This window comes from Prionailurus bengalensis, chromosome A1, assembly GCF_016509475.1.
Source record: "Prionailurus bengalensis isolate Pbe53 chromosome A1, Fcat_Pben_1.1_paternal_pri, whole genome shotgun sequence".
NCBI lineage: Eukaryota > Metazoa > Chordata > Mammalia > Carnivora > Felidae > Prionailurus > Prionailurus bengalensis.
Genome location: NC_057343.1, coordinates 8206918 through 8279006, shown reverse-complemented (window position 1 = coordinate 8279006; position 72089 = coordinate 8206918). Strand labels below are relative to the sequence as shown.

At 43.2% G+C, this 72089-nt stretch overlaps 1 protein-coding gene across 2 annotated transcripts; it reads left to right on the top strand.

Annotated features, from left to right (window-relative positions):
• Positions 1–44565: 44565 nt before the first annotated feature.
• SLC46A3 (solute carrier family 46 member 3) lies at positions 44566–64452 on the top strand. Of its 2 annotated transcripts, none has more exons than XM_043575994.1 (6): positions 44566–44824; positions 45527–45739; positions 52343–53213; positions 54796–54879; positions 60019–60175; positions 63211–64452. In XM_043575994.1, exons 2-6 carry the CDS (start codon positions 45551–45553, stop codon positions 63293–63295), a joined length of 1386 nt encoding a protein of 461 aa, XP_043431929.1. In that variant the 5' UTR covers positions 44566–44824; positions 45527–45550; the 3' UTR covers positions 63296–64452. The 2 variants fall into 2 exon arrangements, with proteins under 2 accessions (XP_043431929.1, XP_043431941.1); XM_043576006.1 differs by lacking the exon at positions 44566–44824 and adding an exon at positions 44832–45123.
• The last annotated feature ends 7637 nt before the right edge of the window (positions 64453–72089 follow it).

Sequence of the window (72089 nt, the reverse complement as noted above, 5' to 3'; positions counted from 1 at the left end):
TGGATCCTTAGCTTATATCATCCACAAAAATTAACTCAAGATTGATTAAGGAGCTAAATATAAAATCTGAAACCAAAAAACTCCCAGAAGAAAACATAGGGTAAAGAAAACAAATTTAAAAAGCCTCATGACATTGGACTTGGATATGAAACCAAAAGCATGAGCAATAAAAGCAAAAAACAAAAACAAAAACAAAAACAAAGGTAAATGGAACTACATCAAACCTTAAAGCTTCTGTGTGTCAAAAGCAGCAATCAACAATCAACAGAGTGAAAAGACAACTTGTTGAATGGGAGAAAATATTTGCAAACCATGTATCTGACAAGGGGTTAACAACCAGAACACATAAAAGAACTCCCACAATTCAACAACATAAAAACAAGAGACCAAATTTTAAAATGTGCAAAGGACTTGAGTAGACATTTCTCCGAAGATAATATACACATGGCCGACAAGCATATGAAAAAGTACTCAACATCACCTCATCATCAGGAAAATGCAAATCAAAACCACAATGAGATACCACCTCACATCCATTAGGATGGTCACTATCAAAAAAATAAATGGAAAATAAGTGTTGGCCAAGAATGTGAAGACACTGGAACACTTGTTCATGCTGGCAGGAATGCAAAATGGTGCAACCACGATGTAAAATAGTGTAGTGGCTCCTCAAGAAATTAAAAACAGAATTACCATGTGATCCAGCATTCCATTTCTGGGTATACCTCCAAAAAAATTGAAAATAAGATTTTGAAAAAATATATTCACTGCAGCACTATTCACACTACAAATACTGTCCGTTGTTTGCCTTGAGATGAAAGGCTTACTATCCCTTTTCAAGCATATGAAATATTCTGGGGCGCCTGGGTGGCTCAGTCGGTTGAGCATCTGACTCTTAATTTCGGATCACGTCATGATCCCAGGGCTGTGGAATCAAGCCCATGCTCAGCATGGAGCCTACTTAAGATTCTCTTTCTCTCTCCCCCTGTCCCTCCCCTTCTCTCTGTCTCTGTCTCTGTCTCTGTCTCTGTCAAAGAAAAAAAAGCATATGAACTATTCTGGTATTCAATTAGACTGTTAAGCGTTCTTCATTTTTTTTTTTTTTTAAATTTTTTTTTTCAACGTTTATTTATTTTTGGGACAGAGAGAGACAGAGCATGAACGGGGGAGGGGCAGAGAGAGAGGGAGACACAGAATCGGAAACAGGCTCCAGGTTCTGAGCCATCGGCCCAGAGCCCGACGCGGGGCTCGAACTCACGGACCGCGAGATCGTGACCTGGCTGAAGTCGGACGCTTAACCGACTGCGCCACCCAGGCGCCCCTGTTAAGCGTTCTTCAAATAACACTGGTGTCCCCCAGGGAAAAAAAGTAGCTGGTTGAGCTCATACCTCAAACAATTGAAGCACTTCACCATCACACTTCAGCGCACAGTAGAAAGGCTTTAAATGTACTTCTGTTTCATCACAGGGAATATTAAAAAGACAGGTAGTCAAGGGCTGATGTTTAATAAATTTAACTTTTGCTGCTCCGCTGAGGACATCCTCAAGTGAAACGGGCATTTTTTGTGTCGGAAGTATATGGTTGTGAAGAATACAATGGCTACTAGTAAGGTTGGATGCTACTGCCTCATTTCAGAGAGTGAGCTGCTTAACCATTGGTCAGTGTTCTACGATATCATAGCCATAGTCCTTTAGAATTTATAAAGTCAGTTTTTCCATGATTCCCATGTCATGCTGACCATAAGTAACACTCATCATCACCCATCATTAACAGATCAGAAACTAAGGGATACAGAGCTTGAGAAACCTCCCCCAAAGCCTTCAAGGTTATCATCTGGCAGTGTCCGTTCTTCTGACATAAAATCCCACGCTTGTTTTCACTGGGAAACATCACCTCTCACCGCCCCTGACTTGACCCCTCAGACCCATATACGGTGCAGAGTTGTGAAGTAAGCTAGGCTGCCTCGCGGTCTCCTCAGTTCTTTTCCCACCTTTCTTGACAGCGGGGGTGCTCACCCATCCAGACATTTGCCCCACCCCTCAGCCCACCTTCATCCTCCTCTCCTGCAGCCTCTTTTCCTCTGCCTCCGTCAAAACCGTAACAGTTCCATGCATGTGAGTTTTATAAAGCACGGTCTCATTAACCATCTCCTTTGAATTTTTTTTTTAAAATGTTAAGTTTTTTAATTCCGGTAGACTTCATTTGTTTCCCATCTCCTTTGGATTTTGATCTTCATACTACCGGCTGAAATAGTTTCTCCTTCCCACTTCCCACAAGGAAAACGATACCCTGAGGCCCGAGGTCACATGCATTTGCCCAAGTTCACGTGGCTCAGCTGCCTTGCGTCGCCTTTCCTTAAGATCTTTCCTATCTCTAATAGACTAATTTATAAGGAGGTTTAAATGATGGATAACTCCTTTACATGTTCCTTCCAAGAACAGGTATTCGTTTTAGAAAAGAGAGTTTTGTTTTGTTTTGTTTTTAAAAAGAAAGAAAACAACACCTGTGTCTAAGAAATAACTCCCTGATCTTGACGCTCTTACACGCCCTTATCCTCTGCACCTCTCCGGGAGAGTAACTGCACAGAGCACTTAAGCTGCGCCGTGGAGAAACAGAGCTAATGATAAGTCTGCACGCGAAGGTGAAGCGTTTTTGCAGATTTAAATAAATAAACCTAAATATTTACACTTAAAAGTGACAGCATCATGCACTGCATAGCTTTCACCTCATGGTGACATCTGAACGAGGTGTGTGTCCTCCCAGGAGGCCCCCAGCCCCAAGAACAACAGAAGGTGTATGTGTGGTCGGATACATGCAAACGCATTAACAAGAGCTGGTTGCACAGAATTTAACGATCACGTTCCCTTAATAACCACAGACCAATCTGTAGGGTAACTAAATGCCCGATTCCTAGTAAACCATGAAGAGTTCAAAGAAAAAAAGCCTATGAGCCTAAACCTGGAAGGCCAGAGCCTTTGAAGTTCTTTTACAAGGCCATGGCCAGGGGAAGGAGTACTTTAAACTGAGGAAGCAGGAAGTACCTAGATAAAAAAGTTTGTGACATTTCCTAGGGGGGTGGTCTTTCTAGAAGCACTCTTCCAGGAAACCAGTCCTTTCCCACCTAGATGTTGAGGTTTCCGGAGAAAAAATAAATAACTTCTCCCTGTCGCAGCAAGGAGGGTCAGCCAGTCAGTAAAAAGCTAAAATAGAATTTGACCCACTAGATGTTATCAGCGCAAAGGAAGGGGAGGGGCGACTTTGAAGAAAGGGCATGGGGAGAGGAGGGAGTGCAGGCCAGCCATTTGGAGACCAAGCAGCAGATGGCAGGAATGAGGCAGGTGGCCAAGGGTATTTACTCATGCCCATGCGTGTTTCACCACTGGGCTCCGCTCTCCCGCGGAAAAAGCACAGCTGGGCCCTGCACACACTGCAGGGGACGCCTCCTGGGGGCACGGGAGAGGACTTCCAGTTAAGCCACTGAGCACTGTGGCCCCAGCCCTTGAAGTCAAGCCATTCTCACACGATTCCATCTAGTTCAGAGCTGCACCGGAAGGACCGTAGCCAGAGTAGAGTGGTTTTGCGTGGACCACAGTGCCCCCTGGTGGAACTGTGCTGGAACAGCAACCCTCTGGGCAGGGCCCTGTGGGCAGCAGGCTGGGCAAGGGGGAAGGGGGGTGGGGGGTGGGGTACAGCTCCAACGCGGTTGCAAAGAGATGTGGCTTCCTTTCCAGGCACAATGTTTCCATCTTCCCAAACACCAAATTACTCAGTTAAAATACGCTAGCTGCAACTATATATACACTATGCTTCCTTTTTAAGATTACCTCCTCCTTCCCCTCGTGTTCAGCTAAAGCGGACTTCCCATGGCATTTAAGGGGTTCCACCCTTCCCCTGGATGTAGATCACTCGGATGTCTCTCTTTCTCCATGTTTTACCCGTATGCTCCTTAGATAGATATCCGTTCCCCTTGAGTCCCCAGCATGCCCCGCCTATTCCGATCCCAATAAACCCAGCTTGTCTGGTACCTTCTCTTCCCCGGCCCCCTTCTGACGAATCCTGCCAGGCCTGCGACAGAGGCAATGTCTCGCCGGGAAACCATCAAGCTTTCTTCGTGATTTTTATATTTGTCCGAAGCTTTGAATACGTTGCTGGTATTGCAAAGGGGCCCTGTCCAGTCGCTAGCGAGGTGGCCCGTGGCCAGAGGGTCCATGCTGATCTTTCGCCAGCACGGGGCTCTCTTCTAAACTCTAGGCAAATGGGTGCAGCCAGGCAATGGCTCAGCTCTTCCCCGAAAGTGAGAAGAACGAGTAAACGCCTCCCCACGTAGGAGTGTTGGTTTCTGAATATACCTGAGATTCGGCATTCTTCCTAGCGCTAGTAGGAAGACTTAGCGCTAGTATTTTGAGAGAAGTAAAATTAGTACTCACTTTAAACCAAGAAATTTGATTTTATGTTTGTGATAGTTAAGAGATTTAAAAAAAGATGCTATTTTCCTCCTAATAATTTTATTTCCATACCTGTAGATATTTTTAGAGACCTTTTCCATAGAAGAAGTGAGACAAAGGTGGAGTTTCTCAGAGGTGTGAAGGAATGGTTAATAATGCCTGCCAAATTCGGAAACATTTGGAGGTTTCACAAAAGAAACCTTGCAATGTTCTTTTGATAACTGTAAAATAAAGTAGGAAACAGACCTTTATAAATACATAGGATAGAAAAACAAGCCACTGTAGTCTAAATACAAGATACAAGATAATTTTTTTAAACTTCCAGTGTAAAACATACCTCGGAACAACAACAACAAAAAATGTACTGAATTAACCCAAACAATTCTCGTCTTAGATGTCAGAGCCCTGCGACTTCTGGCAGAGGGTCAGGGCGTGCAGGAAAATGTTAGCATCTGCGAGATGGGTTATAAGGTGTGTGAAAGGACCAATGGCCGCCTCAAATGTATTTTGCCCCGAAAAATGTTTGTCTTTTGGAGAATTTCTGGAAACTACATTAGATCATTCTAAAAAATAATTCCTGGGCGTTGCCCTGTTGACAGCCAGCATAAACACTGCACCCCCTGGATCAAAGAAACTACCCCATCAAAGAAAAACTAGGCAATACCAGGAATTCAATCTTCTCAGGCTATTAAATAAATGCCACCAAAAGAAGAGGGAAGCGTAGAATGTTTGGGAAGGAGGTGGCAAATTTGTTTTTAATGCTGAGAATTAGAAAGAATTTTTAAAAATAACAATCATAGTAGTGAACTAACTAGTATTTATTGTGCATTTTGGATGTCCCAGAACCATTGGCAAGGACCTTTACCTGTACTGTTTCATTTTAATCTCACAAAAGTGCTCTATGGTAGGTACTACTTTTTTTTTATGTGTAATTTTTATTTCTTCTGAGAGAGAGAGAGAGAGAGAGAGCAAGCGGGAGAGGGGCAGAGAGAGAGAGGGAGAAAAAACCCCCAGCAGGCTCTGTGTGCTCACAGAGTCCTGATGCAGGGCTCGAACTCATGAACCATGAGAGCATGGCCTGAGCTGAAGTCAAGAGTCAGACACTTAACCAACTGAGCCACCCAGGTGCCCCTACGGTCGGTCCTACGATAGCCCCACTTGACAGTTGAGAAAACTGAAGCACAGAGAGGTCACTACCTTGTCTAAGACCACAGAGGTGGTCTCCACCACGGCCTGCACTCAGCTGGGCCACGTTACCTCCTTTCCGGGCCGTCGAGGGTGCTGGCACTTGTAAGCACTTGCTAAGAAGCACTCTTAAGGCGTTAACTCATTTAATGCTCACAACACTAGCCAATGAAAGCTGCAAGGTTGTAATCCCATATTACAGATGGGGCACTAGGGCACAGAGAGGCCCAGTAAGCTGCCCAAGGCCACCCAGCTAGTTGAGGGCCACAGTGGAATTGAGACCCAGGCAATCTGAGCTCAGAAGCCCAAATCGTAATCACTTCCTAACTCGTGTAGAAAAAGAAATTGTGTTCAAAGAATTGCGTTTCGGAATTGCACCCCGTAGAAATAAGTCAGCGACTGAAAGCACAGGAAGAATGCTTTCTTCGTTCACATTCATGTCATACTCAGGAAGGACTGAAGAAAAACGTGGCAGGGAATGCCCACAAGATGACAAGGTTTTGCATTATCAGCTACTGGTAATGCCAGCACAAGTGACTTGGTGAAAGATTCGGGGCGGGGGGGAGGCGGTCATGAAGTCAAAGAAGCACCAGGCCATCGGTAAGAGAGAAGCAAAGCAGGACCTGAGCTTCTGTGCCGACCAGGGCCCCCAAATTAATTACTGAGTGGAATAGAAACAGTAAAATAATCAGGTGGTAATACCTAATTCCTCCCACCACAAAAGAAAAAAAAAAAGAAATTTACTCCAGGGCACTTGACTTCATCTTCCTTCGAGAGAAGAGTGTATCTGACCCTATGATTTACTACATGTGTCTGTCCCCCAACAGCTGCATCCATTACAGAGGTGACCTTGAGAGAGGTGTTGGAAGAATGAACAGGAGTGCATTGTAGACAGTGAAAGCTGTATTTTTTTGATAAACGAATATTCATGAAGTCCTTACAAGTCATCTCGGCTCTTGGCTGAACTGGGAGCCAGCTGTTGGTGCCAGCGATCGGAGCCAGTGATTCTGGGTGGCGGTTGTGAGAACGGTTTCCTTCAACTTGAAGGAACTGGCCCCTCCTTCCCACCTCCTATCTTACAACAGAAAATGAAGACCATCCCCAGAAGTTGCTTTGCTACAGTTGTGCACTTGTGGGTGATGTTATTACGCTATCAGCCGAACGCCAGTGGATCAATCAGGATAGAATGGGTTAGGCTACTGGAGCAATCACGTTCCCCCCTCCCAAATACACACACACGGACAGACACACACACACACACACACACACCCCTCAATGGCTTAGCACAGCAAAGGTCTATTTGTAGCTCATACTACATGTGCAGTATGGATTACAGGATGTGGTGACGGGGGTGTTCTTCTTAGTGTAACCATCCAGGGGCCCAGCCTGCTGGGTTGCTGGAGGATCCCTCCAGGGAAATGCTTCCATGAGACTAGGAGAATGGGAACAGAATTGTGCACAAACTCTTAATGTTGCCTCCTGGGAGTGGCATACAACCTCCACCCACATTTCATTGGCCAGCACAGGTCACGCGATGTGCCTACCTTTAAAAGAGATAAGCAACTTACCACGGGCCCAGAAAGGGAGAGGACTGGACTGTTTATTTAGGTCCAGCCCACATGACCACCAGGCCCAGGTCAGAATCAGCACCTCGTGACGACCAAAAAGGGTCCCCTTGAACTTTGAGACCTCAGACTAAAGGCCTGTGATAGGTTCAATGGGTTGGTGCCTACACAGAACAGACTGGTAGTCGCCAATGAAGAGAGAGAGAGAGAGACAAGGACAACAGAAACATACTGTGCAGCTCTAGGTTGAAGAACTTGCAACTGAATCCTGGGGGTGCCGGAAGTTTGTGGGCCCTGAGGTCTCAGAGGGAGTGGCCGAGGGGGACTTCAGGCTGAGGAGAAATTTGAATCTATTTTGCAAACAACCCTGTGACACTTAATAAAACATGATTCTTAATAATAATAGCAATGATAATGATAATAATAATAATAATAATAATAATAATAAAACGTGGTCCTTAATGAAAATAATCAGGTGAAAGGCAAAAACTCAGCCCTGGCAGAAGTCAGCATTTGGCTAACGAGGACTTAATGACTTTGGCGTCCATCTTTGACTCACTGAATTTCCCGCAGCCCTGGTGTTCTCTGTGCCAGAACGCTGGGGCAAAACGAACTTTCACTCCTGATAAAGTTTAACTAGCACTTTTTGTGAAATTAAACACCCGGCAGGCCCAGGAAGATGGGGAGAAAAATGAGAGCTCGTCATGAGAGGGACATACTCGTGACACCGTCCATCCCCGAAAGGAGGAAGTCGTCCGTCGGGCCTGGATTTCTGTCAACTGGGAACAGGGTTGTCTCCGACGAGACTCTTGAGTTATGCACTATCCATGCCAATCTCTTTTGCTTTCTATCACTCCACGAGAAAGGATAAAACACACTTTTAGACCTCAAAACGAGGATTCAGTCTGACTGATGACAATGCCAAACAGGCTGACGGCTGAAAGGGTAAGGTGATTAGCTCGGGCTGTGGCTCAGGGCTCCCTGCTCTGCGGCCAGGAGCGAAGGTTTGCTTCTCTCCTCGCTCTAATCTCTCTCACCACTCCCGGGCTCCTCAGACCTGCACTATCAGCATCACCTCTGACCTTCTTCGAAATAGAGCCTCAGGCTCCGCCCGGACACCCTAAACCACAATCTGCATTTTAACAGTCCCCAGATGAGACGTCGGCGCTTTGAAGTGTGAGAAGCTTTGTTCTCCAGAGTTTTAAACCATTCCTGAAAGAAGCCTTTGCTACTTACTGTTCTCCGTGGAACAGAAGAAAGAGGAGGGGCCGACTTTCCCCAGCCTGCCTTCTTTCCCATCTTGTGGTCAAATGGTCAAATTAACCCCGAACACTCAGTTAAGGATTCTCCTGCCTCAGAGCCTTTAAAAACCCGTGAAAGGCAAATACCATGGGAGTTCACTTATATGCGGAGTCTTAAAAACAAAACAAGTGTATAAATAAGCAAACAAAAAGCAGAATCAGACCCATGAATACAGAGAACAAACGGATGGTTGCCAGAGGGAGACCTGGATGGGCAAAACCGGTGAAGGGGGGGGGGGGGGGGGTACAGGCTTCCACTTATGGAGTGAATAAGTCTCGAGGATAAAGGCACAGCATAGGGAATATAGTTACTGATATTGTAATAACGTTACATGGTGACGGATGCTAGCTACGTTTGCAAGCACGGCATAATGTACACGGTTGTTCAATCGCTATGTTGTACAGCTGAAACCAATGTAATATTGTGCATCAACTGTACTCAAATTAAAAGTATAGTTGTATTTGCGTGAGTAGAACAGCATGAACAGAACTGCCCTTAACTGTAGACAACTTCACCTCAGTATGCCCCCGTAGAAACGAATAGTATAATTTTTCCCTTTAAATATTTGCCTCCATAAACAGCGTGCTTACTTCTCCCAGTAGGCACACACATCTGGCCATCTTATTTGGAACTTTATTCTCTCCCTCCACCAACATTTGCCAAGTACAAACAAGCATAAGTGACAGTTTACATAACACGTATTTCTATCTACAGGGATTCAATGGAATGTTGTCTTTTTTTTTTTTTTTTATTGCATTGTTTGTTTTGCCTGAGACTAGCTGGGCAGTCTGGACTATGTCCTGCTTCACTGTTATACCCATCTGGTCTGGTCTCATATCCATGTCTGAATGCTGAGAGACACCACCGGGAAAGAAAGTTCAAGTGGCCCATTCTCCATTTTTAAAAAGTTATGAACTGCCACGCTTCACTTTAAAATATTAATGCTCGGTGCCAGCGCAGTTTAAACTGAAAATAAGGTTTTAGCGTGCTAAGGGAAATGTTGGCATGCGGTGCGTGTCCGTTACATCTCCACCTGCTTTGGGACTTTAAATGAAGCAAGACAATAGATGCTGTGCTCAAACTCAAGAAGCCTGCATTTAAAAAGGTGTTTTGCCTGTCTTTGCCATTTGCTTCCAAAAGCAAGACTCCATTTTCTGCCCTCAAGAGACGAAGTTGGTCTGGTCAATGCACATGTGTGTTTCAACATTATCGGTGGCGACCCAGAAACTGTGTTGCCTGGTGGATTTCCATGACATACTGTTCTCGAAAGCCTTTAAATAATCCCTAGTAAAACTGAGAGACTACTTGCAGGTGACAATAGGGCTGGAAGTGATATGACGTTTGTACGTGATGAGCCACTCATTTTTGTGAAATAAAGAATCTTGTGAAAAGAGGAATTATGACTCGTATTTACAACAACTTTTCGTAAACATCCCCAAATTCCAGGCACAAGACAAAAGGCATGACTCATATCACAGTAGGCATTACAGCCAGGGAAGTGGCCCTTGTGAAGATTGCTTCCCTAATGCCTGAGAATGGCTCTGAGGAGATCTGTAGGAAGCTGATAATAGGTACTTCGTCGAGCATCACCAGTCAAAATCTGCTTTTTGATCAAGAGCATTTCCTTAGCTAAAAATGTCCTGTTTCCAGACCTTAATGTGATTTTTTTTTTAGTGGATTACCATTGAAAAGCCTGAAAACTGGAAAAAAACCCCAATATGAATGATTATCATTCTTCCACTTGTCCTGTCACTGGAATCCCGGCGATGAGACGATCCCGATGGAGTTCTCCTGTATGCTGTGGTTTTCAGGGGGCTGGAGGGTGCTCTCCCTCTAAATCTCTCCTCAAGGGCTTGTCAGCTGGCTAAGACCTCACCTGCCGGAGGCGTTCCTGTGAATAAAGGCGACAGGTGCACACAGCACTTGGCCTCAGAAGTCACGTTCAGAGGGACTACTCGGTGGGGGGGACGAGGAATGTGCATTTTTACAAGTGTTCCAGATGGTTCTGGGGAGGTGATCCTCCTATAAGTTTAGAGAAACGCTGGATAAAACCTAGATAATTCTTCATCTTAAAAAAAAAATGTGTATCAAACCCCAGAATATAAGTGGTGATGAGAATGGGACCCTTGTTCACTGTGGGTGAAAATGTAAAATAGAACAATGGCTATGGAAAGTGGGAGGGTGGTTCCTCAAAAAGTTGAACGCAAAATTACCGTATGATCCAGCAATCCCACTTCTGGGTATAGACCCAAAGAATCGAAAGCAGGGTCTCAAAGAGATATTTGTATGCTCACGTTCATAGTGTTATTTGCAATAGCCAAGAGGTGGAATCAACCCAACTGTCCACTGACGGGATGAACGGATAAACAAAAGATCACACACACACACACACACACACACACACACAGACACACCGGAATTTTATTCAGCTTTAAAAAGTTTGGAAATTCTGATTCGTGTGACAACGTAGGGCATCGTGCTAAATGAAATAAGCCAGACACAAAAGGATAAATATTATAAGATGCTACTTTTATATAGGTACCTAGAGGAGTCACAATCAGAGACAGGAAGTAGAATGGTGGTTGCCAGGAGCTAGAGGGGAGGGGGAAATCAGGAATCACTGTTTCCAGTTCTGCAGAATGGATGGTGGTGATGATCGCACCACAATGTGGGTGTAGTCATTACCACAACTGCACACTTACAAATGCTAAAGATGATAAGCTTAATGGTGTGTGTATTTTACCACAATTAAGTATTATAATTAAAAGTATTCCAAGCCCCTGAGAGAGAAAGAACATTATGCAAATAATAAATTACTGGCTCCGTGAGTTTGTATTTCGGGTGGGTCAAAACGCACTTAAGGACTCCAGGATTTAGAGAGCATCAAGAAATTAGGACACGGCACAGCCAGGATCTGAATCCAGAGTCCCCTGGCCCTGAAACCCCCACGCCCATCCCCTCCGCCCCCTCTGGCTCATTTCTGTTTAGATGTAGGGGAGGATGAGAGTCATCTTTGGGGCCCATGCCTGAGGCCTATGTTCGGATCACTGAAACACAGGGCAGAGGTTGCAAAAGTGGGAGATTGGGAGGCGAATATTACGGAGAAGAGGATTTGTTGGAAATGTTGGCCTGGCACTGGAGAGCGTGGGTTTGGGAACTGTTGTTGGGCTAATTAAAAGTAGAAACAGAGGGGCGCCTGGGTGGCGCAGTCGGTTGAGCGTCCGACTTCAGCCAGGTCACGATCTCGTGGTCCGCGAGTTTGAGCCCCGCGTCGGGCTCTGGGCTGATGGCTCAGAGCCTGGAGCCTGTTTCCGATTCTGTGTCTCCCTCTCTCTCTGCCCCTCCCCCATTCATGCTCTGTCTCTCTCTGTCCCAAAAATAAATAAACATTGAAAAAAAAAAATTAAAAAAAAAAAAAAGTAGAAACAGAAAGTACGAGCTCAGCAGAGATGAGGGGGGAGAAAAGCAGCAATGGGGAGAGAGAAGCCAAGAGTCAGAGCCAGAACCTGCAGAAATGACAGCACTGTGTTTAGGAAGCAGACCAGGAAGCAGGATCCAGTGATGGGGAGAGAAAAGAGGTAGGGGGAGCCTCACGGCCAGATTCTTCCACGGCAAACCACAACTCCAGGGGCTAGTTGTGCAAACTGGTATTTGTGTACAGATATCACAGGCTCCACGTGTATGGGATCTTCACGACGGCTATGCGAGGTCACGTAGAGAAGTGCTGTTATTTTAATGTTATTTATTTATTTATTTATTTATTTATTTATGAAATGGTTATTTTTGAGAGATAGTGAGAGAGACTGAGTGTGAGCAGGGGAGGGGCAGAGAGAGAGGGAGACCCAGAATCCGAAGCAGGCTCCAGGCTCCGAGCTGTCGGCACAGAGCCTGACGCGGGGCTCGAACTCACGGACCTCGAGATCATGACCTGAGCCGAAGTCGGACGCTCAACCGACCAAGCCGCCCAGGCGCACCTGTTCTTTTCATTGTATAGACAAGCAAAGTGAACCACAACAATATTGGCCAGTTTCTCAAGGTCATAGGCCAACACCCAAGGCCAAATCTTCTAAGTTCAGAAGCCCTTTTCTTTGCATTATGAAGAGGCCGGGGCACAACAGCCAGGTGCTGGTAATAATGGGATGTGTCACTGGCAGGAACAAAAATGTTGATAAGGAAAACAAACTGGGGGTTCCTGGGTGGCTCAGTCGGTTAAGCATCCGACTTTGGCTCAGGTCATGATCTCCCGGTCCGTGAGTTCGAGCCCCGCGTCGGGCTCTGTGCTGACGGCTCAGAGCCTGGAGCCTGCCTCGGATTCTGTGTCTCCCTCTGTCTCTGACCCTCCCCCATTCATGCTCGGTCTCTCTCTGTCTCTCAAAAATAAATAAACGTTAAAAAAAAATTTTTTTTTAAAGAAAACAAACTGTAAGTCAATCTGCTTTTCACATCAACACACACCAACAATTCGCATTATGCACCTCTGCAAAAAATCTTTTTGTACGATAGGCTACAAACAGCTGCCACCGGTGTTGGTGACTTTTACTAACTCAGGTGAGCTGCACATGAGCACACTTGAATTACTTATCCTTCCACAATCACTGTATTCTCTATGGAAGTTAATTTGGAGGATCCCCAGTTATTCCGACTTACACGGACTCATCAACACGCAGCCATTCTGACGATAAACTGGTAACAGCACGGCCTCGCTCAAGTTCGCTTTGGGCCAGTTTTTGTCTCCAGCCCTGTAACACGGCATGCGGCTGTGTTTCAACAGCAGACTCAAAATAAACGACGACAGGACAATGACTGTGAAGACGAAAAGCCAGAACTCGCGTCCCTTCAATTTCATTATTTTATATGACCACGCGGAAGTTTTCTTTGTGCTTAAAACGTGGAAGAGTGAAAAAGTGCAGAAGCAATATTTTTGTCTGATACATGCACGTTTTAGTTCAGAACCCAAAGAGTTTACTACAGTTGGGTATCTTTGAAATTAAAATATATTATTTTTAATAGAGAGAAGAACAATTGCTACTTATTACTGACCAGTAGAGGAAGTAATTTTGTCCGGTAGAGAACACCAATGTTGGTGTCAAATGCTCCAAACCACCGCACTGCCCAAGCTAGACCGCAGCACCACCCTCCCACCCTCCCCATGCCTCCATGCCCAGGCCCCGAGGTGGGGGATGGTGGGGATGCCTGGCTGCACTGAAAGGTGGGGGCCGCGGTCAGGCTCGGCTCTTTTCCCCTCTGCTCCTCTATTCAGTCTGCAGAGACCCCCAGCAAGGAGGCCCTCTAGCTGCCGGGGCTCCCAGGCATCTGCCCCTGATACGTCACCAGCCGCCTTTTACCAGAAGGACAGAGTGCAGAAGGCTTTGGGGAGTGAAAAATAGCTGCTTCTCTCAAACAGCCCAGAGATCCATACTCTGGGATGGTTAAAAATAACCCCAAGGTCCAGGGGGAGACGTGGATCTCAGAGAAGCATTTGTCCCAGGGAGCACACACAGACAGCAGTGCATTTCCTCAGATGTAGCTTAAAATAGTAATGGAACAAGCCAGCAGTTTTAAATCATCACTGAAAATTTTCCATATGCGGGCCGCCTGGGTGGCTCAGTCAGTTAAGCATCCGACTTCAGCTCAGGTCATGATCTCGCAGTCCATGAGTTCGAGCCCTGCATCGGGCTCGTGCCCACAGCTCAGAGCCTGAAGCCTGCTTCGGATTCTGTGTCTCCTCCTCTCTCTGCCCCTCCCCCACTCACGCTCTGTTTCTCTCTCTCTTTCTTAAAAAATGAATAAATATTAAAAAAAAATTTTCATATGCTGTCACAAACACCTTTTTTGGTCTTAGACAAAATTGACACTTATGTTCCCATACTATACTTTGCTTAAGTTTTATAATTACCTATAACACACACACACACACACACACAGAATGCACACACGCAAATACCCTTATATATACCCACTGATGTACATATATACATCCACATACACAATATTAATACTACATTGTTCAGATGTATATAAACACATATTTAATAACTATATATTTATATGTGCATATTAATCTGGTCTCATGTATATCTACATACGTGTCTATTTATATCTATAAAATCAAGCAGATGATGGTTGGGAATAGTCTTTGGAAGAAAATCCGATATGTAAACGCAATGTATTTTTATTACACATCATTGGGTGAATATGCAGAAATGCAGAAAAGGATCCAGTTTCTCCTAGAAGTTAAAAAAAGGTTTTTTAAAAAGTTCATTTTTAAATGGTTTATTTAAATGGTTCATTTTTAAATGGTTCATTTTTAAAAGGTTCATTTTCAAAAAAAATTAGAAGAAAATAATTCCTAGTAACAGAGGACATACAGACGAATATAAGTCATGAAAAAGAATGTATTTTGACATTATCATCAACTGAGTATTAAACAGTCAAAGGTCTGGGGTAAGTATAGACCAAGTAAAGATGCAAACACTGCCTAGTGACCACCGAGGGAATGTTCTAGGAGTGCACATGATCAGAAGTTTCTAGATAAGTTCCACATCCCCAAGGACGGTTCTGAACCTGGTAATCCCTGACCAGTCAGCCAGTCTTGGGTTTGCAGGACAAATCTAGTTCGGACTTTGAATCCCAAAACAGGATTGGAGTTGCTTTAGGGGATCCTAGAGAGAGGGCAATTTAGTCTCTGTAGAATCTCTTTAGGTTTTTAAACTGATTTCATACCATAAATCCTAATTCAGCCCAAATCTGTGCTGGCTCCCATAAGATGCCCCCGAGTGGGCTTCTAGAACCTCCCCCATGCCCCAAAGCCTTGAACCTTGATCAAAGCCAGAGAAAACGGTAGTCGGTTCAGGCAGCCTCGTCTTGCCTAGTGAAAGTTCCAGAGTGTTGGCTTCAGAGCTATCTCACAATTCATGTCAAGCCTCCCTGTGGTCTTTCATTGGACTTAGTACCAACCGCGGCAGGATGCTCAATTCCTTCATGACATCTTATTGCAGCTAATAGTCCCAGAGGGGGTAGGGAAAAGGCACACTGCTCTGCCAGCTCTCCACTGTGAGGCGACAGAAGCCAGGAGATGGATCTGACAGTGGAATTCTGCTGCTTTCTCCCTAACTCTGGAAAGGTTTTCTTCCAAATCTTTGAGAGTTTCCTGTGCCTGTTAGGTAGGTTACGTTTTTGGCTCAATGTGACTTTTTTCTTAGGCACATATACAGGACTCCTAGAGGAAATGGTACAGACATAAATATACTAACTTCTTGTTGAGGCTATAGGTTCTGTGAACAATAACAGCTGCCAGTATGAACAGCACAACTGAGACAAGTTACCCTTTTTGTATTAATATTACAAACATAATCATTATGTTTACTCCGTATCTGCTTCCAAGGCGTTCAAAAGACTTTTCAGATGATTTGTAAGAGGTTCTCAACCCGCTGGCTGTACCAAGATTGTTTTGGGGGAACTTGGTCCAAGGCAGCTGGAGATTTAGTCTCCTTTCTACATCTTCCTCCAAAGTCACCGTCTTGCAAAACCAGGACCAATAAGCGGAAATCTTTAACTGGTGCCTGTCAGAGGCCACGTTGCCTTTAATGACCAGACAAAGAGAGATAAAGAGATTCCCACTGCTGGGGTTGCCCTTGGTAGCTGGGCCTACATTTTGCTTTGGTTTCCAGAAGCAAGGCCTCCATCATCTGGTCCTCCCTAATGTGACTGATGGTCTCCTTTCTGGATATATCTCCCACGATAATGACAAGTTTTAGTCTGAATATAACTCATCTCTCCATCTGCCTTGTCATGGCTTTAGAGCCAGATTTTCTTCCCCTTTACTTCTTTCCTATTCCCCATGGTAGAGTGCTCTGCTGAGAACAGATGCTCAATAAAGAGTAAATTCTCAAATTCGCCCCACTGTAATTTTTCATTTCTGTGATTTTGATGACCTGAAATCCTTTCTTGGTTTGTACAAGAAGGGTAGGCAGAGAGAAAGTGAAACTGTTTCAGGTCTCTGGGAGCTGGGGCAAAGAGCTAAGTTGGGCCTAAGAACAGCAAAATCAGGCACATGATGTGTAACTTTCACTTTTATTTGAGCCCCTGCACCCTTTGACTATTTAAGGAAGAGCTGTCAGGTGACAATGAATTAGTACAGGCAAGTCCTATAAAAGGAACCTTAGAGACCACCTAGTCATGCCATTTACCTCCACTGAATATCCTCCAGTGGTAGTCACGGTTAATTGTAGAAATCTATGCATTTTGAGGAAGCTTTACTTAAAGACTACATGTTAGGCCACAAAATAGGTCTCAATCAATTCAAGATTAAAATCATACCAAGCATCTTTTCTGACCACAATGGCTAAAACTAGAAATTAATTATAAGAAGAAAACTGAAAAAAACACAAACATGCAGGGACAAACAACATGCTACTAAACAATCAACGAGTAAATGAAGAAATCAAAGAGGAAATCAAAATATAATTCGAGACAAATGAAAATGGAAACACAACTTTCCAAAATCTATGGGACACGACAAAGGCAGTTCTAAGAAGAAAGTTCAAAGTGGCACAGGCCTACCTCAAAAAAAACAAGAAAAATCCAAATAAACAATTTAACCTTGCACCTAAAGGAACTACAAAAAGAACAAATAAAACCTAAAGTTAGTAGAAGGAAGGAAATAATAAAGATAAGAGCGGAAGTAAATGAAATAGAAACCAAAAACAAAACAAAAAAAACAACAATAGAAAAGATCAATGAATCTAAAAGCTGACTTTTTAAAAAGATAACCAAAATTGATAAACCTCTTGCCAGACTCCTAAAGAGAGAGAGAGAAAGAGAGAGAGAGAAAGAGAGAGAACCCAAATAAATAAGATCAGAAATGAAAGGAAGAAGTTACCCACAGAAATACAAAGAATCTTAAGAGACTATGAATATTATGAATAATGTATGCTAAAAAATTAGAAAACATAGAAGAAAGGGATAACTTCCTAAAAAATACCTTCTAACACTGAATCACAAAGAAACAGAACATCTGAATAGATTGATTATATGTAACAAAATTGAACCTATTTTAATTTTTAAACTCTCCAAAAAGAAAAGTCCAGGACCAGAGAGCATCACAGGCAAGTTCTACCAAGTTTTTAAGAAGAGCTAACACCTATCTTTCTCAAGTTATTGCAAAAAATTGAAGAGGGAGGAACACTTTGAAACTCATTTTACAAGGCCAGCATTACCCTGATACTGAACCCAGACAGACACTGCACAGAAGAAAATTCTAGGCCAATATCCTTAATGAACACAGATGCAAAAATCCTCAACAAAATATTAGTGAAACAAATTCAACAATATATTAAAAGTATCATACACTATGATCTAGTGGGATCTGTTCCTGGGAAGCAAGAATCTTGGTTCAACATCTGCAAATCAATCAACATGATATACCACATTAACAAAATAAAGACTAAAAATAATATGATCACTTCAATACATGCAGAAAAAGCATTTGACAAAATTTAACATCCATTTATGATAAAAACTCTCATCAAGGTAAATATAGAAGCAACATACCTCAACATAAGAAAGGCCAGGTGTGACAAACCCACAGCTAACATCATACTCAACAGTGAAAAGTTGAAGTCTTTCCCTCTAAAATCAGTAACAACACAAGGACGTCCACTCTCAGCACTTTCATTTAACATAGTATTGAAAGTCCTAGCCACAGCAATTAGGCAAGAAAAGGAAATACAAGTCATTGGAAAAGAAAAATTGGAAATTGGAAAAGAAAAAGTAAAATTGTCATGGCATAATATTATATATAGAAAACCATAAGGACTTCACTTCAAAATTGTTAGAACTAATAAATAAATTCAATAATATCACAAGATACAAAATTAATACACAGAAAGAGTAATTTTTCTATATGCTTATAATGAGCTATCAGAAAGAAAAATCAAGGCTATAATCCCATTTACAATTGCATCAAAAAGAATAAAACACCTAGGAATAAAGTTAATCAAGATGAAAGACCTGTACTCTAAAAACCATGAGACATTGATTAAAGAAATAGAAGATGACACAAACGAATGGAAAGACATTCCATGCTCATAGACTGGACGAATTAATATTATTAGAATGTCCATACTACCCAAAGAAATATACAGATTCAATGCAATCCCAATCAAAATTCCACTGGCATTTTTCATAGAACTAGAACAAAGAGTCCTAAAGTTTATGTAGAAACACAAAAAATCCCAAAAAACCAAAGTAATCTTGGGAAAGAAAAACAAAGCTGGAGGTATCATGCTCCCTGATTTAAAACTATACTTCAGAGTTATAGTCATCAAAACAGTATGGTACTGGCATGAAAATATACATATAGATCAATGGAACAGAATAGAGAGCCCTGACATAAACCCACATATATATGTCAGTTAATCTATAACAAGCTGCAAGAATATACAATGGGGAAAAGACGGCCCCTTCAATAAATGATGTTGGGAAAATAGGACAGCTACATGCAAAAGAACGAACCTGGACCAATATCTTACACAATATACAAAAATAAATTCAATGTGGATTAAAGACTCGATGTAAAACCTGAAACCATAAAACTCCTAGAAGAAAACATAGGCAGTAAGCTCTTTGACATCAGTCTTAGCCATATTTTGAGGGGTCAGTCTCCTCAGGCAAGGGCAACAAAAGCTAAAATAAACAAATAACATTACATCAAACTACAAAGTTTTGCACAGCAGAGGAAACCATCAACAAAGTGAAAAGGCACACTACTAAATGGAAGAAGATATTTGCAAATTATACATCCAACAAGGGGCTCATGTTTAGAATATATTTTAAAACTTACACAACTCTTATCAAAATGAGCACTAAATAATCTACAGATTATTGCTGAATCACTAGATTCTACACCTGAAGCTAATATAACACTGTATGTTAACTATACTGGAATTAAAATTTAAAACTTAATAAAAAAAAAAAACTAAGATGAGAAATCCATGGCCAATTATTGTGACATTTCTCCTCAGCCAAGTAACCGAGTAATAACAGAATGATGAACACCTACGGGGAAAGATGTCTCATAATTAACAAGCCACTCTGCCATATTAAAATAACAAAAGTAAGGCAAACATATTTGGGATTTTCAAAATTGCCATAAAATAAACAGAAATAATTCTGACCAAAAAAAAAAAAAGGATACAACTTAATATCAAAAAAGCAAACAACCTGATTATTAGATGGGCAGCAGATACGAATAGACATGTTTTGCAAAGAAGATACAGATGGCCAACAGGCACATGGAAAGATGCTCAACGTTACTAATAGTCAAGGAAATGCACATGGAAACCACAATGAGGTGTCACACCTGTCAGATTAGCTAGAATCAAAAAGACAAAAAAATAACAAATATTGGTGAGCATGAGGAGAAAAGGGAACTCTTATGCACAGTTGGTGGGAAAATAAACTGGTGCAGCCGCTGTGGAAAACAGTATGGAGGTTCCTCAAAAAATTAAAAATAGACTACCAGCAATTCCACTCCTGGGTATTTATCCAAAGAAAACATAAACATCAGTTTGAAGAGATCTATACACACCTGAGTTCACTTAAGATTTATGGCCAAGATTTGGAAGCAACCTAAGTGTCTGTCAACAGATGAATGGGTAGGGGCACCTGGGTGGCTCAGTCAGTTATGCATCTGACTCTTGATTTCTGCTCAGGTCATGATCTCACAGTTTATGGGATAGAGACCCACGTCAGGCCCTGTGTTGACAGCATGGAGACTGCTTAGGATTCTTTCTCCTTCTCTCTCTGCCTCACCCCCACTTTCTTTCTTTCTTCCTTTCTTTTTTTCTTTCTTTCTTCCTTTCTTTCTATCTCTCTCTCTCCTTCTTTCTCTCTTTGTCTCCTTCTTTCTCAAAATAAATAAACTTTAAAAAATAGATGAATGAGGGGTGCCTGGGGGCTCAGTTGGTTGAGTGTCCAACTTTGGCTCAGGTCATGATCTCACGGCTGGTGAGTTCAAGTCCCACATCGGGCTCTGGGCTGACAGCTCAGAGCCTGGAGCCTGCTTCAGATTCTGTGTCTCTCCCTCTCTCTCTGACCCTCCCCCATTCATGCTCTGTCTCTTCTCTGTCTCAAAAATAAACATTAAAAAAAATTTTTTTTTAAATCTTGACAAAACTGGAAGAGGACTTCAACTCTCTCCATTTTGACCTCCATCTGTACCTTCTTAATTTTTTTTAAGTTTATTTATTTATTTATTTTGAGAGAGACAGAGACAGCGTGAGCGGGGTAGGGGCAGAGAGAGACTCCCAAGCAGGATCCATGCTGCCAGCCCAGAGCCCAACGTGCGGCTCGAATACACAAAATCGTGAGATGGTGACCTGAGCCAAAACCAAGAGTTGGATGTTTCACTGACTGAGCCACCCAGGCAACCCTGTACTTTGTAATTGATTAAGTTCTTTCCAGCTTCTCTCTTAACTCAGGCAATAGACCCTGGGAGCAAAGCATCCACGATGGGAACTGAAAATACCCCCTCGAGCAATATGACTGCCCCCAGGTGACTGACCCCAGGACAAGGACTAACCTGCCCTTCACTGCCCACCTACGTGTACCCACTGTCCCACATTCTCCTTACATAAACCTGGAAGGATTTTCAGCACTTTGGAGACGTCTTCGAGACGTCAATGCACTGTCTTCCTGGTGTTGGCCTCACTGAAATAAATTCCTTTCGTGTTTCACCACCACTCATCTCTCTGCTTTTGGATTTTGTCAGCGGTGAGTGGCTGAACCTGGTCTGTTTGGGCCCCCCCAGAGCCAGGTGCTCTTCACCCCTGCACCCTGTTTGTAAGACAACAACAACTCGAACAGAAGCTCTAGGAGAGCCGGGCCCTTGTCTGTCCATCCTCCACACTGCTGCGTCCCTAAGTCCTGGCACAGTGTTTGTGCCCACCATATAGTAGGAGCTCAATAAATACTGGGGAGAAAAAAAGAAAATAAAAAGGTAGATAGAGAAAGAGACGCCAGGGATGGGCAATTAGAACAAAGGCCATGTGAGGACACAGCAAGAAGACATCCATCCGTAAGCCATAAAAACGGGTCTCAGAAGAAACCAACGACCCCACTGGCACCCTGATCTTGGACTTCCAGCCTCCAGATAAGAAAAGAAATGTCCGTTGCTTAAGCCCCCCAGTTTGTGGTATTCTTTTAGGGCCTCCTAGACCCACTAGGCCAGTGTTGGGACTTGAGTTGTCCCCTAGGAAGGAACATCCTGTTGGGTGAGGCAGCTCCCTTCACTGGAGGCACTGATTTCCCAGGCAGGGTCTGAGCAGGCAGCCCAGCGGCCAGGGCTGGGTCCTGCAGGGTCTGAGCTGTACCCCACGGCATCCTCCACAGCAAAGCCCCGTGACAGTGCAATGACCCACGAGGACCGGGATGGCTATAAGGGAAATAGAGCAAGGAGGAGGACAGTATTAAATCAACTTGGTGACTTGCCATCAAATACAGGCTTTAAAATCTTAAGTAAACCTGGATTGATAGAGCAGCGTGTCAGAATCTGAATCTTAAAGATCATCGTGTCGAACCCCTTATCTAAACGATAGGGGCCAAGAGGCTCAGAGAAGTCGAGATTCTCTCAAGATCTAGAGGCAACGTGAAAACCAAGGTGGACCCAAGATCCCGGCTTCCTGATGTTTTCTAAGATATCCTGTCTAGCTAAAATTGGTTTTATGGTCACTACACCTACGTGGCTCTAAATATAATTTAAAGCTTCCAGCTTGAAAACAAAGCCAAACGTAAACCATGCTGTGTGTAAACTTGGCAGGGTCACGGCTATGACTGTGTCCCAGTGAGGAAGCCTCCCAAGACCTCAGGACTCACGGCACAGTATGATCCGACCGACCCAAAACAGCAGAAAACATGGGGGTGAACCATTTTTTTTGCTTCCAGGTGGGAAGAGGATAGAACACATCTCTCTCCCTTTATTTCCTCCCCTCCCTCCTCCTCTCACTCCCCCCTCCTCCCCTCCTCCTTCCCTTTGTTCTCCCTCTCAATTCCGTCACGTTATCTGCACATCTTGAGTCATAGAATCTCATTGTTTAATCTAAGGGACCCGAGTTTTAGTCCAGAGATGATAAAGCTCAAGAGTTGAATGGCTATCAGCCCTCCATAATAAATGTTACTCTTCTTTTGTGCTGTCGTATTTGTGCCACATCTCCTTTCCAAGTCAATTTTTTTTCTCCTATATAGCTTTTCCCAGAACAACTAAGAAATCCCTATTGAGGCAGTGCATCCCAAATCCCACTATTAAAGGCTTTGGGCTTCTTTTAGACGTCCTGACAGAATTTTCTCCAGAATGCCGTTAAGGTGTCCAGAGTGGACTCAGTAGCCTGAAAGCAACAGAAACTCCTGACCCAAGTGACTGAAACAGTAATGAATGAATCTTCTCACACAAAACTAATGACAGAGGGGGAGTAACTCTCTCAATGAAATGGGTATGTTGCTAGATGAGATACGAAGAACAATGCTGGGAAAAAATGAAAGAACTGATAAGGTGGGGGCAAATGCTTGGGCCAACGTTGAGGCAAAGCCTGAATCCAGAGAAGGAATGCTCAGCCACTTTGCTCCAGGGCATAAGAACTTGGGTTCTGAGGCCTCCCCGAGGGAGAGGGAGAAATCAACGCCCAGGCAGGGGTCTTACTGGGGTGCTTCCTACGGCTGATACCCCCAAAAGTCCCCTGTCAAGGAAAGTGTGAACCAGAAACAAACCTTCCCATCCCCTACGATCCTAGGGGATCTCGGAGAAGGTTGCTGGGCACTGACTACAGAAAAGGAAAGAAAAAGAAGAAAGAGAAAGAAACTGTCCTGGAGGGGTCTTGACTGCAGCCCATCCTTGTTGCCTGGGGCAGATTTGCAGGCCTAGTTCCCTTCTGGAATCTCAAGCCAGGAATTGGGTTTAAGGTGTCACTGACCAGTAGAGCCCCCAGGTATCTGGCAGAAGCAAATATAAATCCTCTATGGAGGAAGCACCTCTATCCCAACCTCCCAGAAGCCCTGGATACCATTTTTCTAAGGCCCACGGCCCCGGCAGAGATAAATGGCAAATCGGGAAACAAGGTTCCAGGAGAAAAGGCCAGCAGAAGCAAGGAAGAACAGACACAGACCTGCACAAACTTTTAGAAATCTATCAGATACAAATTGTAAACCAACTATACTGCTGAGTTTCAAGACATAAGCCAAGTCCACAGGAAAGGCTGTTCCACTGTTGCAGCTGAACTCCACAGTTCAGCAACTCAACAATTATGTCAGGCATCTTAATACTTCCTGTCTTTCTACCTTGGCCTCCAGCCTGAGCAACCTGTTTGTCCTCCACCAGCTCTCCTCATGATCACAAGATGGCTGCAGCTGCTCCCGGTTTCACAACCACACAACCTCCAGAGGCAAAAAGGAGAGGGTATGTTTCCACATACCTCTTTTTAAGACTGAATCTTCACAGCTGGCTTCAAACACTTCATGGGCCAGGATTTCATCACACACGCATGACTAAGGGAATTACAGGGAAGGAGAATAACTGAATTAGATCAATAATGAGTCAGTTGCTGGGACAAGGGATGGTGGGCCTACCCTAGAGCTGCTGTGGAGGAGGATAAATACACACACAAAATGCAAGCTTTAACAGCAAGGTTAAAAAATGTGGTGGGGAGGGGTGTGGACAGAGGTAGGAACATATCTTCAGCAGCCTCCCCTTCCCAGGTTTTCACATGTGCAGTCTCCTGATAACATTTTCTAACTCTAGGACTTTTGGCCTCTAACCATCTGACAATTGCTCAGCTGTAGATTATTACCTCTGCTCTCCCCTGCCAAAGAAGCTACTTTAGCACATGTAGGATGAGTGCATGGCTTTTGTCACCCTTGGGCTGATCGTTACCATTTAATATGAGGGGCGCTTGGCTGGCTCAGTAAGTGAAGCACATGACTCTTGATCTCAGGGTCGTGAGTTCGAGACTCACACCGGATGCACAGATTACTTTAAAAAAAGTTGCGAAACATTTAAGATGATACTCTACTAGTTCTGTTTTCCAGATTCTATGTTATGTTTTGTGAGGAAATGACACTTTGCATAATCTACTGCCAAGGCACGGAATTTGGTGACACGTTTCAATTCTGTATGAATCCACAGTAAGAAGGTATTGTCGGGTATTGAGTTTTGACGATTGAAAGGTTAAAATATACATCTGAAAGCTGAGAAAGAGTTAAAAATCAACGTGCAGAAGTTAAAGAAAGGGAATGGGCACTTCGTGGCCTTTCTGGGGTTGCCAGCGTAGTACAGAGATCGACATTTCAAAGGCGTAGCTCGTTAACCTTCTTGGGCCCCGGCTTGGCCAAAGGGAACAGTTACGGAGTTTCATGCAGAATGTCACTTCTCAGAGGTCCAGGAGGATCACACGTCCCCAGGGCCCACATCCACACTGATCCACTGAGCCTCCCCTGGCAACAGTCCTGTAAATATTAGAGTGACCACACATCCGGGTTCTTGCTGTGCACCTGTCGTCTGGCATCCCTGTCACTCTAAGCAATGCCCGTGTTTGGAAGAGAAAATATATGGTCATCTTCCCCAGAATCATGACATTTTCTACATCCTATAACTCTGTTTGCACATTATTCCTGATCCCCATCTCCACACAACTTCCTGCGGGCGGTGGGCACCTCCGTGGGGAAGCCAGGGTATGGAGATTAGACAGCCCCCGGGATCCTTGCCCCAAACTCAGCGCTACACTTACTTTTCTGGGCCCTGCTTTTAAAGTGTTACCATTTCTACTTTCGTTATCATTTCTTCCTCCGACAGACCCCTTTTATTACTACGGATAAATCTGCCTTGGAATTCAAAATGCCTGCCTGCACACCTCCCCCACACTCCTCTCCCTTTAATTCTATCTGCTATACGTTATTAACCCTATATATCAGACGTGCCAACCAGAAAAGTTCAGCTCCCCAGTGAAATAATAACTATTTTCCAGGGATTCTGACTTTGCGGGAAAGTTAAATTTGAACACTTCTAGTAACCCTTTCAACTCCAAAATGTTCTGGCCCTAAATGCCTAAAAGAACACAGGGCACTACCCCACAAGGTACCATATACAGCTACGGACTGAAGTGTGTGAAGCCCTAACCCCCAATGTCACGAGTTGCAGATAGGGTCTTTAAGGGAGTAATTACAGTTAAAGTCATAGGGATGAGACCCTAATCCAATATGACTGGTGTCCTTGTAAAAAGAGGAAGAGACACGAGCAATGTTGCCACTCAGGGGAAAGACCATGTGAGGACAGGGTGAGAACAGGGTGTCTACAAGCCACGCACAGGGGTCTCAGCAGAAACCAAACCTGCTGATTCTTTGACCTTGACCTTGCAGCCTTCAGAACTGCGAGAAAACAGATGTCTGTCGTGCAAGCCTCCCAGTCTGTGGGATTTTGTTACAGCAGCCTGAGCCGACTGATATACACACAAAAGAAGGGTGAGATCTATTTCTTTCTTACTTACAGCTTACTATCCAGTCACGGTTCTCAGACATAGAAAAAAAAAAAAGTACAGCAAATACTTCAAGTGTTTTGTAATTTCCCTGGTGGATGACTTTCATCTTCTTTAAAGTACTCTTTAGCCCCTATCTTGGTCTGATCTATGCAAAACTGCTGTATGTCAATTTTGTGTCTTTGCATGCCGTCACTGTCAGTCAACTAAGTGCCTTGGGATTACATGGATAGCTCCCATTATGCTAACCTCGGATTCCCCCTGACTTTGGTGGTTTTCAACCCACGTTAGTTAAAATATAGTGTAGTATTGGTTTCAGGAGTAGAATTTAGCGATTCATCACTTACATATAACACCCAGCGCTCGGCACTCAAAAAGAATGAAATCTTGCCATTTGCAACTACGTGGATGGAACGAGAAGGTATTATGCTAAGCGAAACTGGTCAGTCAGAGAAAGACAAATATATGGCTTCACCCATATGAGGACTTTAAGACACAGAACGGAGGAACACAAGGGAAGGGAAGCAAAAATCATGTAAAAACAGGAAGGGGCACAAAACATAAGAGACTCTTAAACATGGAGAACAAACAGAGGGTCACTGGAGGGGTTGTGGGAGGGCGGATGGGCTCAATGGGTAAGGGGCACTAAGGCATCTATTCCTGAAATCATTGTTGCACTATATGCTAACTAATTTGGATGTAAATTAAAAAGATAAAATTAAAATTTAAAAAAATAACACCCAGTGCTCATCACAACAAACGCCCTCCTTAATGCCCATCATACATTTAGCCCATCCCCACTACCACCTCCCCTCCAGAAACTCTCAATTTGTTCTCTGTATTTAAGAGTCTCTTATGGTTTGTCTTCCTCTGTTTTTTTTAATCTTATTTTTCCTTCCCTTCGCTATTTTCATCTGTTTTGTCTCTTAAATTCCACATCATAAGTGAAATCCTATGATATTTGTCTTTCTCTAACTTATTTTGCTTAGCATCATATATAGATCACATCTTCTTTCTCCGTTCATCAGTTGATGGGCATTTGGGCTCTTTCCATATTTTGGCTATTGTTGATATTGCTGCTATAAACATTGGGGTACATGTGCCCCTTCAAATCAGCGTTTTTTTAATCCTTTGGATAAACACCTAGTGGTGCAATTGCTGGGTCATAGGGTAGTTCTATTTTTTTTTTATTTTTTGAGGACCCTGCATACTGTTTCCCAGAGTGGCTATACCAGTTTGCCTTCCCACCAAGAGTGCAAAAGTGTTCCCCTTTCTCTGCATTCTTGCCAACATCTGTTGTTGCCTGAGTTGTTAATTTTAGCCATTCTGACTGGTGTGAGGTGGTATCTCATCGTGGATTTGATTTGTATTTCCCTGATGATGAGTGATGTTGAGCATCTTTTCATGTGTCTGTTAGCCATATGGATGTCTTCTTTGGAAAAGTGGGTCCATTCATGTCTTCTGCCCATTTCTTCACTGTATTATTTGTTTTTTGGGTGTTGAGTTTGGTAAGTTTTGTATAGATTTTGGATACTAGCCTTTTATCTGATATGTCATTTGCAAATATCTTTTCCCATTCCGTTGGTTGCCTTTTAGTTTTGTTGACTGTTTCCTTTGTCATGCAGAAGTTTTTATCTTAATGAGGTCCCAATAGTTCAGTTTTGCTTTTGTCTCCATTGCCTCTGGAGACATGTCTAGTAAGAAGTTGCTGCAGCCAAGGTCAAAGAAGTTGCTGCCTGTTTTCACCTCTAGGATTTTGATGGCTTCCTGTCTTACATTTAAGTCTTTCCTCCATTTTGAATCTATTTTGTGTATGTTGCTGTCCAGTTCCCCCAGCACCATTTGCTGAAGAGATGGTCTTTTTTCCATTGCATACTCTTTCCTGTTTTGTTGAAGATTGGTTGGCCATATGTCTTTAGGTCCATTTCTTGGTTCTGTTCCATTGATCTATGTGTCTTTTTTTGTGTTGGTACCATACTGTCTTGATGACTACAGCTTTGTAATACAGCTTAAAGTCTGGGATTGTGATGCCTCCAGCTTTGGTTTTCTTTTTCAAGATTTCTTTGGCTATTCAGGGTCTTTTGTGGCTCCACACAAATTTTAGAATTATTTGTTCTAGCTTGTGAAGAATACTGGTGTTATTTTGATAGGAATTGCATCAGATGTGTAGGTTGTTTGGGGTAGTATATTTATTTTAACAATATTTGTCCTTCCAATCCATGAACATGAAATGTTTTCCCATATCTTTGTGTCTTCTTCAATTTCTTTCACAAGCTTCCTATAGTTTTCAGTGTACAGACCTTTTGCTTCTTTGGTTAGGTTTATTCTGAGGTTTCTTATGGTTTTTGTATGATGGCAAATGGGATCAATTCCTTGAGTTCTCTTTCTGCTGCTTCATTATTGGTGTTTAGAAATGCAACTGATTTCTGTACATTGATCTTATATCCTGCAACTTTGCTGAATTCATGTATCAGTTCAAGCAGTGTTTCAGTGGAGTCTCTTGGGTTTTCCACATAGAATACAGGATTCCCCCTTAAAACCCTGTCCACATGAAATGACTCAATCCCTGTAAATCCTGCTCTTTGGGGCTGCTAGGAGTCCTGCCCAGACCTCCGTCAAGTGTGAAGCCCTTGTTCCCCAGCTGCCGGCATGTTGGCAGTTCAGGCTTTCTCCTTCAGAAGAGAGCTTCCTCACTCAAGGTACATCCCACCCCAGGGGCAGCCTCAGCTCCCTTCTCCTTCTACTCCCATGGCCTTCCAATAGGCTAGGTACACATCCACGCAGACCCTTGCCTTAGATGGTCCCTTTATGGGAATGTTCTCCAGTTACCCACCTGCCAAACTTCCTCCCTTCCTCCAAGTCTCTGGTCCTATGTCTCTTCTCAGTGAGGCCTGCCCCCATCCACCTGCACAATCCTACAATCTGCCCCAGTCCACTCCACCCCAGTAGGCCCAGCTCTCCTTCCTGCCCTATTGTTTCCCCCCACTTCTAACCTACCATATACATTTCATGTTTGCCGTTCCCTCCAGTCGCAAGGCAAGGGTCTATTTTGTTCGCAGATGTATTCCAAGCACATAGTGGGTACACAGGAAACCTTTGTCAAATTTGTTTGATAAACTTTTCATCAGCTTTAGTAGGGATATGACTGCACTCTTCATAGGATCCAACTCCCTGACATCAAAAAAAGCCATAATGAAGAAAATGCAGTCTTCTTTACACAATGGAGAACTTACGCTGCCTCAGACAATTCTGAGTCTCAGGGTCAAATGCCATAAAAGCAGTACCATAATACCTAGCATATTTGACAACTATGACAAGTCATTTTTTTCATATTTTCTTAACTGTAAACAAAATTATTTTCAGTAATTACCAAAGCTAATTTTATTTTTATACTTAATTATATTTTTTTTGCTTGATGCCTTTAGTTTTACAACAACTAGGTAAAGGTTTTTAAAGGAGTCAACATGGCAGAGAAGTAGGGGGGCCCACAGTTCCCTTATCCCTCAAACACAGCAGTACTGAGGCCAGAAGACTTGGAGTTCCAGGAATCCGGGCTACAGAGTGACAGAAATGTCTCCAGGGGCCCACAGGGACAATGTGGCAAAGCCATAGGTGCATGATTGCAAACTGTGAGAGATAAAACAGTGTAAGAATGGAGACAAGGGATCCCCTTCTTTGAAGAGACGAAAGGAAGAGAAAGAGAGGTTGTGAAAGTGAGGATTGTATTTGGACAAGAGAAAAACCACAGACCAGGGATCAAAAAAAAATGGAAGAAGATCCAATCTCTCTCTAACTGCGAAGCTTTCTCCAGACTGGGGCCACTACACTGTTCACGCACCTGGGGAGGAGGGGAGCCAGCACCTGGCTTGGCAGTTAGCTTCCAGGTGCAGTCGGAGAGAGCAATTCTCTCCCTTGAGTGCTGTGGGAAGAAGGCAAATTTCCTTAGCGGGACAAAGACCCCACTAAAAAGGAGAACTATAGACCAATTTCCCTGATGAACATGGATGCAAAAATTCTCAATGAGATACTAGCAAATCGAATTCAACAGTATATCAAAAGAATTATTCACCACGATCAAGTGGGATTCATTCCTGGGCTGCAGAGCTGGTTCAATATTCGCAAACCAGTCGATGTGATACATCACATTAATAGAAGAAAGGTTAAATACCATATTTATCTATTGACCATCCTGTCAATAGATGCAGAAAAAGCATTTAACAAAATACGGAATCCTTTCTTAATAAAAACCCTCAAGAAAGTCGGGATAGAAGGATCATACTTAAACATCATAAAAGCCATTTATGAAAAGCCCACAGCTAATATCATTCTCAATGGGGAAAAACTGAGAACCTTCCCCTGAGATCAGGAACACAACAGGGATTTCCACTCTTACCACTGTTGTTTAACATAGTGTTGGAAGTCCTAGCCTCAGCAATCAGACAACAAAATGAAATGAAAGGCATCCAAATTGGCAAAGAAGAAATCAAACTTTCACTTTTTGCAGATGACATGATACTCTACGTGGAAAACCCAAAAGACTCCTCCAAAAAACTGCTAGAACTGATACATGAATTCAGCAAAGTTGCAGGATACAAAATCAACGTACAGAAATCAGTTGCATTTCCATATACCAATAATGAAGCAGCAGGAAGAGAAACCAAGAAATCAATCCCATTTATAATTGCACCAAGAACCATAAAATACCTAGGAATAAGCTTAGCCAAAGATGTAAAAGATCTGTATGCTGAAAACTATGGAAAACTTATGAAGGAAATTGAAGAAGACACAAAGAAATGGAAAAACATTCCATGCTCATGGATTGGAAGAAGAAACATTGTTAAAATGTCAATATTACCCAAAGCAATCCCAACCAAAATTTCACCAGCATTCTTCTCAAATCTAAAATAAACAATCCTAAAATTTGTATAGAACCACAAAAGACCCCAAATAGCCAAATTTATGTTGAAAAAGAAAACCAAAGCAGGCAGCATCACAATCCTGGACTTCAGCCTCTACTACAAAGCTGTAATCATTAAGACAGTATGGTACCTGCACAAGAACAGACATATAGACCAATGGGATAGAATAGAGAACCCGGAACTGGACCCACAAATGTATAGCCAACTAATCTTTGACAAAGCAGGAAAGAGCATCCAATGGAAAAAAAGACAGTCTCTTTAGTAAATGGTGCTGGGAGAACTGGATGGCAACATGCAGAAGAATGAAACTGGACCACTTTCTTATACCATTCACAAAAATAAACTCAAAATGGATGAAAGACTTAAATGTGAGACAGGAAACCATCAAAACCCTAGAGGAGAAAACAGGCAACAACCTCTTTGACCTCAGCCACAGCAATTTCTTGCTCAACACATCTCTGAAGGCAAGAGAAATAAAAGCAAAAATGAACTATTGGGAACCTCATCAAGATAAAAAGCTTCTGCACTGCAAAGGAAAAAAATCAACAAAACTAAAAGGCAACTGATGGAATGGGAGAAGATATTTGCAAATGACATATCGGATAAAGGATTAGCATCCAAAATCTACAAATAACTTACCAAACCCAACACCCAAAAAACAAATAATCCAGTGAAGAAATGGCCAGAAAACATGAATAGACACTTTTCCAAAGAAAACATCCAGATGGCCAACAGACACATGAAAAGATGCTCAACGTCTCTCATCATCAGGGAAATACAAATCAAAACCACGTTGAGATACCACCTCACACTGGTAAGAGGGGCTAAAATTAACAACTCAGGAAACAAGAGATGCTGGCATGGATGTGGAGAAACAGGAACCCTCTTGCACTTTGGGGGGAATGCAAACTGGTGCAGCCGCTCTGGAAAACAGTGTTGAGGTTCCTCAAAAAATTAAAAATAGAACTACCCTATGACCCAGAAATTGCACTGCTAGGAATTTATCCAAAGGATACAGGAGTGCTGATTCATAGGGGCACATGTACCCCAATGTTTACAGCAGTGCTTTCAACAATAGCCAAATTATGGAAAGAGCCTAAATGTCCATCAACTGATGAATGGATAAACAAGATGTGGTTTATATATACAATGGAATACTACTTGACAATGAGAAAGAAGGAAATCCTGCCATTTGCAACAACATGGATGGAACTGGAGGGTATTATGCTAAGTGAAATAAGTCAGTCAGAGAAAGACAGACATCATATGTTTTCACTCATATATGGAACTTGAGAAACTTAACAGAAGACCATGGGGAAAAATAGTTTCAAACAGAGAGGGAGGCAAACCATAAGAGACTCTTAAATACTGAGAACAAACTGAGGGTTGATGGGGAAGAGGGGCAAGGGAGAGAGGAGATGGGTGTTGGGCATTGAGGAGGGCATTTGTTGGGATGACACTGGGTGTTGAGTGTGAGTGATCAATCATGGGAATCTACCCTCAAAACCAAGAGCACACTGTATACACTGTACGTTAGCTAACTTGACAATAAATTATGTATAAAAAAAACTAAAAAATAAAAAATAAAACTAGCAAAAAAAAAAAAAGAATAAATTTCCATTTAAAGATAGATTTCAAACTCTGTAAATTCACTATGGATGAACCAAACAAAAATATTAAGTCCAGCCCACATTCAGGAAAGAAGTGGGCTCCACAGGTCAAAGGGAGGCATATTGAAGAATTTGTGGACATAGTTTTACCACATACTGAAATTATTTAGAACCAACACACAGATGTGGGAGAGAAAAGTATTTTATCACTGATGTTGTTTAGAACCCCTGGCCCAAGTCGAGAACAAAAAGCAACCATCTTTTAGTCATTTTTATTATATCTTTACATCCTTCACATTGTACCCCCTGTCTACACTTGGGGCAGAAGACTCCCCCTTCACTGCTCTTGGGAAACCATGGGATAGAAGGAAAACATTGATGTAGAAGGTGTAGGACGTTATGGTTGAACCGCGTCCTCCAAAAAGGCATGTTGAAGTCCTAACTCCCAGTACCTCAGAATGTAACCTTATTTGGAAATAGGGTCACCGCGGAGGTCATGTTGGAGTAGGTGCCCCCCTAATCCAATACGGCTGGTGTCCTTATAAGAAGAAGAGGCACAGAAACACAGACACACAGGGAAAACACCGCTTGATGTTCTTGTAGTGATATGTCTGGAAGCCACAATGCCAAGGATTTCCAGTAAGCACCAGAAGCTAAGACAAAGGCACTCTCTGGAAGGAATCAACCCTGCTGACACCTTGATTTCAGACTTCTAGCTTCTAGAATTGTGAGGAAATAAATTTTTGTTGTTGTAAGTCATCCAGTTTGTAGTCCTTTGTTATGACAGCCCTAGGAAATTGACACATAGCTCTTCGGGAAAATCTGCACGGTCGCCATTTTGTCCCTTTGGCTACTTAGCATGTGAACACCATTCCTTTGAAACTGAAGAGAAGCTATTCCCTTTTCCCACCCCCAGCAATTACATCACAGACACCTCACCCAAGCACGGCAAGTCAGAGTCTCCCTGTGGAGATTTTGAATCTTGAAAGAGGGACTAAGCAACCAAATTGTGACTCTCGGCAGTGGCTCTGGCAGGTAGAGAAGTCCTGTAGCAAATGTGCCAAGACAGCTACACCAGCCTCAGTTCTCAGCAGGCCATTCCTATGCCAAGTTCTTGGTTATGTCTTTTCCATGACTCTCCAGCCTTTCTATTGATTCCATGAGCTACCTAATACCCCTCTAGAAAATTCCAACTCTGCTTAAGTGAACCCAGAGTCAACTTTGTAACCACAAACCCTATTACACCCTAGAAGTTAGCTTTTAAGCCAGATGCCTGTTGTAGTTTCGTTTCTTGTATTTACCTATTTCTCTCCTACTGTAAACCTTCTGCATTCATCTATACATGCATTTATCCATCAAACATGTACTGGTTGCCTTTAATTGTCAAAGTACTAGGTGTCTGGAAAACATTGCCTATTAAGAATGACACATACCCTTAAAGAACCACAGCCTAGTCCAGGGCAGAACAGTCAAGAAAACAGATGGTTATGACACAGAGTGGTAACTGCTATAATAAACAGAAAATGGGGGCGCCTGGGTGGCGCAGTCGGTTGAGCGTCCGACTTCAGCCAGGTCACGATCTCGCGCTCTGTGAGTTCGAGCCCCGCGTCAGGCTCTGGGCTGATGGCTCGGAGCCTGGAGCCTGTTTCTGATTCTGTGTCTCCCTCTCTCTCTGCCCCTCGCCCGTTCATGCTCTGTCTCTCTCTGTCCCAAAAATAAATAAACGTTGAAAAAAAATAAATAAAAAATTAAAAATTAAAAAAATAAAAATAAAAATAAAAATAAACAGAAAATGTACCTACCTGATATGCTATGGGAGAAGGGAAGGAAGGCTTCCTGTGGTCACTGATTCCAAAACTATGTCCTGAAGGATACATTAGATGCCTAGGCAAGGTAGAACAGGGAAGGGGACAGACATTCCACTAGTGGAAGAAATTTAGCAGGTCAGAATATTAAGTTACTGAACCAGAGTTCGGTGTGTCTGTGCATAAAATTCTAGGTAGGGGTTGGTAAAAGTTGAAGCTATAAAAAAAGGAGGTCGAAGTCAATACTGCATGTCTCGCTTAGGGATTCAGACTTAATCCGGACAGCAACCTATAACCACCAAAGCAGGGAGAAAGCAGCCCGTTTTACATGTGAGATTGATTTTTCCAGCAACAGTGCCAAGAATTAATTGGAATGGGGCAGGTGCTGGAAGGTACGAAGACCAGATGTGAAAGTGTTAAGAGTCATCTGGGAGGTTTCAAAGAGGCAAAGGTCAGGACGGGGATGGTAATAGATAGCAAAGATGGGAAGGATAGGACAGATGGGAGATGGATGGATGTATTCTGAATTCTCCTCTTGCAGGAAGGCACTTCTAGACGGACACAGGCCATCCGCCTTGTTCTCTATGGCCCAACACAGGGTCTGGCACACAGAGGCACTGAGGACATTTTTATCTGTCTTCGAGTGTAATGGTTCTTTTCTTGGCCACGTCCAGTCTACTGCGGGGCCCATCAGAGGCACTCTTTGTTTCTGTTACAGTGCGTTTTACCTCTAGCATTTCCTTTTACTGCTTTCTTAAAGTTTCCATCTTGCTGCTTACCTGACTCAACTGTTCTTGCAAGTGGTCTGTCCACTTTTCCCAAAATAGCTCTTAAAATATTTATCATAGCTATTTTAGTTGCTTGCCCCGTAATTCCCGAATCTCTGCCATACCGGCACCTGGTGCTGATGCTACTCGGATTGTGGTTTTGCTTGCCTGTTACCTTGCGTTGCAACTTAGTCTCAGCTTCTATTCTAATGTAACCAGGGTGTTGACCTGTCTTTAATCTCTGAAGGTGCAGGTGCCAGAGGCCTCCAGTAACTAGGGCCTGTGCCTTTCAGTTACAACCCACTGCTATTTCACCGAGGTTTGCAGGTACTCAACGGGTAGCGTTCGGATGTGATCTTATAATTAAATGTGTCTTTAAGTGGGCTTGTCTTCCTGGGCTATGACTTTCACAAGTGTTTATTAGCTCATTTCCCCCCCCACCCTCAGGTGAGACAGGAAGGCTGGAGGGGGCTGGAGGCAGGGAAATGCCCTTCCCCAGGTAGGACAGTCCTTTCCCTTAGCAAGTAGGCCTTTGTTACAAGAATGCTCCAGGCATATTTTTGAATGGTAAATATTCCCCTTCCTGTGCCAGAGCCACATGGGGATCACTCTGGGCTCTTCATCGTGAAAACCCTGGCGAGGTTCCTGGAGGTAAGACCCCAAAAAAGAAGGCAGACTCCAGGAGTTTCTTACCCTCAGGCTGGTCCACACTCAGCCTCCAGCGATTTATCAAAACTGTCATCTAAGTGTTCCCACCAGCGTGGGGCTGCAGCACCTTCTGGACAGGTAAGGAGATCTTGGCCGTGACTCTGGTCTGGCCTCTCTCCCCAGATCATGGGATGCAGCTCTGCCCTGGGACCTCAGTCACTGATGGGTTCAAGGGAATGTATTGATTTTCAGCTTGTTCAGCTTTTTTTGCTCTGAGGACGGGATTAATGACCTGCAAGTTCTTTACACAGTGGAACCGAGATCAGAACTGCCTCAGTACATGCTGTTGAAGGAATAAAGCACAGTAAGCAGGTCTGAATGAACACTTCTGGAGAGAAGGTATCAGAGAGGAGTCAGGGAGGACACCAGGGTCTGGCTGGGGTGAGAAGTAAGATAGGGAACACAGTGGGATAGCAGATATTTGGGGAAGGACAATTAAAAAGAAAAAAAAAAAAACATTAATGGAGAGTTCTGCTTAGTTATGTTTTGCATACTTGCAAATTTTGCTCTGATGACCTGAAGGTTTTCTTTATGGAGGGGTGGGAGGCGGGGGGGGGGGGGGATAGAAATAAAATAAACCATAATCCAATGGTTCAGGATTGGTGTGAACGTGGCGACACAAGTTATGTCTCCTTTCATTTAAAGATACGCAGGGGTGCGGCTCCCATCAGTGTCAGCCACGGTGGTGTGAGTGCCCTGTTTTCATAACCTCAGGGAGTGCAAGGACCTGGAGGTCACAGTAGCAGCGGCTGAGTGACATGGGAGCCACCTAGGAGTGGCAAGATAAGAGAGTACACTTTACCTTCCTGGGGCACCGGGATGGGTAACAGACTCTCCTGCTTAAAACCCCTTCTTAAACCTCTTAACTGCCTTCTTACACTTCTCCTTAAAAACTCCATTCACTTTCTGTTACAAATAGTAATAGTAATAATAATAATAATAATAATAATAATAATAATAATAATGGAAGAATTGGCAGCCGGCATTCCAAGGAGGATCCTTTCCTATCTTTGTGAGCACAGCGCTATCAAAGAGCAAACAAACACAGAAAGCGAAGAATAACACAACGATTCCTTCCTGCTTCTTTCGAAACTAGAGGGTTTGTATGTTCTTTGAGTCTCCACTGTTGTGTGGCCCTGGTTTGAAAGAGGCTGGGCCACATAATCCAAAAGTTCACTCTGGCTCCTCTGTTCATTTCAGAACAGTCATTTCTCCATTGTCAAGGCACCTGTCTAGAGAAAGAACTCCTGCTTGTCAGGAGTTGGCTTCCGTCCTGTCTTATCTTGGGCCACCTGGGGCAGGCCACGGATGTCAGTTTGTCATGTGGTTGCTGACTCAACTTTGAAGCTTGTAGTGCCACTTGGAAAAGAATCAACCTTTGAGAAGTTCCAAGGGCTTCTTTCTTTCTTTTTTTTTTACTCAAGCTTTGTAACAAATATAGATGATTTTGCATGTATTTTTTTTATCATTTCCCTCTCTCATTTCTTTTTAGATAAGCGCTTTTTCTGATTATAAATTAACATATGTTCATTGCTAAAAATATGGAGAATACAGAAAATTATACTGTCTATGGTATTCAATACTAATTGCTATCAACATTTGTTATTTTGGGGGGGCTTTTTTCTCTGCATTCATACATATACTCATACTTTTTTTTAAGAAAATTGCAATATACTTTTCATTCCCTCTTTGTCTCGCTTAATGCACAGTATGAAAAATTTTCCATGTAATTAAATATTCTGTGAAAACACAGTACAACAGCCTTTCTCAATATGCAATTATATATGCACTATTCCTCTATTATTTTTTTTTCAACGTTTATTTATTTTTGGGACAGAGAGAGACAGAGCATGAACGGGGGAGGGGCAGAGAGAGAGGGAGACACAGAATCGGAAACAGGCTCCAGGCTCTGAGCCATCAGCCCAGAGCCTGACGCGGGGCTCGAACTCACGGACGGCGAGATCGTGACCTGGCTGAAGTCGCACGCTTAACCGACTGCGCCACCCAGGCGCCCCCATTCCTCTATTATTTTACTCATACAACAGTTATAGTTACATAGTGTTGTATATTGAGGACTTTTCAAATTATAAACAACCTTGTAAAAAATCCAAGTAGCTAAAGTTTTCTATTATTATTTTACCAATAGGACTTGTTGGGAAGACAATGTGGATCGAAAACATTAATGACTTTAGTGCATATTGTTAAATTACTTTTCTGAAAAAACTTTTGCCGGCTGACTTTTCACCGGCAGTATACTACAGCGTGTTCATTCCAAATAAATTTTATCTTAAAAACAAAACCTTTGCCTATTTTGAATGTGGAAGATGACACCTAAATCATTATCCGAATGCACGTTTATTTGATTACTAGTGAGACTGAACATTTTTCCCTCTTTTTCTGGTAAAGAGTAACATTTCAGATAAAATTATAATTAGTTTTGAAGTTACACATTTTAGACTGGTGTTATGAATACAACCTTTTCATTTCTGCCATTATCACATAGTATGTTAGAATACTGTTGGTAACCATTGTTTGCTAAATACTCTGGTACGTACATCTTTTAAGGGATTCTGTGGTTCACAAGGGCAGATTTTGTATACAATTCTATAACTTGGGAGCACTGGACAAAATCATCTCCTTTCATCCATTTAACAAAGATTTATTGAGTTCCAACCACTACTGTAGACATGGACAGTCTTGCTCGAGTCAGCCATGGTTTTGTGCTTACAATTCTAGTGCAGGGAAAAGATGACCCGAAAAAAAGGGGGGGGGACATACAAATAAATAAAATAATATAGAATGTGAAGTCTTAAACAAGAAGCTGTTGAGCTAGAGAACAGCAGAAGAGAACACATTTGCTAGTTTGGCAAGATGCTCAGAAAAGACTTCTCTAAGGTGACGTTCAAGTTGACACCTAAAGGAAGCCAACACCTAAAGGAGAAGTGTGGCAACCCTGATGGTGGGAGGGAGTTCAGGGGTGAGTGGTGGATAGTAGCCGGGTTGTTTAGGGTCTTTCAGGCCACAGCAAGGAGGTTGACCTTTATTCAGAATACAATGGGGAAGCCACGGAAGGGTTTCAGGCAAGAGAATGATGTGATCCTACATCTATATGAAGATGATCATGCTTTGCTGTTGTTGGAGAATAAAGAGTAGAAGCAGAGCACCCAAGTAAGAAACTGTGGCAGGACTGCAGACAAGAGACTATGGTGGCCTGGGGTAAGGAACTGCACACGGAAGGAGGGGGACTAATCCTATAAACATGGTCTATATTGTGGAATCACATGTGCATGCATTTAACTGACTCTGCTGACTCCAAATCCTTCCGCTAACCAACCTCACTGTAAATGGGACGGAATCCTCTTAAGAAAGGAAGACGACTATTGTTCTCTGGAGTCACAAAAGGAAATGCCAACTTGAAGCCATGGCCAGGTTCTTCTCTGCAATTTCTCAAACACGGTAGTATGTATGTCTTATTAAACAAGATTTCGATTCAAATCCAAACATCACTGAATACCCACCAAGTGTCAGACCCTGTTCTGGGAGCTTTCACATACATCCTATCTCACTTGCTGTGGTCAAAAATAAAGCCATACTTAAGTTACCACACAAATAGAGCAAATTTATGCTTCTATCCTGATTATGAGAGGTCCATTCACCATTCCCTGAGCCCTCCCTTCCTCGGAAAGTAAGACCCCTTCAGTGCTCACCTTATCCAAATGAGTCAATCTTGTTTATTTCTGTTATTCAGAAAAGAAATTGAGAAGTCTGATCTGACTGCCTAAGGTTCTCACTTCTGCTTTTGTGAGGCTGGTTCAGAAAACAGGAAGTCCAGCTCCCATGTCTAAAGGTTGGAGGCTTAACGCTTAACCCACTGCAGATAGTGGTGCACAGACTGGAGGGAGAGGGGTTACTGATGGTTACTCCACTCTATAGGAGACTGGGTTCCCAATTACAACTCTAGTGACAAATATTTTCATGTACAGATAATCAACTATTTCTCTTAAGGAACCCCAAGGTCCAAGATGGTGGGTCAGGACAGGATGTAACATCATCACTTTGTGAGCAACTGACCTTCCCCTTAAGACCAGACGGGCCCTGGTGTTGACCTGGCTTACCAGCCCAGCCCTTTCACTCCACCACCACCATCACCACCACTGCCGTCATGATGGTGGATTTCTTCTTGAGGGCCATTATTGTATATTCCTGGCCACTTAACTTAGGTAGGACCATCCCAGCACATCAGAAGGGTTATAACCCATCAGAAGGGTTATAACCTTCCCTTTGGTTTGAAACCCTAAAGGGAAAGAGCCAGGATTTCTGATTTGCTAGGGAAATCCTTGGTCCCTTTGCAAGATTTACAAGAAGAGAATATCTGTTTGGGACATTTAAAACTATGCAGTGGCTTTTTTATTTTTTTTAAATTTTTTTTTTTCAACGTTTTATTTTATTTTTGGGACAGAGAGACAGAGCATGAACGGGGGAGGGGCAGAGAGAGAGGGAGACACAGAATCGGAAACAGGCTCCAGGCTCTGAGCCATCAGCCCAGAGCCTGACGCGGGGCTCGAACTCACGGACCGCGAGATCGTGACCTGGCTGAAGTCGGACGCTTAACCGACTGCGCCACCCAGGCGCCCCTGCAGTGGCTTTTTTAAATACTCAGGTGGAAGTTCTGGGTGTCAAGTTCAAGAGCAGCAGGTGAGCTTGAGATTTGGAAGTGATGGCTGCATTGGTAGTTGAATCACAGTGAGGATGTGATTGACTCCAGAGAGGAAGACAGCTGAGAAGGAACCTGAGGAATAGTACCATTTGGGAAGCAAGCCCACCGAGGAAGCGAAGGAGCTCTTCAAGTAGGAGAAAGATAGAGACGTGTCATGGACCCTAAAGGGAGAAAACATTTCAAGGAGAAGGAATTTGTTCCACAGCGTTCAAGGTAACAGAGGTCAAGAAAGCCAGGGACTGAAGTCAGGTTATGAATTTCTCACACAGATAAAGGTCTGTTTTGGCATATTATTGATTAAGGTCATACGATCAGATTAACATTCCCTTTCAACAATTTGTGCTTGGAGTTGTATAATTAGACTCTTATCAGCACACTGTTGACCATCACTTGCTAAGTAGTAATTGGTATAAGTAAGGCCTTTTCATCACATCTTACTCTGCTGATTTTATCAGAAGCAAAAAAGCCACTTTCCTCTTGACATCAATGAAATCTAGTAACTACTATATGGTGTTTTGTCTTTGCCACTTGACTATGGCACTGCCCCTGTACAGCATGGGTTCTTTTGAGTTCGGTATGTCTATTCACATGTCAGTTAATGATTCAATTCCCCTACACTTTTTCCTGGAATGCTCTGGAAACATTTTGAACACCATGATAGGACACTGTCTTCACTTAGCTTGGGCATCTCATTTATATATTTAGTCCATTTCTTTTCTTTTTAGTCTGATATTATTAAAGTATTTCTACTCAGCACCAATGTATCATAAACAGAAATACAAATATAGATGATATCAAGTGGCAATACAATTTCAGGATATGCTTACATGAGAATTTCTGGATCCTGAACTGAAACCATGAAAATTCAAAGTCCTCCTGGGGACCTGTTGACTCATGTTTCAGAAACACTGCCAGGGAGACTATGCCCAGTGGATGGGCACTCCTCTCTCATGCCTACCCTTTATTTTTGATTTCCGTCTTTAAGGGAAGAGGGTTTGAATTAGAACCTGTGAGGAGTAACAATAGCAGTGGGTGAATGACAATCTCTGGCCTGCGATGACATCCAGAGACTTCGGCTTAGAATCATTTTTACTCCTTTCATATATTTTTATCTTTTCCTAAAAAAAAATAAATGGATGTTTCTTTGATAATTAACTGTGGCGTGTTAACTTTCTTTGTTGCATCGACAGCCCCTAGTACAGTGACAGATTCCAATTGACAGTTGGTTAAGGCCTCTTTAATACATACTCAAGCATTTAATATTATTTGGCAAGGGGAAGGTTGCATAATGATTATTATCACATAGAGATACACAGCAGAGAGCAAATTGAAAAGGCCTGGCTTTCTCCAAGTGGAAGAGTAGGAACACCAAAGCATGCAAGTATATTGGATACTAACTGTTCCTGCCCATAAGAAAGAGCATCTCTTAAATGCCTTTTCCTTTCTCTTGATCTTTGTGAGAAACCATGGCCTTGGCGACACGGAGGTCATTAGAGCTATTTGCTGATATTTCTTCCTCTTTCTGAGCACATGAAATTTCTCATTTTCAATTTTTTCAATTTTTCATGTGGCCCTGTGGCTTGTTTTGGCCCGTCAAATGTGAGCAGAAGTGGTATGTATCATTTCAATGGGGGAACCTTTAAAAGCTGGTGTCAGATTCACCACATTCTGTTTTCTCTGCTTTGATGCCAGTGATAGTATTCAGATGATGACTCCATTTGTCTGTGTCTGTGAGTGAAAATGATAGAGAGTAAAGCTCTCCAGTGACGCGATGGACAGGTAGATCAGGAGGTAAATAAACCTTTGCTGTTTTAAGAGACTGAGATTTGGGGCATGACCTTGGCCTTCTTGATTTTACAGGAGCCGAGCACCTGAAGCGATCATGCTCAACAAGAGGGTCTAAGCCGGCTAAAACATTTAGAAAGTGGATGTACCTAGCACAAAAATAAATGTTATTGCGGCCCCTGGGTGGCTCAGTCAGTTGAGCATCCAACTCTTGATTTTGACTCAGGTCATGATCTCGCCACTTGTGGGAATGAGCCCTGCATCGGGTTCGGCGCTGACAGTGAGGAGCCTGCTTGGGATTCTCTGTCTTCCTCTCTCTATCTGCCCTTCCCCCATGCACATGCACACATTCTCTCTCTCAAAATAAATAAACTTGGGGCGCCTGGGTGGCGCAGTCGGTTAGGCGTCCGACTTCAGCCAGGTCAGGATCTCGCGGTCCGGGAGTTCGAGCCCCACGTCAGGCTCTGGGCTGATGGCTCAGAGCCTGGAGCCTGTTTCCGATTCTGTGTCTCCCTCTCTCTCTGCCCCTCCCCCGTTCATGCTCTGTCTCTCTCTGTCCCAAAAATAAATAAACGTTGAAAAAAAAAATTTTTTTTTAATAAATAAACTTAAAAAAATAGATGTTATTTTAGTGAGAATAAGATTATGCCATGCTTTACAATTCTCAAAAGCATTCTTCATTAATTATTTCATTTCTTTTCCCTTGTGGTCTTGGGAAGTGGTCTCTCTACCTCTCCCTTCCAGACCAACACTCCTTGGTCAGTGGACTGCTCTCACTGCCCATCCCACTTCTAATGTGCCCCTAATTCAGCACTTAGTACAGTGTCCTGCCGTTTTAAAATAAGATCCGTCTTCCTAGGAAACTGTGTCCTGTTCATTTTTGTATACCGTCTTTCCAACCGACAGCCAAGCTCTACTGTTTCAGACGCATAACAAGTGCTTTAAAAACGCTCATTTGAAGAAGTTGAGAAGTAAGGTAAGTGGCAAGCCCAAAGTTATAAGTAGCACTCCAGTAGCAAAGTTATAAGTAGGATTCTAAGACTTCTGACTCAACATTCCATGATTTCACTATCATTTATTGAGCACTGAGGAAGAGAAAGCAGCTCAGACATCTGGGTACTGACCTTGATGTTGCTATGAGCTCGTCTGGACCATGTTCTGTGGAATAAAAACAATTTCACAGGATAACATCAGACAAGGCCATTCTTTGACCATGGTCGAGACAAAAACCAGACCGCTTCCACAGTCTAGTTGGAACACAGAACATGAACATGGTCTAAACCACAAAAATGACAAAAAATGTCTACCGTAAGCTACTTCTTTATCAGTTATGGCTTTAACCCCCACTTATGTTCACTCCTTCTAAGAATTAAGACACCCAATCATAGAATTACCCCTACTTCCTGACAGCATCCAATACGGGGGGGGGGGGGGGGGGGGGGGGGGGGGGGGGGGGGGGGGGGGGGGGGGGGGGGGGGGGGGGGGGGGGGGGGGGGGGGGGGGGGGGGGGGGCTTGCTTTCTTGAACCCTTCCCACACATCACTTATGCCCAAATCCCATGACAAATTCTAACACTTCTACTGAAATACCCCATTGCTCCCCATTTATGTATTCCTCCTCCTTACAAGAAGTCATAAACCTAACTTCAGGTGTGGTCCTGGCGGGCTTGTTGGAAGGCACTGGTACAGTCCCTCCTTTGTCCCAAGGCTATGCTGTATATACGTGTTGAGGGTTCATTAGAACAATCTTGTAGGGCTGTTATGCCCACTTGACAAAGAAAGGAGGTTCATAGAGATTAAATAATTTGCCCAAGGTCACACCGCCAGGAAGAGCCAGAGACCACATTTCAGACCCTTTGCCAGGAGCACTCTCTTTCCCTGCACGGGCGCCCCCTACCCCGTTCCCCTTTTCTGCGTTTCTTAGGGCACTTGCCCTGCCGACCCGGATGCTACAGGGAACTGCATCCCACACACGTTACTTTTGCAACAGATCTCCGTGTGCTTCTGCGAAAAACGATGTTCAGACCCAGAAATGTTCTGCCACTGCAGAGCCCTAAAGCGAGACCTCTGCGCTGCCCTACAAACAGCTCGGGCTGGCGGACGGCTGCGCGGCGCCAGGTTTAGCCTGGGGGCTCTGGGGGCGGGCTCACGGGAGCGACGTCGAGCGGACCAATCCCCGCGAGGGAGCCAGACACCGGGCCCAATCGCAGAAGAGCCAGGCAGGACAGGGACAGCCACGCCGGCGGCGACCCCGGCAGCCAGCGGCCCCGCCCTCTCGGCCGGCTGCGGGGCTCCGCGGGCGGGAGCTAAGCCTCTGTCTGGAGCCGACCGGCAGCGGGCCCGCAGACCCACCCACCGACCCGCGGACAGGCTGCCGACCGCGCAGGGAGCAGCCGCCCGTGCTCCCTGGGGCCGAGTCCGCAGGGCCACCGAGGAGCCGAGCGGGGGCTGCGCAGTGACCTGTCGCCGTCGTCACTCTGGACGCCGGAGTGCGCTCGGTTGGTTTGCTTTAAAATGAGAGCTTGAGTTTCCCCGACAGGTGCATTTGGTCGAATTCAACGGAAATTCCCCTCCCGGTCCCCGCGCGGCGGCCGGCGCAGACCCGGCCCCCGACCCAGGCGGCGGTCAGTGTCCCCGGCGCGTCCCGGGCCGCCCCAGCCTCGGGAGCACTTGCTGCTCGGCAGGCGCCCGGAGAGCGCAGGGCACCCCCCCCCCCAAAGAAGACAGCCCCCGGGGATTCCGGCCCCGAAAATGATCAGACCTGCGCCTAGCCTGGCAGGAAGACTGTAACCGTGGGGTGAGTTTCAACGAGAAAAAAAATCCCTTTACGATCGGGAGCTGCTTTTTAAAGGCCCCCTTCCTGTCCTTGTTAAAGAGCAGCAAAATAACAATAGCAAACAGTTGCGCAACTATCGCGTTCCCGGAGGAACCTCATTGTTTCCCTTTTGAAAACCGGTTGGCAGTATATACAATGTGGGGACTGCGGTGAGATGATTCCCAACGAAAATGGGTGACGACTTACTAAGATTATTTTAAGGCGGTTTGAGCCCTGAAAGGTCATACTTACTCTTAAAAATAGTTAAGTACGATAGTCACCGGTTTACTGCGTACCCTCTTCCAAAGTGGAAATTAATCTCTTACGAACTGCTTACTGCTTTCTGTTCCCCAGTTACTTCTAACTTCCCCGTTCTTTTTAACAGAATTCAACTACCTACCCGGGCAATATGAAGATTTTCTTTGTAGAACCTGCCATTTGCCTGAGTGCATTTGCTATGACTTTGACTGCCCCACTGACAACACAATATGTGTATAGGAGAATATGGGAAGAAACCAGCAACTACAGTTTTGTGTCGGATAGCAATATTTCTGCGTGTGGAAAAAATACAAGCAGCCCAATCTTTGCATTCCAGGAGGTAAGACATGAAAATATCCCTGAAATGTAATAAAAGGGGGATGTGTAAAGGCGTTTTTTGATGAAAGAGGGCACTGCACTCATCATACGTTGATCTCTCAAGGGTCACCTTAAACGCTCCAAAATCCCAGGTCAAGAGCCTTTATTTAGTTCTCCTGTTTGAAGTTTCCTGACACCTTTAATCTGCCTCTTCTTTTTTTTTTTTTTTTAATTTTTTAATGTTTATTTTTGAGAGAAAGACACAGAGTATGAGCAGGGAAGGGCAGAGATACAGGGAGACACAGAATCCCAAGCAGGCTCCAGGCTCTGAACTGTCAGCACAGAGCTTGACCCCGGGCTGGAACCCATGATCTGTGAGATCATGACCTGAGCTGACGTCAGTTACCCCAACCGACTGAGCCACCCAGGTGTCCCTAATCTGCCTCTTCTAAGTAAAAGCCCCTTCTTCTCCTGTGACGTTGGTGCTTCTCCTTTCTTAGAAAATTTCAGCCTCGTCTCACCTCCCCAGGGGCTCTTTCCTCCTCCTCCCCCACCCCCATCCCAAAGCCTGAAAGTTGGACCACAGCCAACTGGAATGACTACTCGATGGTCCCGGCGGCCGGGGAAACAGTGTTTCTGCCTTTCCCTGGCTTGCTTCCTTCTGCCTGTACATGACCCAGTTTTCAGTGACCCCGTAAGTAGCCCATCACTGAAGACTGTGGACCTTGGGGCCAGTGCCCTTCATGGACTTGTAGGGGCCAGGGGGCAGCATTTGTCATTCATCATTTGGTGTTAGCACATCAGCTTTGACTCCCAAGTGCCCAGGAGCAGCTGTGGGAGGCTATCTGCGGAGGGGAGCACTCACTTTGGTTCTGAGGACACTGAAAATGTTGAGGCAGGTATTACAGAGCCTTACCTTCTCCCGCTCTGGCCTCCTCCCCCAATTTTTTATTTGTTTCAAACAGGAGGTACATCGCCATCCTCCGGCTCCCTCAGACAGTTTTTAGCAAAGTCTACCAATGTCCAGATGCGAAGGAGATAGCATTTAGATCTGGAATTGTTCGCCTCAGAAAGCCTCAAAAACAGACCGCAGTTCTGCACCTTGAACTCTTCCCCTAGGGGATATTTTGTGATGGCAAAGAGTGGCACCGCCTCACCTCTCAAAGGACAAGAAGAGTTTGGAGGAATTCGAGTCACTTGCCTAGCCGGCTCTTAGATTTTCTCCTCAGGAGAAGGGGATTCAGCTGTGACTGGGAGAGGAGTCTGAGGCCTAGAAGAAAGGCCAAGGGCCCAGAAGGAAGGCTGTAGCGCTTCTGGAGGTGGCTCCCTAGGTGTCAGGTATAACCTTGCTGGGCTGAGGCCTGGCCTTTGGACACAGCTTCTGCCGTTCCGCATTTCCATGGGAGAAACTTTCTTGGAACTGATAATTGCTGGGAAGCCATGCAGACATCAGGGTTCTGGCCTAGAGTGGGGTCATAAAAATAGAAGGACCAAGGGTCTCACCTGGTGGTTTGGTCTCCTGACTTTAAGAATGTTCCTATATATATATTATATATTTTATATATAATACATATAATAAATATATTATATAAATAAATGTATATACTTTATAAATATTATAAATATATATTTATATTAATAAATATATGAATATATAATTATATATTTATATGTTATATATATAAACTCCCAGGGAGTGAAAAGGTTCAGTAGGCTCATCGGTTTCTATATTGGATTCCATGCTTTCCTACAGCAGACACCTGGGAGCAGTGGGAGGGACAGAGGGGGAGAAGACTTGAATGTGGGGAAAAGTCTGCTGCCCTTGCCCTCCCAGAGTGAGGGGAGACAGGCCGTGGGTTCAGTCATCTTGGTGGCCTCTGTGACTGTGCAGGTGGTGAGTACTGGCCACCTCTGGCCTTACCCAGCTGCTGAGAGGCCCCCCCTGCCCAGAGCAGTGGTCTCATTTTGAAAATTTCTGCCCAGTGTCTAATTGTTGTTTCATTAATTGTTTTTTAATTAGATTAATATTCAAGAAAACATAGTGCCCTAGATCCCTTCTCTTAAAGTTGGTGCTCAAGAGCTACAGATGCTTTTTCTCAGATTGGGGAACTAGAAAGCATGACTGTCCCCACCCACAATTGGGACAGGGCAGGCAGGCCACTCGCTTTTTGCTCCTTAGGTCACAGGAGCATTTTTGCTTCCCAGGAGGCACCCCCATCTCCTTCAGCATTTCCCTCTGGCCCCTTTTCTGGATACTGTTCCTGCTCAATATAAGAATATTCTCTTACCTTTATTTTTATTTTTTTAATGTTTCTTTATTTTTGAGAGAGAGACACACGCAAAGTGCAAGTGAGGGAGGGGCAGAGAGAGGGAAACAGAGAATCCGAAGCAGGCTCCAGGCTCCGAGCTGTTGGCCCAGAGCCTGACGTGGGGCTCGAATTCACAAACGGTGAGATCGTGATCTGAGCTGAAGGCGGACACTTAACTGACTGAGCCACCCAGGCACCCCTCTCTTACCGTTAAATCCAAGGACAAATGTTCCCTGTTTGAGGACCTTCCTTCTCAATTCCCAGCTCTGCTGGGGGTGGGTGCTGGGCACTTGCTGACTTAAAGAAATTTAGGGGTTTGAGAACTGTTCTTGTAACCCTAAAAATAAAATGTCATAGGACACAGAGTCAGTCCTGAATAAAACAAAGGATTTTTTTCAGTTCAAATTTTTCTTTGCCACTCCCCAAAAGACCAATTATTTGTAAGAAGAGTGCATAATACAATAGTGTATTGAACTTCTTACTGTGATACTATATTTATTTATCCTTCTATATAACAAATACACAGACATAGACACATGTATTGGAATGCAAGATAATAATATGAATTTCAGGGTATAGATATAAGAATAAACTAAGCTATTTCACTTATACTTAACATTTTGAAAGTCTATATGGATGAAAAGTCTTATTTTTCAACCTAGTAGGGTCAAATGTATATAGACATATAAATATAAATACATATAAATATTCATCTAACCTACTTTCCGAATCTTTGAGTTTTCTGAGTCTTGTGACTATAAGATGCACCTCCATACTTCTCTTGAGCAAGATTAATCTCTAAAGGGCCTCTTAACAAAATGGCAAGGCTGTGGGAAGGACACTCTTGGCTAAAGCAGAAGAGGTAGGGAATTCTAAGCATGTTTGTTGACTTGTGTGGAGGAAGGAATTTTGAAGCCCCTTGCCATCCTCTCCTTCCCAGGTTAAACGACTGGTTTTGGGGTGCTAAACTGGCCACTTTGGTCTCTTCTCTTCAAGTGCTATCAAGACAGGGACCCTGCTAGTTGAGGGGGCAAGGTGGTGTCAACCAGATCGTGAAATCGTTCTTGTTCAGTAATTTACTTATAACCCTTTTAATAACTAACACAGTCCCTTACTACCAGCAGATAGAGAATGTTTTCTACTCAATTGTAATTACTATATATACTACAGCCTATGGAATCGTGACTTTTTGAAAATTGATATTCCTTTCCTTAATGTAACTTACACTTGTCTTAGTACATTGTCCTTCTGTTCGGTCTTTTTTTTTTTTTTTTTTTAGTTTTATTTCAAAGTTTATTCTGAGAGAGAGTGTGCGAGTGTGCGTGCACGAGTGAACGGGTGGGGGAGAGAGAGGACCCCAAGCAGGCTCCACGCTGTCGGTGCAGAGTCAGGCGCAGGGCTCGCACTCATGAACTGAACCGTGAGATCATAGCCTGAGCTGAAGTCAAGAGTCGGATGCTTGAGCCACCCTGTTCAGTCTTGTATAAGACGTAGCACTTTTTACTCTGGTTTCTTCCATTTGCCCTTATCTAATTATGATTCTCCAGAGTTTAAAAGGAATAGATTGCAGATGAGGAGACAAGTCTGCGTAAGAGGTTGGGTTAGAAAGAAGATCAGATATGGGGGAGGGGTGGGAATGGGAAGAGGAATCCCAAACTGGAATATCTTGTTGAGAAGCTGATTAAAAAATGATTGTTTGATTTACTTCTTTATTCGGTAAATATTTACTTGATGGCTTTTATAACCGTAGAGCCACAACGATGTGCTCGAGAAGCCTGCCCTAGTAAAAATGAAACTACCAGAGTTGACTAAGCGTGAACGTATAATAGGGTCTCTGCGGTGTGCCTTATGTTGACATGCTGACTTTAAATCTCACACTCACAACAGCCTGCAAGATAGGGACTCTTCATACCCCCCTCTTGTCAGATGAAGCTATAGGGATAAATAATTTGGTCGGCATCACACGCAGCTAGTGCATCGCCTATTTTATCTGCTTATTCACTGGTACAACCAGTGTCTGTGGGGCACCCTGTGCGGCACTTGGTTGGAATCCGTGATGATGTGGTGAAGAAGACCGCGTGCCCGCCCTCCCAGAGCTTAGTGGTAGTGGAGAGGGCACACGGTGAGCAGCTCCATTAAAGTAACCCACCCTGTGGGGGTGAGGCAAGTCTCTAAAGAAAACTATAGCCAGATAAGGGCATGGAGCCCTGGGTGGGGGTTGATGGGGTTGCTCTGGATGGCTCACAGAAGGCTTCTGAGGAAGTGACTTTTGAATTGAGGAAGTGAGCCGTGTGGTCATCACAAAAGGAACAGCAAGTACAAAACAAGTGAATGAGCGTGGAGTGTCTGAGGAATGCATGTGGCTGAGGGGAGCCAAGAGGCAGACCTGAAACCAGAGAAGTCATGATATCGCCGCCCACACCGTGGCAAGGAATTCGGATTTATTCCACTGTCAGGAAAGCCACCGAGAGATTTTGGGTAGAGGAGTAACGTGAGCTGGTTGGTGTGTTTTTAAAAATCACTCTAGGGGCGCCTGGGTGGCTCAGTTGGTTAAGTGACCGACTTCGGCTCGGGTCATGATCTTGCAGTTTGTGAGTTCGAGCCCCGCGTCGGGCTCTGTGCTGACAGCTCAGAGCCTGGAGCCTGCTTCAGATTCTGTGTCTCCCCCTATCTCTACCCCTCTCCTGCTCATGCTCTGTGTCTCTCTGTCTCTCAATAATAAATAAACGTTTAAAATAAAAATAAAAATCACTCTAACTGCTACGTAAAGAACAGGCTCCTTCTGAATCTAGATCGATCTGACTCCAGAGCTCTTAATCGCTACACAAAAAAGTGCAACTGAAGAATGATAATGGCCAGATGAGAAGGTTCAGCAGGAGAGATTACATCTGTTTGGGCATTTCAGGCAAATCCAAGTTGGACTTGACTAAGGCCTGTGCCTGTAACATGGCATATTAGGGAAGGGAGTGGAGATCATGCCGAAGAGTGGGGTTGGACCGCATCTGGGTGGCCTAACATAACAGCCATGGAAAGCGTGAGCTTTCTCTAGCAGGCAGAGGGCTAATAAGCAGGTGAGAGACGTGCCACTAGTGTGTTTTGGCAAGCCGCTCCCACCATTAGGGTGTGTGATCCACAAAGTGACGAGGCTGGGTCATAGACTGAATTGAAGAGAGGGAAAGCAAGGTGCCCGGGGAGTCCTGGTGAGCACTAGAAGCCCTGTGCTTCCAGTGGCAGTGATGGGACCGGAAAGAGGCAGAGGTCACGAGAAGCACCGGGTGTTGGCAGGCATGGGTGAAGGGAAAGGCCAGAAACAAAGATGACTGGAGTTTTGAGTCTTAGTGACGACAACACTTCCTGGTAACGGGAAGTTACTTGCATTATATGGATATATAAAAATAAACACAGGCTCACTCTTTTAAAAGATCATTAATTTCAGTACTTGATTTTTCTGTGTGGTTCATCAGTTGTTCTAGGGTGCTTTCTAAATATTACATGAATCCGTCTGTTTTTAAAAATGAGTTTAGTAATCCCTGTTATAAAAACGGCACATACTCTACATAAAACTTGGAAAATACAGAGAGAGGTGGCAAACAGAAATCACCCCAAATGCTCTCCATCAAACATCCAGTGCAGCGACTGTAACATCTTCCAGCCTGTGTGTGCCCCCGGTTGTGTTGGCTTGGAGAAGCTGGATTTACCTTCCTCCTCAGTTCATGGCGTGCTACCATCCGTCTTCGTCAGTGCAAAGCTTCTCTTGGGGTTTTATCTTATTTTTTAGTAAGGAAAGAAAGAAACTGGAAGAAACTTCTTTGTGGAGACACATGTGAAAAAAGCAACTGAGTGCCTCCTAAATAAAGGTCTATCGAGTATGACATTTACACGTGATATTCATTCCCTTTTAAGTAGACAGAAGGATCTGTCACGGGAAAGGGCGTTGCTCTTGCTTTACAACAGTGGTCATGATCTCCGTGCTAGCTGTTCACAGAAGAAAGAAATGTCCTTATATGGCCAGTCCCAGATGTCCTGGGGTCTGTGGAGCCCCTATGTAAGACAGACACACCGCAATACCCAATTTTCTTTTTATGAGTGAAAGTCCCCACCACGGTACTTGAATATTAGGACTGAGCTTTGATTCCTGTGTCACCTCTTGATATTTGCTTTGTGAACTGGATGCATTTTCAGGCTGTATCAAACCCATGCCGCAGAGATTCCTTATTGGCGACGTACTGGAAAAAAGAAAAGCACGTGCTGTGATATTTTCATGCATGTTGTCTATATCTCGGTAAACACATCCTCTTCTTTTTGTTTCTTTGCAGGAAGTTCAGAAGAAGGTGTCTCTCTTTAATCTGCAGATGGACATAAGTGGGCTAATTCCTGGTCTAGTGTCTACGTTCATACTTCTGTCTCATAGTGATCATGGAGGACGGAAATTCCCTTTGATTTTGTCTTCCGCTGGTGCCCTTGCAACCAGCGTTTGGCTCTGTGTGCTCTCCTACTTTGCTTTTCCAGTCCAGCTTCTGATTGCATCCACCTTTATCGGTGCGCTGTGTGGCAATTCCACCACATTTTTAGGGGCCTGTTTTGCCTACGTAGTTGATCAATGTGTAGAACAGAAACAAAGAACAATTCGAATAGCTATAATTGACTTCATACTTGGACTTGTCACTGGATTAACGGGACTGTCTTCTGGCTATTTTATCAGAGAACTAGGTTTTGTGTGGTCCTTTTTCATTATTAGTATGGCTTTTGCTGTTAACTTGATTTATATTTTATTTTTTCTTGGCGATTCATTGAAAGAATCTTCATCTCCGAATGTTGCCATATCATGTAGTGAAGGCTTTAAAAACCTATTTTACCGAACTTACATGCTTTTTAAAAATGCTTCTGGTAAGCGACGGTATTTTCTCTGTTTGTTACTTTTTACAATGATCACTTATTTTTTCGTGACAATTGGCATTTCCCCCATTTTTATCCTTTATGAATTGGATTCCCCGCTCTGCTGGAATGAAGTCTTTATAGGTTATGGATCAGCTCTGGGTAGCATTACCTTTTTCAGCAGTTTCCTAGGAATATGGCTTTTTTCTTACTGTATGGAAGACATTCACATGGCCTTCATTGGAATCTTTACCACCATGGCAGGAATGGTTATGACTGCTTTTGCCAGAACGACATTAATGATGTTTTTAGGTAAGATACAAAATGTAGCCTTAGAACTAACCATGTATTTGATGTTTATATAAAATGAATTTAGTCTGCTGGGTGAGAAACTTTTAGTTTAACATTCTCTATTTAACGCGTTCTAGTTCAGTTAAGGCGCTTTGCCAGGAAGTGAAAGCCAATTGGTTTAAAAAACACTAATGATTAACCACAATTTTCTAAATTTGCATACTTGCCAAAAAATTGTTTTGAGAAGCATTCTTCCTGTGAGTCAATTCTTCAATAGAGCTTTTTGCCAACTTGAATATTTCTTAAAGTGCTGCTAAGAAGACTACTTTCCATAAAACTTTTTAAAAACTATTTTTTAAGATTTTATTTTTAAGTAATCTCCACATCCAACGTGGGGCTCACTCACAACCCCAAGATCAAGAGTCATACGCTCCACTGGCTGAGCCACCAGGCGCCCCGTAAGAATTAAAGATCATTACGTAAAATAAACTCAAAAGATTTATAAAATTCACATTTGTTGAATATATTCAAGAAGAAACTTCTTTAAGACAAGGTTCTGCAAATTGGTCATTCCGTCAATTGGCTTTTGATAGATCATTTTTTGGCAAACTGGACCACTTCCTCAACTACCTACCCCACAGGTGGTTTCTGTAGGGCTTGAGTGAGATGCCGCCTTTGAAAGAGCTAAGGGATCTGTCAAGTGGGACCTTAGGAAAGGTCCGATTTCATCTTTTTCTACAAAGCCACTGCCAACCTCTTGCTACCTTGCAGGGAAGCAGGGTGACCAAAGAGAATCAGGTTTAATGTCCATCTATATGGCACCAGGTGATCTTAAGCAAATTACTCAAGTACTCAGGGCCTTCATTTATTCAAATGCAAAATGGGCACAGTAGTCCCTAATTCAGAGGGTTACAAGAATATTAGAAGAGATCACTGTAAAGCACTTCGCGCAAGGCCTTGTGTTCAGTAAATGTCGGTTCTCCCTGTCTCCCTTAGAATTGCCAAGGTCAAGTAAGTTGATATGTGTGTGAAAACTTTAACATCATCTGCAAAAATAATCTATTACTGTTTTGTCAAAGAACTAGAAATGCTACTATTAGGGGTCATAATTTAAGAGGAGAGGTGATCTGGGCTCATAAAATGATTCAGCACAAAGATGAACAAGCAGAAAGATAACCAATTTCTCGATAAGTGAGTCAATATACTAAAAGCATGCTAACACTAAGAATGTCAAGTCTAAGGAAGCAAAACCAGAAAATACATGAAGAAAGCTAAGTCACAACTTGCTGAACGAGAGGTCACTGTAATAGTCAGGGAAATAGCACATCAGTCCCAATCGCAGTTCTAATCCCAAGGACCTAAAACCTCCACGAACTCTTATTCTCACTCCCGGAATAACAAAGTAAAGTAACCTTTAGCTGACCCATCTATAGTGTATCTTAAGTCATGTGACAGAAGTCTACAACTAATTAATTCAGTCCTTAGATGCAATGAGGTAGGATGCTTATAGAAAAGGACATAGTCAGAAAGAAAGTATTTCACATTTAAAATTGGCCATTCGTTTTCTGACTTGGCCAGTGATTTCCCACCATTTCTCTTACAGTCAGGTTGCCATTCCTTTTCACGATCGTGCCGCTCTCTGTTCTACGGTCCATGATATCAAAAGTGGTTCGTTCTACTGAACAAGGTGAGTTTAATTTGCTTAATGAATATAATGAGTTTACAATCTGTATCAACTGAAACCTATGGACAACCAATGTTTGATTCTTCCGAATATTCTACAACACTTTTTTTGCTCAGAACGCCTTTTGAATTAAGTGGTGAGTAAATTCTGTGTTCGGTAGAGGCTTATGTTCAGGCAGGGGTGCCCTGCCCAGGGTCTCCCGCTTTAGAAGGCTTGCATCTAGCCAGGCCTTGCCTCAAGAGCAGAGGAGTGCTCAGGGCCAGGCAGATGCCCACCCGGGAGCTCACAACACCTCCCCCTTCTAGACTATACTCTGGGTATCCGGGACCCATAATTCCCAGCCAAACAGTTTTGGGTTCATGTCTTTCAGTGCTTGGGTGGTCCTCTTCCTCAGACCCTTTCTCCTGAGGGTAGATCGTGTATTCCCCTCTAGACCAAAGGGGTAGCCAAGCCATCACTCTTCATAGAACTAGCCCAACCTTGGCATTGCAGAGTGGGGTGTGTACAGCCATGTGTAAATGATCCTTTCTGAGCAGGATGGAGCAAGAGATAGAACACAACGTGGGCAGACTGCACCCTGCAGCTGGGGACTGAGGGCCAAGGGCCAGCTAGCTCGGCCAGTGCTGCCATGTTCCTCCACAGAACTCCAAAGAGTCTGAGAATTCAGAGTCTGTGTCTGACCTTCCAAATCATTGTGAAGGTATAGAAGACATATTTCTCAGAGCGGGTAGTTGAAACATAGCTTACTGAACAGTTTGTTCATTAGAACTGTAACTCACAAATACTTACAATATAATATATAGGCTTCTAAGTGTATTCTTACACTGGACCCCACAAATGTTAGGGCTGGGCCTGAATTAGAATGCTAGCAAAAACAGGATCCCCCTCAGCTGGTTCCATAGCGACTTTCATGAAGTCCAAGCAGTGTGGCGGAGTGGGCAGTGGAGAAGGCACCCAGAGAAGGTGGCCCAAATAGGGAGCAGAGACAAGACGCTACAAGCTTTCTCTCCACCTTCATCTCGTTGACCAAGTGCGACAGAAAGTCAGATTAGCAAGGAAATCCACGTCATTCGATAGGAGTAAATATATCAGCCTCCCAAGCACAGAGCAGGACACAGGAGATCAAACAGCTGAAGTGGGAGGGCAGAGAATAACCAATATAAAAGGACAAAAAAATTAAATTTCTAGTTAGAACTAGTTACTAGTTAGATATTAGGCATACCTGTACCATGTGAATATTGTTAGATTTCAGAGCTTTCTTTTGTTTCATGCCTCAGCCTGGTGCAGATATTCATATTAATTGTTGATGGACCATTCATATCTAGGCTACTGTATTTATGGCAGTTTAGTCAACACTGGGGAAGACTGCTAATCCAGTGCCTTTAAAAAGATATTTCTTGATTCTCTTCCACCCATGTCACTGTATATGCACACAGCTGTTTATAGATTATGTAATGATGATTGACTGGAAAACCACTTAGGAATATAAAAATTTGTAACTGTAATATGTAAAAATATACCTGCTTCTTTGGGTTACAGTGGTTTCTTAGGTATGACACCAAAAGCACAACAACAAAAGAAAAATAGATAAATTAGACTTTATCCAAATTAAGAGCTTTTGCACTTTAAAGGACACCATCCAGAGAGTGAAAAGACAAGCTACAGAGTGTGAGAATATATGAGTAAATCACATGTCTAATAAGGAACTTGGGAGGTGGGGGAGGAGAATGGATGAAATAGGTAAGGAGGATTAAGAATACACTTATCTGGATGGGCACTAAGTAGTATATGGAACCTACTGGATCACTGTATTGTACACCCGGGGCTATTATAACACTGTGTGTTAACTACACTGGAATTAAAAAAAAACAACAACAACCAAAAGACAACCCAACTATATAGGCAACAGATTTGAATAGACATCTCTCCAAAAAGCTGTACAAATGGCCAAGAATTATATGAATAAATGCTCAACGTCATTAGCCTTCAGGGAAATGCAAACCAAAACCACAGTGAGACCCACCGGGATGGCTGAAATAGACCACAGCAAGAGATGGTCCGGATGTGGAGAACCTGGAACCCTCCTACACTGCTGGTGGGAACATAAAATGATGCACCCATTTTGCCAAAACAGTTCGGTAGCTCCTCAGAAAGTTAAATAAAATTCCCTTAGGACTCAGCAATTCCATTCCTAGAAATAGAATGGAATTGAAATCCCAAAAGAAATGAAAACATATGCCCACAAAAAATCCTGCACACAAATGTTCACAGCAGCATTATTTATAGTAGCCAAAAAGTAAAGACAAATGTAAACGTCCATGAACTGATGCATGGATAGATGCCATGTGGTATATCGGCCCAATGGAATATTATTTGGCAATAAAAATAAAGTACTGATGATACCCGCTACCCCACGGATGAACCTTGAAATCATTATGGAAAATGAAGAAGCCCGACACAAAAGGTCACACATTGTCGTATAAATACTCCATTTACATGAAACGTTCAGAAAAGGCAAACCCATGGAGACAGAAATCAGGTAAGTGCTGTCCAGGGCTGGAGAGAAAGGGAGAGGTTGCTAATGGGTACAGTTTCTTCTGGGGTGAGGCTGCACAGCTCCGTTAACTGTGCAGTTTAAAGGGGTGGGTTCTAGGGCGTATGAATTATACCTCGGTAGAGCTGTTCAGAAGAAAAAGAAACATCTACCCCCTTCACAACTTGGAGCTAAAAGAGACTTCTCAGAGTGCCTGGTTTGTTTTGGTTTTTATTTGGTGTAGTCTACTTACAAAGGCTATTTGAAGTGACACTTTAAAATGTTTTGTTTTTTGGATTTTCACTAAGAAAGCCTTCTGCTGACGTCAGAGCTTCCCTACTGAGTATATTCTGGTCCTGCATTACTTTTTTAAAAACGGGATATTTTCGTGAAAATGTTATGTGCTTTAAGGTAATCAGAGGAGAAGGGAAGTGCCACAGAGGTTTTCATGAGTCTCTCAGTGTCCCCAGCATCTTGAATGAGAAAGGAGAGGAAACTGGATTGTTTCGGAATCTCTGTGCTCCATACAGCTGTGAAACTCCCAGCTAAAGCCACCCCGGACTACCTCTTGCCTTGCTGCTCCCTGCGCACTCTTTGTGATTACTTGGAACACCGGAAAAACACACTCGACTTTTGAAACCTACCGGATTAAGAAAAAGTATAGATACGAAACAATGAGCTGATTACTTAATCCAGTTTATCTCTGGTGACTGTGACACAAGTTGAACTGCTCGAGAAAGTTGAGCGGCAAGTGAACCCTACTGTGTCACAGGATGGCTGTTTATGCCAGACACACGTACCACCTGGCCAGCTTTCTGTCAAGAATCGAGTTAGGTCATTGCAAAATAGGACTACATCTGTCCAGTCTGTCCTCCGTGGCACTGTGCCTGGCTGTGGCAAGGGATCAGAAATATAAGAAGAAAATCGCATAGACAGGTAGGAGAACTTCCTCCCAACTGAACTGACTTCGTGTTTTATCATAAATCATGGAGGCAACAGTCTGTGTACTACTTGCTGATTGATAACTGGGCTCTTGAATGAAGCTTTTTTTCATTCATTCGACAAATACGGGTTAAACATCTTCCATGTGCCAGGACAGACAGGCCCGGGGACACAGCAGTAAACAGAGTACATGTGCACTTGGCATGAACAGAGCTTTCGTTTTAGTCAAGAGAAGACATGTACGTGAAAACACAGTAATTCTTCAGAGATATGTTTATGTTTTATGAACATGTGACCTGTCATTCGGTGAAGAATTAGAAGCCACGTACGAGAAGATGTATACCAGGGTAAAAAGTCTCAGTAGATAAAAACCCATATGCCACACGGTCTACAAGACCAAGAGCACGGGGAAAATTAAAACACGGACAGTGTAAGCCATAATCTGGTTACGAAAGGTGACCCTCACGCTTGCCTTTTCCTTCTCACCAGTCCAATCAAATACAGTTATTTACATGATTTGCATTGTTTGTAGAAAAAATACATCACAACTTCTCATGGAAAAGTAAACTTGGCAAAGCAGGGAACAAGCACAATGGCTTAATGATAGATTCTGCCAAGGCCACATAGGGACTTCTACCGGGGACATCAAGAAGAGCGGAAAACCAGGACAGAGTTTTTCATCTGGTGATGCAAAATAGGGCAAAGAGGAAGACAAGTACATCGAGATGACCCGCCTGTCCTTCAGAGGTTTAACTGCTCAGTCAGCGTGGTCTTGGACTGCAGACAGAACGAAACATTGGTAGAATTTGTGCCCCCTTTTCTCGGATTATGAACTTGGACTGACACGCAGCCACCCTACGCTCCTCGAACGATGCTCCAGAACCTGCCCTCGACCAACCGTGGTAGGCGGGGAGGGGTGCCGGGCAGTGGCGGGATCCCCGCTCGCTCAGTCTCGTGAGCCGCCTCAGTGTGGAAGCCGTTTCAGGCAGGGAAGGCAGAAAAGACTCACTTCGCATCAAACCGTGGCATAACTAGAGCACAGACAGTTACTTGAGGAGTCACACAAAGGAACCTTGTGGCTGCTCAGTTCGCCGGCACTTTGGAGGGAGGGATCCAGTCCATGCTGCAGAAAGCGTGTGCCATCATCTGTCTTTGTCTGCAGTTGTCACTTTTGCCAGATCTGAGAAGCAGATGCAAAGGATTGCTTTAACTCAAAAGGCTCCTCGGGTGGGACCTTTGCTGGTAGGAGCCACCTGCACATAGGAGGTGTGTCACAGATGTCCCCAGCTTGGGGACTGAGAGTGGGAAATAAGCTTGAACGTCAGGGCTATGTAGTTGTGGCTATGCCTGCGGCTGTTCGGGGACAGGAGACTGTGGGTTTCAAATGTGTCAGCTGTCGTTGCCTTTTACCTTTGCCCTACCGACATCGGAACTGTTGTGTTTTCACCTTCCGTCACATCAAGTCCAAGCGGACCTCACGATCTCAGTGTCTCCACCTGCAAAAATGGGTTACTGACTTCTCAAGGATTTGGAGGAAATAGCTTTCATTCACCAAGCAGTGCCCCGTGTTTGTTTTTTCCAGTGAGTAAGTTTTCTCCCTTTGTTCTGTTCGTTGTTTTGTCACGAAGCCATTTCTTTTTCTCCTTCCACACCCTGACCCCAAACAGGTACCCTGTTTGCTTGCATTGCCTTCTTAGAAACGCTTGGTGGTGTCACTGCAGTTTCTACTTTTAATGGAATTTATTCAGCCACTGTCACCTGGTACCCGGGCTTCACCTTTCTGCTGTCTGCTGTTCTATTACTAATTCCAGCCATCAGTCTATGGTAGGTAATTATTTTCAACCATTTTGTCAGAGGATAGCTGGATTAAATGAATTCCCTAACCTCACTAGTAAAATCACACAGATCTGTTAAAGTTGTTTAAAAAAAAAAATTCAACTGGGTAACTTTTAAAGATTTAATTGGCTCCACTGGTTGATTCACGAACCAGGCGGCATCCCTTCTAACAAGTACAGCGGGGCTCTGAGGAGCTGTGCTCACTGGAAGGTTTAATTATTTCAGGCAGAGTCTCCTTCCCTTAGGGAGAAGGGCAGGGGTCTTATTAGGGTGGATGACCTCATCTTTCTCTGGGGGATAGAAAGGGCCCAAGTAGCAGGCTCACCGGTGCCGATCAGAGAACTCCTGGCTTGACTGGTGAAGACGAGCCTCTGGGGGAGGCTGGGAGTGTGGGTAAGTTACATGTGAAGTCCAGGTTTGATGAGCTGGCCTAATGGAAACCACGTGGGGCCTGTGGTTTTCTTTTGAACGAAGTTTTGCCCCAGAATGTACTTTTCTCAGTAACTTTTAGACATGAGGACATCTATTGATAATGTTGAAGACTTAAGAAGAAAGAGACAATGACAAGGCTCACCATTACTAAGAGAAAGAAAGATTGGGTCAGACTCTGAATAGCCATCCCCTGTCTCTTTAGATATGAACCGATTAAATCAGCATCCAAGAATATGCATGTGTATGCGTATGTGTGTGTATGTATATATATTCATATTCAACTATGATTTCCTAGAGTATAATATCCCCTGGGGGGTCAAAGATTCCTATAAGAAGACAGACTTTAATATGGAGTCTTGGGCTGATGACAAGAGCAAATAGTGTGCACTGAATATCAAGAATTTTCTTTGAAGAATGTTGGCTTATTTAGTGACTCCCTTTTAAAAAAAAAAAGTGGTTGTTTTCAACGTTTATTTATTATTGAGAGACAGAGAGACACAGAGCGTGAGCAGGGGACGGGTTGGGAGAGGGGGAGACACAGAATCCGAAGCAGGCTCCAGACTCCATGCTGTCAGCACAGAGCCCAACAGGGGGCTCGAACCCACAGACTGTGAGATCATGACCTGAGCCGAAGTCAGTTGCCCAACCAGCTGAGCCACCCAGGCGCCCCTAATGACTCCCTTTTTAAATGTAAATATCCAAATAAATACAAAGTACCAAATTCTATTTATGAATAGTACATAGAATAAAAAGACCAGAGTCATACACATAACAAGTATTTCTTTCTTCCTTTGCCTTTCAGTTAACAAAAAGTGTAATCTAACTAGACAAGCGGTTGCCGAAATGGCCAAAGAGAGTGAACACGTTCTATGGGGCCAGCGCACTGGGCTGAGAGCTCTTTGCCCTTTCCTTGCTGGGCTTTGCCCAGTCTACACGGCTGAGAGCACAGTGCAGTGACAGTGCAGTGACAGGGGTCAGTAGGAGGTGGAGCACAACACATCTCTGCTTTCTCCTGAGCACTGGGGGGCGGTGAGGGGGGGGTGCGGGGTGAGTAAGGAAAGTACCTACGTGCACAGGCCTTACCCATTCGACCAAGACTGTGACCTCCTTGAAGGGCTGCCCTACGTCTTAATCATAGTAGGACCTCATTACATAATGTCTATGTAATTATCATACCTAGATCTGTGTAAGACAGACTACAGTACTATTTACAGTTCCTCTGTGATTCTGATGAAAAGTGATTTTTACTAGATATCTTTTTAAAAAGAGACTCCACCTGTTGAACCAGCAAAATTAAAAATACATGCTGTGCTATATAGTAAATGATGAGACAGTCTTACGCATTGCTTGTAGGAGTGTTATTTGGCAGTATCATCTTTGGAAAGCAATTCATAAACATGTATCAAAAGCTTTTTTAAGAAGTTTATAGTATTTGACCCAGTGATTCCTTTTAGAAGCACATCCTAAGGAAATGATCAGTATTATCAAAAATTTATGTACAGTTAACTCTGAACAGCACAGGTCTGAACTGCATGGATTCACTTACATGCAGATTTTTTTTTCTATATATGCAGTACTATAATATACTTTCTCTTATGATTTTAATGCCATTTTCTTTTCTCTGGCTTTATTATAAAAATACAGCATATAATCCTTATGACATGCCAAATATGTGTTGATAGACTGTTTTATGTTACTGTAAAGCTTCTGGTCAATGGTAGACTATTAGTAGTTAAGTTTTTAGGGAGTCAAAAGTTATATGCGCATTTCCAACTACATGGGACGTTCAAAGGTCAACTGATATAAAGTTTATTAAGACAAAAACATTTTTTAAATGACCAAAAGAGAATGATTAAATAAATGATCGTGCATCCATACCATATCACGAAAAATAAAAAGAATTAGGGAGTAGAAAATGGGTAATTTGTATTCTTCATATATTCATACAGATCTGTTAATGAACATATACACAGCTAGATAAAAGATAGTTATGCTTTCAATAATGCTTCTAATGTAAATGTAGATGGTCTCCTGAGATTTTTTAACCCTATACCGTTCAATATTTTTAAAAAGTTAAATGCTTATTTTTTATTAAAGTTTATTTATTTGAGAGAGGCAGAGACAGTGCAAGTGGGGGAGAGGCAGAGAGAGGGGGAGAGAATCCCAAGCAGGCTCTGCACTGCCAGCACCTGAGCCGAAACCAAGAGTCGGACTGAGCTACCCCAAGCACCCCCAAATTACATGTTTTTTAAGTTCCAGGTGTCTTCTTGTCCCAGCTTCAGTTATAGGTATTGGACATGAACTTCAGCCACACCTACAGTTATAACTACTTTTTGTGGACTATAGAAACTAAACAATGGGATGGATGGACATTTCAGGGATCTGGAAGAGAAAAGAACTGTAGATTGTTTATTATTTTCAGAATGCTATGCCTAGCAAGTCAGCTGGACTCAAAGTGCCAGTATGTTCCTTCTGTGTATAATTTGCACAATTTATTGCAAGCCATATAACCAGGGGGAAGTTGGAATATAGATTATTTATTTATGTATTGCTTTGGTCACAATTGCAGAATGTCTTGTTTGCTTTTGCAGCATCGTCAAGTGCACCAGCTGGAACGAGGGAAACTATGTACTTCTTACACAAGAGGAACCCAGTGAAGACACTTCAGACAGCTGATCGTGATTTAAAAAAAATAACTGGACACACACATTATATACTCAGACTTCCGAGGACTGTAAACTAGTTCCATAATCAATAGTTCATAAATAATCAATGCTACATGCCCTTTCTTCTCCACTAAACAGTGAGAGAAACGGCCCCTGGCTCTAGCTTCTTACAGTCCCATGCACTTTGAGCACTTTATGAATATTCTGCGATGGAGTCCCATAGATAGAACAAATCTCAGAACACTTCCCACTTCTGGATTTGGGAAAGAAACGGAAACTTCACAGTCTAAAGGGATTAAGAAACTTAACACAATCAAAAGCAATAATCTCCCTGACATACTCCAGCCTCTCACCCTGGGACCAAGGAGAACTCCATACCTCAGTTTCTTCATCTGCAAAATGGGTTTCTGACCTCTCAAAGATTTTGAAGGCATCACTGTTCAAAATTATGATGAATCATTCTCTGATAGGAAAATAACGGTAGAAGCTTCAAACAATTCTAGTACAGTCACACCTCTGCGTGGATAATGCTTTGTTTTACAGAGCCCATCAAGGCGCTAGGGGCCGTGAAAGTTTCTAGGAGATGCAAAAACCTTAAAATGGAAGCACTTTAGAGGAGACGTATTTTCACTTTTCCTAATACGTGTCATCAGTGACAGGCATGATAGTGTTTATATAGGTGACACAGGGGTGACTGGAAAAATACTGTAAATAAAATTTTTATAAAGAAACGTAAACACTGAGCAAGCAGCCAATCATGAAGTAATGTTATAGAGCCAATATTCATTCCTTGTTTTTATCCAGGGATATCCGTATCTTACTGCCTTAAAGTTATCCTGAGACCCACCCTGGTCCCTGAGAACACATTCTCTCATGCCTCCTATCTTTCTATACACTGTTCCATTTGCCTTTCCTCCTTTGAGACATTGGAACTTTCAACTGTCAGCCAAATCCTGCTTCCTCTGTGTAGCCTTCCTGACATTTCTTCCCTACTCCTATGCTCCCCCCGCCCCTGCAGGGCACCCACAGCACTGGGTGCGTACTTCCATCCTCGCATTTTCCACCGTCTCCTAATGTTTGTTTTCCTTACTGGACAATGAGCACCTTGAGGACAGGGACAGTCTTTGATTCCTCATTATATCCTCAATAAATGTTTGTTGAACTAAATACAAAATTTTGTTTTTCCTTGTAAAAATAATTTAAAGTTGCATATTCAAGTAGCCACTGACAGCATGCCACAGCCATTAAGCCAACCTTGCAAGTCAATTGAAAAAATATGCCAGCACTTTTTAAATTGGTTTATGGTATTTTCACTGGTCCTTCAATATCTCTGTTTTTTTTTTTTTCATTGTTTTAAATGTTTATTTATTATTGAGAGAGAGAGACAGAGAGAGACAGAGCTCAAGCAGGGGAGGGGCAGAATCCGAAGTAGGCTCCAGGCTCCGAGCTGTCAGCACAGAGCCCGACACAAGGATCAAACCCACGAACCGTGAGATCATGACCCGAGCAGAAGTCGGATGCCTAACCAACTCAGACACCCAGATGCCCCAGTATCTCTGATTTTCTAAGTTACAATACGTAATATCGCAAATGCCTTCAAGAACAACTAGATGATTGACTTCTCTGTGATCTCTTGAACACAGACAGTTTTCCATTTGACAGCACTGCTTACAGCTTCTCCCTGTAGGGTAATCAACGACCACTGGACTAGCGAATAGCACTCGGTGTAAAATATTAGAAATTTTTATTTCCAAGACCATTCGTTTTAAGTCTACCGAATGCCTTCTGGGCCAGAAGCCCACGTAAGAACTGGGAGATTTCCATAGTTACTTAGTTTTGTTTTTCTTCCTGTTCAATAATTTTCCCAAACCAAAAAGGACTTCATGGTTTACAAAGGGATCTTCTATATCAACTTACTGTATACTCCCTTAATAACCCTGCAAGATAGATACTCATTTTCCTCAGTACACTCAAGGAGGGTAAGTCTCGGAGAGACCTGACCATGGTTATTCGGCTCCCTCCAGGCATCAGCGTCACACACAGATGGACTTGGCGTGGTTCAGATTCTTCATGGCTAAGGTGCCCATGTTACAGACTGTAAACCCAGTATCAACACTTGTACAAGGTAGAGTATGAAGTACCTCCCAACTGTACCCGCCTAGACTGCCTACAGTATTGCCCTTTTTAATGGTAGACATAATGGCCTCTAAAGGCCCTTTCAGCTCAGCTTTCCACGCTTTTACGATTTTCATCCAAAGTGAAGAGAGCACAAATGGTATTGTTTCATACAGTTAAGAGATGAAAAGATGGGTTTCATCTTTGAGCAAAAACTATTGGGGATCCAGGAAGTACATCAGGGCACTGGATTGAGATGGCTCAGGGTAAAAACAGAGCATGAAGGAGTTTAGCCATCTTTAAAGTATCTATCCTAAGGTACAATTAGTAAATGTGATACGGAAGAGACTAGAAAAACGCACAAGCTGATGGGGTTACACAGTCGAGACAGAAGTGAGGGAAAAAATGTTACCGCTTAATCTCCCATAATGTGACCTAATTATCTGATTATCTGAAGAAAGAATATTGGTGGAATGATTTGTCTCTGTGGAGTCCATATAAAAGGAACAAAGAGGAAAGACATGTTCCTTTTTATCCAGCACGGTACAAGAGGGGCTAGATATACCCACATCCAGAAGAAATGGATACTCTTATCGCTACACAGCGGGTATTTCTATGAGGCTGGACTATTCAATAAGATCATTTACAGCCTGCATCGCACAGCCTCAAGAAACCCCTTTTCTCCACTCCTACACTCACCAAATAATCCCTCAATGTCCAAAAATCCTGCTGATAAGAATAAGGTGTCCTAGGTTCAGTTCTCTTTTAATGAAATGCCTGCATATCAGAACCACCCAAGGAATTTTTTTTTTAATCCCTGGAGATTCTGATCCAGTCAGTCTGGAGTGAGGTCTCAGAATCTGTTTTTTTTTTTTATAAGTTGGTTCCCTATCACCCTCTGAAGGTGACCATTTCTTTTTTTTTTTTAATTCTTTTTTTAATGTTTGTTTATTTTTGAGAGAGAGAGAGAGAGAAATAGAGTGTGAGTGGGAGAGAGGCAGAGAGGGAGGGAGACACAGAATCTGAAGCAGGCTCCAGGCTCTGAGCTGTCAGCACAGAGCCCGATGTGGGGCTCGAACTCACGAACCGTGAGATCATGACCTGAGCCGAAGTCAGACGCTTAACTGGCTGAGCCACCCAGGCGCCCCTCAGAATCTGTTTTTAAAACTTTCCACGTGACTGATACACATCCAGATCTGGAAACTACTGGCCAAGTGAATTCTTCTCAGCCCTCTTCTAAATGCACATTAGAATAATCAGTGTGGGATGGGCAGTAAAATAAATACAAGTAAGCCTTTTCATGGGCCAGTGGTTTTCAGTCTTAGCTGCCATGGAGAATCACCTAGGGGGCTTTCAACATTGCCAATCTCCAGGCCAACTAAATCGGAAAATTTCTAGGAGGGGAGGGCGGACATTAGTATTTTTTCAAATCACCTAATGTTATCCGGGTGATTCCAGTATGTCTAGTATGTGGCCAAGGTTGAGAATCACTGCTTTCGATGAAGGGTCAGCAAACTCTTTTTATCAATGGCCAGAGAATAAGTATTTTAGGCTTTGTGGGTTATACAGTCTGTCACAATTACTTACCTGCCATTGAAGCACAAAGCAACCATAGACCATATACTAACGAATGTGCACAGCGGTCCTCCAAAAAACAAAACAAGCAGCCAGCTGAATTTGGCAGGACTTTGCTGAAGCCCTGCTCTAGACAGAGAACATACACATTGTGGTTACTGGAGAGCTATGTCCTTCACTGTAAATATTGGCATTTTAAATCACAGAATGCATAAAATAATGTAAATATATAACTCTTGGTACAGTTCCTGACTCAGTGGGGGCTTGAAAAAGCAGTCTCATTTGATTAGCTCAAGATAGTCCCGGGAGCCAGAATGATCTGGTTGTGCTCACAGGAAAAAGTTTCTGGACCTACATACCTTCAGATGGTTACTTAGGGACCGCTTTCTTGGGGATGATATACAGCTAGAATATGGTCAAGATGGGACCTAGCCCAAATGGTTTCACTGCCAAATATTTAAGGAACAAATAAATCAACTCTACACAAGTGTTTCCAGAAGACAGAAGCAAGGAACACTTCCCAACTTATTTTATGAAGTCAGCATTATCCTGATGCAAAACCAGACCAAGAAATTACAGATCTTCCTTGAGTTATACCCCAAGAAAGCCATCGTAAGTTGAAAGTATCCTAAGTCAAAAATCCTAACCTACCAAACATCACAGCTTACTTAGCCCAGCCCACTTAACTGTTCTCAGGGCTCTTATATTAACCTACAGTTGGATGAAGTCATCTAACACAAAGCCTGTTTTATAATAAAGTGTTGGATATCTCATGTAATGTACTGAATACTGTACTGAAAGTGGAAAACAGAATGGTTGTCAGTGTGTCGGCTGTTTACTCTCACGGTCGCACAGCTACCTGGGGGCTGCCAATGCCCAGCATCGCGAGAGGATCCTACTACATATCACAGCCTAGGGAAAGGTCAAAATTCCAAGTGCAGTCTCTATGGAACGTGTATCCCTTTCACACCATCATAAAGTCAAAAAATCGTAAGTCTAATATCCTAAGGTGGGGACTGTCTGTGCACGAAAAGTGAACTACTGTTAAATAAAGAAGACAAGTTAGGGGACACTCTTTACTTAACACTTCATGAAAATAGGACTCAAACTGGGCCAGAAGGCAGGAAGCTTTTGCCAGAAAAAAGAATAAGGAACACGGAGGTAAGTAGAAAGCTCAGAGATGGCTTGGCATTCGGGGACGGGTTGACTGGATATGCTGCATTTCTGGTCAAATGGGGCATTTACAGAGACACACTGCAACACTACAGACTAATATCTCTCATGAACATAAAAAAGTCACAATAAAATATTAACAAATCAAGCAATATATGAAAAAGATAATACGTCTGTCCAAGTGGAATTTTTCTAGAGAACGCAAGTCTGGCTCAGCATCTGAAAATTACTTAATGCACTATACTAACAAATTAAGGGGGGGTGGAGGTGGGGAACACATGACTATCTCAATAGATACAAAAGAAAATTGTAACTAAATTCAAAATTCCATTCATGATAAAAATTCTCAAAAAACTAGAATCAAGCTGATAAAGGGCATCTACCTACCAAAGAAACACACACACACACACACACACACACACACACACACACACACAACTGTACAGCTAACACAATACATAATAACAGTAAAAAGACTGGACACTTGTCCCATAAGATTGGGAATAGGGCAAGGATATCCATCAACTTTATGTAGATTTTGCCTCAATAACCTTCAATTAAAAAGCCTCTATTGATGCTGTGAAGCCAGCACTAATACATGCTTGAAGCCCTTGATAAAGGTATAATAGTTAGCTAGCTTATCTTGGGAAAGCCAGTTAGGTGGACAGTGAACAGATTTATACAAGCAAACCGAAAATCCCAAGGCTCCTGTCTCTCAAAAGTATTTGACTTCCTCCTTCTACACCTGCTGTGCTCAGAAGTGTGATCCCTGGATTATCATCATCACCTCAGAATTTGTGGGAAATGCAAATTCTCAGGCTTCAACTCAAACCTCCAGAATCACAAACTCTGGGGGGGTTGGGGGAGGCGTTGCAGTCTGTGTTTCTAAAAGCCCTCCCATGAGCCCCATGCGCAAAAAAGTTTAAGAACCACTGCTTTACACAATACTAACAACCTCTGGCCTCTCAGCTTCATCTAGTGCGGGCCTGTGTTAAATGCAATTTTGCAAACAATTAAAACCGCATCCATCTTCTTGAGTTAAACGTGTCTAGAAGTATCTTGTATATGGGGATCATACTAAGATTCGAAAAGCACATTCAACCTCTATTCTTTCGCACGTTCCTGAAATTCTTGGCATATAAAAATTAGCAGTCCCCAAATTCCTCCTCCACGCTAGGTTTCTTTGGATTTGGCCTCCAGGGGGCATGCTAGGCTCTTAACACTAGCTCCGGGTTTGGGAATAGAGAGAGCACAGTGACAAGACAGTAAGGAATTGGTTTTCTCTGGTAAGCTGACCCCCTCAGGTGAGAATGTCTTAAGAAAGAAACACCCTCTAAGTGAAGAAATTGCTTCCTTGCTAAATCACATTCCTACTTAATTCTCAGGGCTCTAATCAGTGCTCCGATTTTCATACATTAGATCTGGTAAGGCAGTGACTTCCACAACTGGGCCAATTCTGGAGCCTCACACTGGTTTTTGCTACAGTACTATGCCTGTAAGACTACATTCTTTAGGCTTCGATAGGTTGGCTTGTGGATTTGAACTTGGTATTTACCTACTTTAAACTTTCCAGTACAGCCAGAAGCCGCCACTCCACCATCCCGACTTTTCCACATTCTGGTTGCCCAGAGCTTTGCTATGAATTGGGCATATGATTTCATGTGACCAGAGAACCACTGGAAAGACAGCCAGACTTCCTACCCAGATTCACTGCCTAACCTATCCCAGTCAGATAACTAACCCCTGCTTCCCACAAGTCTCTGGGGATGTGCTCCCCATAACACCAACTATCTGATGCCAATTTCCACAGCATTCAGAGATCCTGACCGGAAACAACAAAATGTACTGTTTATCTTAAGCACAGTGAATTTACTGGAATGATAGCGATGTGGGGAACAAAGGTAAAAGATAAAAATTAAGTTTCCTTACAGCTTACAGCCCGTTGACAAGTCCTTGAGACCCAGAGTGACATTCCTCTGGGAGCTCAGTTGCCTCCTTGATGACACTTTGCTAAGGACAAAAGGCAATCTTAGCTTCACCTTATCCCAACCTCCAGGATCCTGTTAAGTCTACTTTAACACATAAAAATTCCTTTGGAAACTTCCTTTTTCTCTACCCCGCCCCCACCGCAAATGTAAACAATCATCCTCCAAGCATATAGCCCACTGATACACATCTGAAGGGTGTCATGACTGAGTTTTTACTAAACAGTAATAAATTGCCTTTTCCTGACAAACGCTAGTCTCCTCAGGATCCTGGAAACCTTGTTTCCAAAATACCTTGGAGACTTGTGCTATCCCTAACCCCATCCCAATCTGAAGGTATATAATCAGTCACTCTTCACAACCCCAGCGCAGCTTTCTGCCCACGGTCCTGTCCCCATGCTTTAATAAAACCACCTTTTTGCACCGAAGACATCTCAAGAATTCTTTCTTGGCCATTGGCTCTGAACCCCAACATTTTCTACATCAGTAGTAGCTTCAATAAAAAGCCAAAGAACAGGTAAGAAAATAATAGGGAGCCAATGGAGCTCCAGAGATGAAGCAGCAGCGACACAGCAATAATCATGCGGCACCAAAGGGCATTATTTCTGCCAGTGATGAGCCACCTCACTGTCTTCCTCACGCCCTTGTTCTCTGGAGCCCAAGTCCAGGCAAGAGGTTTGATTGGTTGACTCAGGTCACAGACCTGCCCCACGAGGCACCAGGAGCAGAGAGGCACGCCTTTACAGAATTCTACAGAGGCAGGTATGCGTGATCTTCCCCCAAGGAAACACGCAATAGAGGAAAGGTGATTTGCCTGAAGAATTCTGAATGTTCAGAAAGTGAGAGTGGATGCCAGACAGCCAAAGTAAGACAAATGAATTCTACAAAGTGGAAGGTGAAATAAAGGGTATGGTGGGATAAAGCTAGTCTTGCCTGTCTTTGCCCAAAGCTAAACCCTGTTACAGAATATTTAAAAAACAAAAAAATCACCTTATTTTGAAAATGGCTAAAAACAAAGTAAAGAAGAAAGCATATTTTCCCTGTCTTTTCTATATCAACTCTACCCTCAGGTAACCAAATGGTAGACCACAGTAAGTTTCCTTCCAAGGGAGTAGTCCGGATAAAAAAGTGAAGAGGGAATGAATGACAGATTTAGAATTTCGCAACCCCTAATAAATAAATGAGCGCATGCATTGGGCGTCGGTGGCCACCAATAACACAAAATGAGAGCCCACTAGGCATTAGGTGTCTTTTTATGTCTTTTTATAGACCACCATTAATCGATCTCTTCCAAAATAATGAGCCTGAATGTGAGTAAATCTGTAGATTCAACTAGCAATTTATAGGAAATGCAGAGGTGAGAAGAACATGTGAAACTGTGTCACAAGGACACAAACAACAAAAGCTAGACTGTGAGAAGTTCTACAGAACAACTTGGTCTCTTTAACAAATAGCAAGTGAAAGAAAAGAGAAATAGATGGAGGTTGAACCCATGAATCAAAAGACAACTGCCACAAAAACCAATCACAATGTGAGTTACTTGGATCCTGATTCAAACAAAACAGTTGCAAAAAAAGAAGTTTATAACACTTATTGGACTATCAGAAATCTGAATACTGACTAGACACTGAATTATAAGGAATTATTGTCCACTTAGGTATAATACTGCGGTTATGGTTAGCTTTATATAATGAAATAGTTCAGCATGGAATTGATGAATGAAATTTCTTTCCAAAAATATTGAGGGGGAAAGTGGATAAAAAAATGTCAATGAACTATGGCTGGCCATGAGTATATTATGGAACATGAGATTGTATGGTCTTTTTCTACCTACGTTTGGATGTCTGAAATTTTCAAGAAAAAAAAGTTTAAAAAGAAGAACAATACAGCATTTCTTGTGCCTTATCAGTTCCTTTTATCTTCTCAAATTTTCCTAATGTACTGCCTACTTGGAAG

What these genes read in the sequence shown, in the direction of transcription:
- SLC46A3 (XM_043575994.1), top strand. Translation starts at nt 45,551, where the DNA reads ATGAAGATTTTCTTTGTAGAACCTGCCATTTGCCTGAGTGCATTTGCT. An exon ending in GGTTCGTTCTACTGAACAAG is followed by an intron (nt 54,880 to 60,018) that starts GTGAGTTTAATT and finishes GACCCCAAACAG; the next exon opens with GTACCCTGTTTGCTTGCATT. An exon ending in ATTCCAGCCATCAGTCTATG is followed by an intron (nt 60,176 to 63,210) that starts GTAGGTAATTAT and finishes TTGCTTTTGCAG; the next exon opens with CATCGTCAAGTGCACCAGCT.